Source organism: Capsicum annuum, chromosome 11, assembly GCF_002878395.1.
Source record: "Capsicum annuum cultivar UCD-10X-F1 chromosome 11, UCD10Xv1.1, whole genome shotgun sequence".
Taxonomy (NCBI): Eukaryota; Viridiplantae; Streptophyta; class Magnoliopsida; order Solanales; family Solanaceae; genus Capsicum; species Capsicum annuum.
Window position 1 is genome coordinate 10636027 of NC_061121.1, and position 72089 is coordinate 10708115.

The following is a 72089-nucleotide window of genomic DNA, read 5'->3' on the forward strand; positions in this document are numbered from 1 at the left end:
AAACAATCGTGATTGCCTAGGTTGAAATTTCTCTAGTTAATGAGTCGTAGTTTTTGTATGCCAAAAAACTTGCGTTTCACATTACTGGCTTATATATATCCTAGCACAATATCCAGAAATAGTACTTATATTCTCATCTTTATACTTGAAAACTGAAATATGTGAAGCTGAGTTATTATTGGAATCTTAAAGTAAAAAGGATAATATCTATAGTTTTCTTTTAACTTCATATACAACTACATATGTATGCAGAGTTGTTGTTCAAGAGAATAATTACTGGTTCATACCTCTTACATTGCGACAACTTTTCTTGAGATTCATGTCACGATGAATGTTTGCAATCTAATGATATCAATATATTATTACTGCACGCTGACCTTTGATGATTCATTTGCTTTTACTCAGGTTACTTGATTCGTTCACACAAGCGCTAGAAACTTCTGGTCTTGTTCTTTCACAGGCAACTCTATCAGTGCAGATTAAGATAGGGAAGCAGCCATTGAAGGGAATGGGCTTGGGGCCATCTGTTGCTAAGGTATGAAGTTTTTTCCCACTTCTTTAAAATGAGAAGCAAACGTAGTTGGTAACCACAAGAATATGTAGTCATTCACGAGCGTACTCCCATCACCGTATTTAGCTGACCAATGCTATACACATTTCACTCTAGGATACAGAAAATCCTCCACCTGCTGGCGATCAATTTATGGAGGAATCTAAGGATACAAACAATGATGAAGAGTTGGAGCGAGCTCAAAAGAGGCTGAAGAAATAGATGCAACTATAGCATGGCAATACCAGGTCTAATCAACTCAAGTTTGCATCACCTCCACCTAAATCATCAGTTGAGTGTATAGCCATGTAGTTTATATCTCATTCAAGTATTTATCGTATGTTCTAGCAATGTGTTCTTTCATCTTCCTTGTCTGTAGTTAAAAACGGATTTTACATGTTCCGAGTCTAAAGTCAAAATTTATATTTAGAAGCACATGTTGGAATGCTATGTTATGCTACAAATTTCTTGTTTTAAGCCATGTATCTTGCTCTCTATGCTAGTAATTTTTGGAATTTAATCTAATGTATGTCAATGTAGAATCTAAGTTGGTTCAAATTAGTAGGCATACCTTGCAATGTTTAGTTCAAAACTAGAAACTGGACGGTCGATAGTTCTTGTTTGATTTTAAAACTTAACCTCGATAGATGTTTAACAGGGGAATGTTCTCAACAAAATATGGTAGCATGACTTATGGTAGCATGACTTAATAGAATGTCCGTGGGAAACGCCAAAGAAGGCTTTCAGTTGCTTCAAACAAGGCAACCTAACCGGCTTTTCTTACCCTTGGAAGGAAAAAAACAGTTTTCCCCACAATGCAGTTTGCATTCTCTTCAACTTACAAACAACAACATATCCTATGTATCCTCACAAGTGGGATTTGGAAAGGATAGAGTGTACACATACTTTATCCCTACCTCACTATCAAGAAATCATTATTTTACCATTGAATTTCTCACTAAAAAATGTTCAGTGGCTATTCCCACAGATATTTTTATTGAATCAATGGGAAAAGAAAAAATAGTAGTTGTTTTCACTAGAAAAAAAATTAGGAAGCTCCCCAATGTTCCCACCATGCATTTTCCTAGTGAGCTGGTTTGGTGGGAACTGGGTGGGAAAATTATTTTTGATAACACAAATTCCCACTGATTTGTTGTATAAGAAAAACCTTTGTATCTGATAGTGCCTCTTTAACTTACTGGGATGAAAAATTTTCGGGTTTGAATAATCCTAAACATCTCCTCTCTAATGTTGAAGTAGTTGATAGGATGGATGAATCGGTTCAATACAGTGTCTCGTAGAGGAAAGCATCCCCTAGAAAAAAAATTGGGAGATGAATTTTTGGGGATTATTTCTCCGTGGGAGTTGGTTCCTAGAGTTAAAATCTTGATCATTTGGTGATTTTTATAGTGAAGCACATGAAACAAATTGTATTTTTCGACGACTAGATCAAATCCAGAAACAATTAGACCCCATTTGTCTAGATATCTCAAAGAGAATGGCAAGACTTTTATTTCCTTGTGGCAACATTATATCAGTAAACTTTTGTAGCTTCATAGTACTTAACACAAACAAGGTTGTTGCAATGATTTAAATAGGTAATTATCTCTGATCTTGTGTCAGAATAATAATAATGAGGCGTGAGCCGTAAATATTTGAGTTGAATTCCAAAATTCTTTAACATAGTAGAAATTTATGGTGGATGAGAAAAAAAAGATACCCAAATTAAATACAGTGATCGTTGAATATTGGCGTTTTCAGTTTAATTAAAATATGCATTATCTTGGTAATATATTAAAGTGATATTCACGAATTCAAGATCATATTCTTACTTTTATAAAGCTAAATCTTAACCATAATTTCAAGTTGTATAGGAGATTGGGGGAGTTTGCAAAGAATTATTTATTAGTGTAAATTCTTTACCTTTTTATATACTCGTTGTATATGGCATACATTCTGGCCATGTTTATGATTGAATATACATTTATCTGATCCAGAAAAAAGAAAAAAAAATCTTAACCACGAAATAGTATAAACATGAATGAAATATGACAAAAACAAAAGCATCAAAACAATCTTTCAAGTTTATAATAACATGATGTCTACAACAACAGATAAAAATAATAATAATAGTAAAAGAGTTACAAAATTTTGGATTTTATGAAATATTATCAAAACGTAAGCTCGCTTTATTCAGTTTTTTACCGTCCGATTTTCGATTAATGCTTTCTTCACGTTCGATCCTTAATTTAAGCTTCATGTTGGGCTTCTTTTTGTTAATATTCATATCTAATTGCATTAATAATTTGTAATTTCCCACCATCTTCAAAAAATTTGGTATTGTAAGTACAAACACAAACTCTTGGAGGGTCGACTGTACGCAAACTTTACCTTTACCTCAGATGTGTAGAGAAGTTGTTTCCGATAGACCTTCGGCTCAAGACAAAAATAGCCCATAATGAAAGTACAAGAGACAATAGATAGTAACAGAAACAACATGTAGTAGTATAAATATATAGTAACAAAAATCGGAGAACAAGGAACTACGAGAGTAGTCCTTTGACTACTATTAAGGCCAACTAGATAATGCACTCTTGCAGCTACTAGTATGGATGCATTCCTACCGCCTAATCTTCTATTCTAATTTTTGTCTTTCACGCCTTCTTATCTAAGGTCATGTCATCGGTAAGCTTCACTACGTCATGTCCAATCTAATCACCTCTCCTCAAAAAAATTTTGGTTTACCTCTACCTCTTTTGAATCCATCCATATTCAACCTCACCCCTCCGCATTGGGGAATCCGTGCATCTTCTCACCGCATGCACGAATCATCTCAACCTCGCTTTCTACGTTTTATCTTCCACCGATGTTACCTCCACTTTGTCTCAGATATCCTCATTTTTTATTCGATCTATCCTAATATTCTTCAAATTTAGTAAAATTGAAGAATAATGAGGATGATCCTGTGGGGTCGAAACTTGATATTTCCCTGAATGAACAAACATTATCAATTGCACTCTATGGAGTAAAACCAAAAAGACGGTAACTAATAGGCATAGCCTTGATCGAGTTGTTGAGCTTTAATTGTTAATTAAACGTTAAAGTTTTCCACGTTTTCTATTCCTAAACAAATTCAATACCATACTTAGCCAACTTCTTCTGCTAAATAAGAAAGAAATATATATATATATATATATATATATATATATATATATATATATATATATAAAAAGTACATGTTTTAGTAGCACGTTTGAAAGAAGAAACAAATCTCCCACCCCTAAAAAGTGAGGCAAAACCTTGAAGTTCATGGTTAAAATCGTGGCAGAAATAGAAAACGTGGAAAGCTTTAAGGTTTAAGCTTCAACTTGATCAAGACTATGGTTATACAATCTTTTTGGTTTTACTCAACAGTGTGCAATTAATAATATTTGTTCATATGGGGAAATATCAAGTTTTAATTTCAAAGGATCATCCTCATTATTCTTCACTTTTACCAAATTTGAAGAATATTAAGTGAGGTAGGATAAAAAATGGGGATATCTGAGACAAGATGGGAGTGACTTCAATGGAGGACAAGATGCAGGAAATAAGGTTGAGATGATTCGGGCATGTGATGAAAAGATGCGGAGGGGTGAGATGAGAGGTTGGCTATGGATGGATTCAAAAGAGGTAGAGATAGACCGAAAAAGTAGTGGGGATAGGTGATTAGATAGGACATGGCGTACATGACCTTAGATAAGAAGGTTTTGGAGGACACGAATCGGGATAGAAGGTTAATAGGTAGGATTGTGTCCACACTAATAGGCAAGAGTGCATTATCTAGTGGGCCTCAATAGTAGTCATAGGACTAATCTCATAGTTCTTTGTTCTTCGATTTTTCTACTATCTATTGTCTTGTGTAGCCTGGTTATAGTATTATTTTGCTGCTATACTGTTCTATTACTATATGTTGTTTTTGTTACTATCTATAGTCTCTTGTACTTCCATTATGGAGTACTTTTGTTTTGAACCGAGGGTCTACCGAAAACTTCAGTGAGGTAGAGGTAAGTCTGCATACACTCTATCTTCCCCAGACCCCACTTAGTGTAACTACATTGGGTATGTTGTTGAAAAATTTGTACCCGCGAGTTGACTTGGCTGAGCTTGATCTATGTAATTCAATTACAACTCTACTTTTCCTTTTGTGATACCTTTCTATATCAAGAGTTTGTCGTTGTACTTATAATACCAAATTTTCTGAAGATGTTGGTGGGAATTACAAATTATTAGTGCAATTTGATATGAATATTAACAAAAAAAAAGCCCATCATAAAGCTTAAATTGAGGATCTAAAATGACTACATCATTAATTCAAAATCGAACCGTAAAAAACTTAACAAAGCGAGCTTATGGTTTGATAATATTTCATAAAACCCAAATTTTGTAACTCTTTATTATAATTATTTTTATATGTTGTTGTAGACATCGTGTTATTATAAGGTTTTTTTTTGGATCAAATAACTATATTTTCAATCATAAAAGGTCGGTCGTATACAAGGGTTATACCAAAAGGTAAATAATCTGCAATAATAAATGATTCTCTACAAACTTTCACCAATCTCCGATGCAACTTGGAGTTATGGTTAGGGTTTAGCTTTAAAAAAAAAAAAAAGATAAAAGTACCCCCTCAAATTACCTAAAGTTTCTGTTGGTGTTTGTCCTAACTTTCTTACCATAATTGGGTTTTCCTTCAAGTATCATAATTGGGTTTCCTTTTAGGAAAAGGAAAATATATTCACCATATTTGGCTAATCCTTATTCTTGTAGGAAAAAGGTATAGACTCTATAAATAGAGGCTCCTTTCTTCTAGTTTTGTAGCATCCACAATGTAGTCCTAGGGGTTTGAGAGTTTCGTTTGGGGAAGACTTTGTGAGACACAAATGTTGCAGTATCACTTGTGTGAACCTCTTTTTATTCTAAGTGAATTGTGTGGACCGTCTTTCTTGACAGTTTGTACTCTCTTTTATATAGTGGATTGTTTATCTCCTTTTATGGATGTAAGTCGATTGACCGAACCACGTTAAATTATTATGTCTCTTTTGGTGTATTTCTCATTTATCTTGTTATTCGTGGTCTTATCATTCATCATAAATACCTACGATTTTAAAGAATCCAGGAATCCAACTCAAATATTTATCTAACACCTCATCATTATTATTCTGATACAAGATCAGAGATAATTACCTATTCAAATCATTGCAACGGCCTTGTTTGTGTTAAGAACTATGAAGCTACTAAAGTTTACTTATACAATGTCGCTACAAGGAGATAAAAGTCTTTCCATCCTTTCTTAGATATCAAGACAAATGGGGTCCTAATTGTTTCCGGATTTAATCTAGTTATAGAAAAATACAAATTGTTTCATTACAAATATCGTCAAATGATCAAGATTCTAACTCTAGAAACCAACTCTTGGAGAGAAATAATCCGCGAAAAGTCTTCTCCCATATTTTTTCCTAGGGATGTATTTTCCTCTATGAGACACTTTATTGAACTGATCTATTCCATTCTATCAACTACTTCAACATCAGAGAGGAGAAGTTTAGGATTGTTCAACCATGAAAATTTTTCCTCTCGATAAGTTAAAAGAGGCACTACTAGAAACAGAGGTTTTCACTATAGAGCAAATCAGAGGGAATTTGTGTTATAATTTTCCCATCCAGTTCCCACTAAACTGTCGCACATTGGGAAAATGTGTAGAGGGGACGCTGGGAAGCTTCCTAATTTTTTCCTTGTAAAAATACTATTATTTTTTCTTTTCCCACTAATTCAATAAAAGTATATGTGGGAATAGGCACTGAACAGTTTTAGTGGAAAATTCAATGGTAAAATAGTGATTTTTTTGATAGTGCGGTAGGGACAAGGTATGCGTACACTCTATCCTTCCAGACTCCACTTGTGAGAATACATGGGATATGGTGTTGTTTGTAAGTTGAAGAGACAATGCAAACTGCATGGTGGGGAAATATGGTTTTTTCCTTCTGAGGCTATGAAAAGCCGGTATTCTATGATGTTGTTAGCAAAATTTTCATGAAATTTAACTCTAGTCCCACTCTGGGGAAGGGTGCCTTTCTTGAAGCTAAAAGTATTGACAAGACAAAGTTTGCAGATGTTTTAGCAACTGTGATTCTTATTAGTGTCCCAGCTTCTTTGGCTTTCCCCAGTGATTTTCTGGTTAAGTCATGCTAGCAAACTTGTTAGAGAACATTACTTTGTTAGCAATTATTGAAGTTCAGTTTTAAAATCAAACAAGAACTATCGACCGTTAAGTTTCTAGTTTTGAATTAAACATTGCAATGTATGTCTACTAATTTCAACCAACTTAGATTCTACATTTACATACATTAGATTAAATTCCTAAAGTTACTAGCATAGCGAGCAAGATACATGGCTTAAAACAAGAAATTTGTATTATAGTATAGCAACATGCGCTTCTAAATATAAATTTAACTTCTAACTTGAAACATGTAGAATCTATTTGTAACTACAAACTAGGAAGATGATAGAAGAAAGCATTGCTAGAACATACAATAAATATTTGAATGAGATAAAAACTACATGGCTATACACTATACACTCAACTGATGATGCAAACTTGAATTGATTAGACTTGGTATTGTCATGCTATAGTTGTATCTATTTCTTCAGCCTCTTTTGAGCTTTGCTTCAACTCTTCATCATTGTTTGTATCCTGAAATTCCTCCATAAATTGATCGGCAGCGGGTGGAGTATTTTCTGTATCCTGGAGTGAAATGTGTTGTGTTCAGGCATTTTAAACAAATCTAACAATAGTTAAAAATTCTACAGATGAAGTTGTAATGAAATAAATGCATCATTGAGTATGTATAGAGAGCCCATTGCAACACAAAAATGATAAGAAAACCAGAGAACATGCAAATGGAGATCAGTTGTTCATCAACAGAACTTACGTCAGTGAAGAACAAGTGCATTTGCAATGGTCCCAAGTGGTAGGTTGCCTAGCTTCTCCTTTCATACCTGCAGTAGTAGTATAACTCTTGTAGTTCTTGCCCTACGATTTCTATTACTATATGTTGTTTCATGAACTTAAACTAGCCAACTGTTCTATTGTACTTACAATGTTTCTTTTTCAAGCCGAGGGTCTCTCGGAAACAGCCTCTCTACCTCTCAAGGTAGGAGTATGGTTCGCGTACACTCTACCCTCCTCAGACCCCACTTGTAGTGTTACATTGAGTACGTTGTTGTTGCTGCTGTTGCAGCTCTTTCCAATTCAGAATCTACTGCTTAGAGTTGCTTGAAAACCATATCCCCACTCTCTTGCACCAATGTCCATGTCCTTAAATGATCTCCAAAGTTATTTCTGTAAAGGGAGTATGGAGCCCCTATTGATTGGTTAACACAAGATTTTATTTCTTTCCCTTTGTCACATTCCTTTTCCCATTGTTGAGGATCATGTATGCGCATGGGATGTGGAGGGGATTGCACCTGTACAAAATATTCAAAGAAACCATTTCTAGAACCTCATTGGAATTTAGCCAAGATTCAACCAAGCGTAACTACTATGGCCAGGTGAGCTGAGAGGAAGATACTAGAAATTGAATGAAGAATATATATCAGATGACTTATAAGTTATAAGAAGTGCTCCCATGCTGAGATCCTTTGACTACGTAGGCAATATAAGATCTGTCTGTTTAAAAATATCCCTCTTCTTGCAAAGCTTTCGTTTTCGCATAGGGAATATTATGTGGGAGCTGGAAAATGTAATATCTCTAAGCTTTTTGAGTCTTTCTCTGCGCTCGAGCACCTCCACTTGAATGACATGGTAAATGTTGCTTCATGCCGTCAATGTAATTAATGCATTTTCAATCACAAAACACCTTTTGGGCTTTGAGTCATTTTGATTTTTGGTATTTTCTTCCTAGTCTTTTGCTGCAGGAGCTGGTGAAGTACCAATGAAGCTTTCCTACGATCTTTATTGTGTCAAACATCTCAGCATATCGAGTATATATCTGTCTGACTCGGATGAGGTTTCATGTGCTCTTTGTTAGATAAGAAGCTTCCCGAATTTACAATCTATGGAAATTAAAGTTCTCTTTTCTCTCGTTTTATACATCTCTCTAACTTGACTTCTTATCTCCTTGCTTCTTAAATCATCAATAAACACAGAAAGTGAGTTTCGGTTCATTTTTCCTTAGGTGGAGTCCGATGACAATGATATACCTGCTCTTGAATCTCTTCAAGTGGGACGCTTCTCAGATGTGACATTTATTCACCTCAGGGAAGTTAAGCTAATGCAAACTAATGGCACAATCCCTGGATTACAGCTTATGAAGCTTCCGTTCGCCAAGTCTCCCAAGATGATGAGAATGCTAATCGAGCCATGTCTAGTTGAAGAATCTGCAACAATCAAAATCCTCGCTGAGCTAATAAAATTTGAGCGGGCATCACCCAATGCAGAAGTTGAATACAAGTTGGATAAGCATTCAAATCCCCGTCGTGTTTGATTTGCACTTTCACAAGTCCTTCATCAAGCCATGATCCCTTTGCACAAATGTTTTGGAAGTTGATGTGAATTGACAGAACCAAATGTTGATGCAGTAGTATCACTTGAGTTTTTGCCTAATTGCCATCAGTTTTGGGATATAAACTAATGTGGATATATTGTCTTCAACTTTGTTATTATAGTGCTTACTGCTTGTGCTTTTACTTGACATGCCTATGCTTGAAAATGAGACTTACAACAAGAATTACTTCTCTGCGTTTATTTCATTCTTCAAAGTTGGGTTGTTGATGTGTTAAAGTTGTCTCCGTGTGACGTACAGGTTACAGATTTGAGCCATGGAAGCAGCCACTAATGTTTGCATTAGGTTTGGTTGTCTATATCACATCCCTTAGCCTGAGCGCAGCCTTTACCTTGATAACGTGGAATGTGTTGTGCATTAGCTGCCCATTTTCATTTGGCTTTCGTGAAGCCTTTTCTCAACAATGAACCTTAACTTTTTTTAATCTTTCGATGAACTTTATCGCGAGAAAGAGTTGTTCTAGATTTTATATACATCTTCTACGCTTTCTGAATCTTGCATAACCCTTCTTGGATCTAGTTCACAATATACTAGCGACTTTTGTCCTCGAAATCATTCTATTTCATATTCATCGTTCCGATTCGTGGAGAAGGTCAAGATGTTCATAGAAAAGTTAAGCTAGTCTTCATCAAAGCTCACACACTAAGAGCTAAAGCTCCTTCACCCTTTTCTGCAAAATCAAAGCATCAAGAACATTAGTCGCCTACTTCCTCCGTTTATTTTTATTTGTCGTGACTTTCCTTTACGAAAGTCAATATGACTAAACTTTTAAGCTAATTTAAAGTAAATTAATTAAATATTTAAAGGTTCGAAGCTATACGAATAATACTCTAAGCTACAATTATTTTGATGTTAAATATGATAGAAAAAAATACATGTTCAAATATTAATTAAAATTCATACAGTTTGATCTAAAAGGCGATGGATCATAAATAAAAATAAATTGAAGAAGTAATAAGAACCCCATTATTGAAAAAGGATGGACCTTAATTATTGTAACGTATGGACTAGTTCACACTTATTAGTTGCCTAACTCGTGAAATATCAATTTGGATCACATGACTCATGACAATAATTTAAGGTAAACAACTAACCATAACACTATATGTCCCTTTATTTTACTTGTGACATTCGGAATTGTCAAGTAAAAGTGAATAGAAGAAGTATTTATGATAATTTTCTTTTTTAGAGTCAAATAATATAAATTTTGAGTAATATTTTAAAATTGACATGAAAAAAATTACAATTTATATCACATTCCGTATAATTTTTGAATATCAAAATTTAAATTTTAAAATATTGAATTGATCTAATGAAATTTTAAGGATTCATTCGGCCATAGATTTTTTAAGTAATTTTTGAGAAAAAAACTTGATAAATAATGTTTGCCCATACAACTAGTCATTATTTGACAAATAATTTTGACAAATATCTAAATTTTCATATACTAGAAAAAATTAGTATTTAAGTCAAATTTCATTTTTTGAAAACTTATAAGAGTGAAATGTCTTATAAGAGTGACATGTCTCCCAAACATTATGATCAAACATATGGTGAAATTTCACCCAAATATTCATTCAAAACTGTATTGTCAAAAATATTTGAAAATTTATGGATAAACGTTAATTTAATTTTGAAAATTAGTCAAATCAATTCTCCATAAATAAAATGGGTTCAACCATTTTGAAACAAAGTGATTAATAGAAGTCCCAAAAATCCAAAAAGTAGTTAGCCAATTTCTTGAAACTTGACAATATTTAAAGATCATATTTTCAAAATCTAATTAAATTTCACAGTCACATAAATATTTAAAAATGAATTTTAAAATATAATTCGAAAAGATCACTTTTTTTAATTCCTCCCAGAAGCTTTCAATCATTTTTATTTTCTTGATAATTCGAACTCACAATTTTTGAATTAAAATTAAAAATGTTTACCATATGAAAAACTCCATCTTGTCACTTAAAATATTACTCTCTACGTTCCATTTTATGTAGCATCATTTCCTTTTTGATCTGTCTCAGAAAGAAATATTATCTTTCCTTATTTGGTAATTATTTAATGACATCATTTCTATTTTATTTTTAGTAAGTCCGACTTTATAAAAAAAGACAATTAAAAAGTAAACTTTAAGATAAACAATTTTGTAAATTTTATAAAATCATTATTTATTTTTTAAATTTCATGTCCGATTAAATGACGATACATAAAATGGACGGACGGAGTACTTAAAAAAAAAAAAAAAAAAAAAAAAGAGAAAAGAATCTTAAAAACAGTTACTAGCCAAAACAAAAAAGCATCAACTTTACATTTTCCAATTCCAATACCAATAAAACCAAAAACACTGATTGTGTCAGTGCGGTTTTCACTCTTTGTATACCCCAAATCTCCTAAATTTTCAAATTCCCAAATCAAAAAAATAATTGGGTTTTCAAGAAAAGCTGTAAAACTGTAATCTTTATTTTCTTTGTTCTTTTGTAAATTTTTATATTGAATGAATCTCTATTTTTTTTTAATGAATGAATTTATTTTTGTTGTTTTTAATCATGTGGGGTTCTTCAATTTGTTGATTTATGCAGAAAATCTGAAATTCTTGAAAAAAGACGATGAAATCTGGAAAGGGTCATCATGGGGAAGAAGAAGAGGATGAGTATGATGTTGGTTCTAATAGAGATGCTACACCTTCCAGTAACAGTACTAAAGGTTTGTGAATATTTTTTATGTTAGTATTTGTGTAGTTTCCCTTTTTTTTTTTTATCACTGTGGTGTTCGGGCTAGCATAATTTCACGAGATACCTGTCAGGTCTCACCAGTGACTGATGCCAAGTATGTCTGGCCAGTGAGACAAGGACAGATGGAAAGAATCAAGAATCACCTAGTGTTTATTACTCCCTCCGTTTCAAAATAGTTGGCCCTTTCTGACTTTGCACTCCCTTTGAGAAAGTGTTTATTAGGGATTTATTTTACTAAATTTGTCTTATTAATTATGAAGTAAATATTCTTTGTTTAGTCATTTAATGTTGAGGGTAGTATTGAAAGAACATAATAAAATACTCATGATTTCATCAAAAGGGCAACTAAATTGAAACAAATATTTTTAGAAAGAGGGCCAACTAAAATAAAACGGAGGGAGTATTTGTGTAGTTTTTTCTTTTTCTTTTGATAATTGTGGTGTCTATCCAGCTTCATGTACCTCGACTAATATCACAGGATACCGCCACCTCCCACCTCCACCGAGGCTAGGAGAGATGAGAAGAATCACCTAATGTTTATTAGTTGTGTAGTTTTTTATATAATCGTGATGTTCGGATCAACTTTCACACACCTCGACTAATTAGACACGATACCTGCCACCTCCCACCAGCAATCGAAACTAGGTAAGATTGTCCACCAAGGCTGGGACAAATGGGAAGAATCAACTGGTGTTTAGCAGTTGTGTAGTTTTATGGTAGAATTTTATGCAAGAAAGTATTTTTGAGGTGTAATTGAATGTGAGAATAGAAATTCTGAATATTTGATGCTAGTGTTTGTGTAGTTTTATGGTTGAATTTTCAGCAATAAAGCATCCATTTTTTTTAATAACACTGGTGGCAGGGCCATCTTTCGTGCAATTCAATTAAATTTTGAAGTGTGAATAGAAATTCTGAAAATTTTGTTGTTTGTGTTTGTGGAGTTTTATGGTTGAATTTTATGCAAGAAGGCATTTTTGAGGTGGAATTGAATGTGTAAATAGAAATTCTGAATATTTTGATGTTAGTGTTTGTGTAGTTTTATGGTTGAATTTTCAGCAAGAACGCATCTTTTTTTTTCTTTTGATAATAGTAGTGTCTGGGCCAGGTTCCATTTGACTTGACTAAATTTGAAGTGTAAATAGAAATTCTGAACTTTTGATGTTATTTTTTGTGTAGTTATATGGTAGAATCTTATGCAAGAATGCTTTTTTTGGGGGTTAGATTCTGAAGTGAACAGAAATTCTGAATATTTGATATTGTTTGTGTAGTTCTATGGTAGAATCTTATGCAAGAATGCTTTTTTGGGGGGGTATATTTTGAAGTGAACAGAAATTCTGAATATTTGATATTGTTTGTGTAGTTTTATGGTTGGAAGTTGTACGTGTCTTTTTTTAGGTGGATTTTGAAGCGTGAATAGAAATTCTGAATATTTTTATGTGAGTGTTTGTGTAGTTTTATGGTTGAATTTTGTGCAAGAAAGCTTTTTTTTTTCTTGAGGTGGATTTTTGTGTGTGAATAGAAATTCCGAACAGTTAAAAGTTAGTGTTTGTATAGTTTTATGGTAGAATTTAGTGCAAGAAAGTATTTTGAGGTGGATTTTGAAGTGTGAATAGAAATCTCAAAATTTTGATGTTATTGTTTGTGTAGTTTTATGGTTGAGTTTTCTGCAAGAAAGCGTTTTCGGCGGTGCATTTTGAAGTATGAATAGAAATTCTGACAATTTTGATTTGAAGGTTAGTAGGTAGTGGAGTGCTTTGCTTTCCCATGCCTGGAGTATTAGCATTAGTGTTGTATTTTCGTTTTCATTGATTCCTATTTCCTTCCGTTGTTTCATTAGCCTTGATTATTGTATTTGTATTTTCTTCTTGTTCTTCCTGCTTGTTGCTGCTGTCTTCCTTTTCATCGGATTTTGGCTGAGGGTCTTTTTCCTAGGTGGTCGAGTCCTTTGCTTTCCCATCTCGGTGTATTAGTATTAGTCTTGTATTTTCATTTTCATAGATTTCTATTTCCTTCTGTTTTTTCGTTAGCCTGGATTATTGTATTTTCTTCTTGTTGTTCCTGCTTGTTGCTACTGTTGTCAGATTGGAAGCAGCCTTCTTACCTTCTCAATGTAGGGTTAAGGTCGGCGTACACACTACCCTCCCCGGACCCCATCTGTGGGATTACACTGGGCTTTCGTTGCTGTGGTTTGTATTAATTGTTTAAAATGTCATTTATTTCTTGTTGGAAGTGACAGAAGGGAAGAACAGTGACAAGGCAAATGCAATTAGGTCGAAGCATTCAGTAACAGAGCAGCGTCGGAGGAGCAAGATCAATGAAAGGTTTGTTTTTAATTTTCTAATTTTAATTATTGTTGATTCAAAAGGAACATAAGGTATGAAGGTAAAATTTAGGTGTTGGATTGCACTCGAGAATCATGAGTTCATGCTCATAAACGAGCTCACAAACTGAACCAATAGCATAGTTAGCTAAACTCTGAAATGATTACAATGTGCTAGTTTATTCATAATCAAGCTATTACCTGTTGCTAACATAAGCCACTCAAATGCTTAGATGGATGTGTGGGCATAGTAGGAGAGATATGATTAGGAATGAAGCTACTCTGGGCAAGGTGGGACTAGCCTCCGTGGAGGATAAGATGACGGAAGCGACCTTTGAGATGGTTCGGGCACGTGAAGAGGAGGTGCGATAGGTTGGCTATAGTGGATGTTAGGAGAGGTAGAGGTAGGCCAAAGAAGTACTGGGGGAAGGTGATTTGGCAGGACGTACCACGCCTTCGGCTTACTAAGGATATGACCCTAGTAGGTAGTCGAATGTTGTACCACCTTTATGTGGGAGAGACAGGGGGACTGTCTTCTCTTACCTTTTTCCCCTTATTAGTTGTATTCGTGTTTTCTACTTGCATAGTATCTTATTCTTCGTCCATTATTATATGTTTAGCTTCTTTTTTTTTGGCGGTGTCCATGTTGCCACTTTGCTGCTGTTGTATTTTTTCCATCTCGTCTTGATGCGTTGTTTTAGTTGCTTTTTATCTTGCTAGAGCGATGGGTTGAGACTGAGAAAGTGACATTAATATTTGCAGCTTAGGACAAGCTTAAGGAAACCTAGGAAGTCGATTTAGGACTTAAAACTCAACAACAGGCAAGCCTGCAAAAGCTTCTTAAAAAGCAGTGGAAGCTTCTCAAAACTGATAAGCTTCATTTATGAATGGAAAAGTATACACAGAAAAAAGCTTTAACATTCCATTAGGAATTACTGCCAGTCTGCTGAAAATATATTGGATATGGATATCAAGTTATGTACTCTCTAAGCAGTAGGTTCTGAACTGGCAAGACACTCAGTACCCAGTGTAATCCCACAAGTGGGATTTGGGGAGGGTATAGTGTACGCAGTCCCATCCCCTACCTAGAGAGCCCCGGCTCAAAAACAAACAAACATTGTAACTACAACAAAGTAGTAGGCTAATTGTAGTACAAGAAACAACAGATAGTAACAGAAATCGTAGGACAAGAACTACAAGAGTAATACTACTACTACTTCTACTGTTGGTATGGAAGGAGAAGCTAAGCAACCTACCACTTCGTACCATTGCAAATACACTTGCTCTGCACTGATGTAAGTCATGTTGATGAACATCTGATCTCCATTTGTATGTTCTGTGATTTTATTTGTGTTGCAACGGGCTCTCTATACTTGCTCAATGTGATATACAAGATAATGCATTTGTTTCTTTATGACTGTGTCTTTAGAATTTGTAACTATCGGTAGAATGTCTGAACACAATTTCTACACTTCTGACAAAGCTTTTTGTCTATCTTTAGATTTCAGACATTGAGAAATTTGATACCTCATACTGATCAAAAACGAGATACCGCGTCATTCTTGTCCGAGGTACATTTTAGAAACAAAACTTTTACATTCATCTTTGAAGTGTAGATTTATTGGTTTCTTTTGATGATCAGTTCTTTCTCTTTGTCGAACTAGAAATGGAGGCTCTCTTTACCAAGAGGAGAAGAGAAGGTCTCTTGACAATAGAAGGTGAATTACTAGTTGATTCTTTGGCCATTTTGTGTTTGTATGCAGGTAATTCAGTACGTACAGTATTTACAGGAGACAGTTCAGAAGTATGAAGGATCGTATCAACCTTGGAACTCAGAGCCTACAAAACTTATGCCATGGGTAAATTGTGTACCTATATTTATAACGTCTCTATTCTCACCATAAATGTTTTGGTTGTGAACTTTTGAATTGGATTCTAGCTCTTAGCTGTGCTAATTATTTGATTCCTCTAACCGAAAATACCCTTGCTTCAGTTTGTTAAGATATTGTTCACATGAATTAGGAATTTGATTAGGATTCTGGTTGTGTAATTATACACTTAATCTAAATTGTACATATTGCAGTACTATAATTTCCAACCAAGCTTGAGGGAAATAATCAAGTTTATCAGTGCAATTTCTCTTTAGTTTTAACGAGGTTAAATAAAGAGAAAGTTACACATGCATAATGATCAGTGATAAAATCTTATACGGAATGGTATTCCCTTTTTCAGTGACAGGTAATGCAGTATAATAATTGTGGGATTTCACGGGGTATGTTGTTTTTTTAACGCAATATAGTCTTAACAGAGACAGAAGTTGCTGCACTTGTAAAAGACACATTGAACTCTCATCTATCTACAAGACTTCCACATAATTGCACCGATACTCTATAAATCGTTCTTAAGTGGAGTTAAATTGGAAAGAGAACTCATCTTTTTTGCAAACCCCTCCCCCACCCCCCCACCCAAAAAAAAATAATAATAATAAATTAAAAAAAAATTCCCCCACTACACACACTCAAACACACAAACACTCTCCGATGACCATTCATGTCATGTACTGGTATGTGCATGGTGCTCTCATTTTGTGGTTCCAATGTTTTTTCATCTTTCCACTATTACATATGTGAACGTGTTGATTTCAGAAGATTGGTCTATATTTTGCTTGCATCTGATCTATGGCTAACTATTCCTAGTTAGATTTTGGTTCGATTGCTTTCTGGTGTTGGCCTTTAGTCCTACAAGATTATGGCATATGCCCACTTCCTCGGTCTTACTTTACTCTCTCTTCCAAATGTAAGTCCATTGATGCAACTTAGGCTATATAAGGGGGCTGCCATTCAGGCTGTGCAGTGATAAGTCCCTGGGTGCAACATAAATTGTGCTATCAACTACCTAAACAGTGTTTTTGCATCTCAGTGAGGTGCATGACTTCATATACTTCATATTGGAGACAATGTGTTTAGTTATATGTGCTACTTTTGAAATCTTTCAGAGAAACAGTCACTGGCGTGCACACAGTTTTCCTGCAACCCCTCAAGCCTTGAGGAATAGTACTGACACAGGGCCAACATATTCAGGAAGGTTTGATGAGAATCTTTTAACCGACACTTCAGCTATGCAAGCAAATCAGCGGAATCCACTTGTATCTCATCCTGGTGGTGATGTTTCCTATAAATCAATGGATCAAGAGAAGGAACTAGTTAGCAGGGCAATTGCAACATCGATACCTCTTCAGGCCAGTGTGCCAGTCCCTGTTCAAAACGATAGTGCCTTCTCTGACTCGCTACCCACACCTGCTTCTGATGAATGCCCCAGCACTACTAATGCTCTGAATGGTCAGGAGTTCGTGATTGAAGGCGGCACAATTAGCATTTCTAGTCCTTACTCTCCACTGTGAGTAAATTACTTTGTTGCTTTTCTTGATAAAACAGTGAGTAAATTCTTTTATTTGGTAGTAGGCTTTCCATGTGCTGCTTTGATGCTTTAAGACACTGCTATCTCTGTCACAGAATAATTTGCATAAAGAAATGTGGTGATATTGAGTATCTTAAGTATGCCTTTGTTGTGATATTGAAACTCTGTATTTCTCATCAGTGATTTGGAATTTTTTTAATTGCGGTGATTGCCCAGGTTGAAATTCTCTAGCTAATGAGTTGTAGTTTTTGTATGCCAAGAAAAGCTTTTGTGTGTCACATTACCGGCTTATCTATATTCTAGCACAATAGCCAGAAATACCATTTATATTCTCATCTTTATGCTTGAATATGTGAAGCTGAGTTGTTGGAATCTTAAAGTAAAAAAGGATAATATCTATATATTTTTTTTCAAACCTCATATGCAACTATTTTGGACGTATGCATGTAGATTTGTTTGAAGTCGGAGTCTTTTATTCGCGATTGCTTATGTTAGATGTAGGGTTGTTCAAGAGAATATTTACTGGTTCTTACCTCTTACATTTGGGACAACCTTTGCTGAGATTCATGTCGAGTTGACTGTTTGCAACGTAATCTTTGGTTAAGTCATCTAATGATATCAATGTGTTTTTCCTGCTGTCCCTTGATGATTTGTTTGCTTTTACTCAGGTTACTGAGTTCGTTCACACAAGCGCTAGAGACTGCTGGTCTTGATCTTTCACAGGCCACTGTCTCGGTGCAAATTAATCTAGGGAAGCAGGCATTTAAGGGAATGAGCTTGGGGCCATCTGTTGCTAAGGTATGAAGCTTTTTCACACATCTTCGAAATGAGTAGCAAACGTAGTTGGTATCCACAAGAATATGTACTATTCATGATCCTACTCACTTTAGGTTAATTTGGGAAATCACGGTATTTAGCTGACCAATACTGTACACATTTCACTCTAGGATACAGAAAATCCTCCTCCACCTGCTGGCGATCAATTTGTGGAGAAATTTCAGGATACAAACAATGGTGAAGAGCTGGACCGGGCTCAAAAGAGGCTCAAGAAATAGATACGACTATAGCATGTCAAATACCAAATCAAATCAGCTCAAGTTTTGCATCACCTCCGCGTAAATCAGATGATCAGTGTATATCCCATTTGTTTTTATCACATCCAAATATCTTCCAGTCTGAATTAAAGACGGATTCTACATGTTCTGAGTTTGTGAAGTCAAAATTTGTATATAGAAGCACATGTCGCTATGCTATGCTATAAATGTCTTGTTTTAAACGATGTATCTTGCTGTAAAATGTCAGGGAAAAATTTTGATTTCTTTTGGTATGTGACAGCAGTTTATGTTGATTGTAAAAGGGTAGAAAGATGAGAGTTATGGGGGGAGTTATACTCAGTGAAGGGAAGGTATGGAGGGCCATGGGTGGCGGGAGGTGATTTTAATGTAATCAGATATCCCAATGAAAGAACAAACTGTTTCAGAATAAATAGAGCAATGGTTGAGTTCTCTGAATGCATTGAAGAGATGGAACTTGTGGATCCTCCTTTACTCAGAGGATCTTGCACTTGGAGAAGGGGCGAGAATAATAAAAGCGCCTCAAGAATTAACAGGTTCTTATACTCGCCATCATGGGAAGAGCAATTTTCTCTCATTAAACAGACAGTATTGCCGAAGATCGGATCCGATCCAATTATGCTATCTTGTGGAGAGTTGAACTTCAAGAAGCATTATTTCAAATTTGAAAGCTGGTGGATGGGAGTAGAAGGGTTCAAAGAAAAGGTAAAACACTGGTGGGGAGATTTCGTTGTGGATAGGAGGCCTGGTTATATTTTAGCAGAGAAATTGAAAATGCTAAAAGTAAAGCTAAAAGATTGGAGCAAAAATAATAGGGGCAATTGGAAACAAAGAAAGGATGATATTTTAAACCAGTTGGCAGACTTGGAGACAATTTAGGAACAAAGAGCTCTCACAGATAATGAGGCATTGTAGAAATCAAACTTAGCTATGAAGTTTGAAGAAGTTACAAGAAATGAGGAGATAACTTGGAAACAAAAGTCAAGAATACAATGGTTGAAACAAGGAGACAAAAACATAAAATACTTTCATAGAATAGCGACAGCTCACAAAAGGGTAAATTCCATAGATAAGCTAAAAGTGGAGGGCATAGAGGTGACAGATTCAGAGGAGATCAAAGAAGCTATACAAAATTACTACAAAAACCTGTATAAGGAGACAGAAGAGTGGAGGCCAGAACTAGTGTTACATGAAGCTACAAGGATCTCAATAGAAGAGCAAGAGAAGCTACAAAAACAATTTGAAGAGAATAAAATTTTCGAAAGCATTAAATTGTGTGCTATGGAAAAGGCACCAGGGCCTGATGGATTCCTTACATCTTTATTTTTGGCTTTCTAGGAATTCATGAAAGAGGATATTGTGAAGACTCCAATATTTTTATGAATATCAAGAGTTTGAGAAACGTTTTAATGCAACATTCATAGCTTTGATCCCCAAAAAGGTAGGAGCCGCAGAGCTGGAATATTTCAGACCTATAAACCTCGTAGGTGGAATATACAAGATTATGGGGAAGATATTGGCGAAAAGACTCAAGAAGGTGGTTAACAATTTAGTTAAAAAACATTAGATGACATTTATAAAAGGGAGACAAATCATGAATGCACCACTAATTGCTAGTGAGTGTGTGGACCAAGACTTAGTGGTGCAGAAGAAGGTGTCATGTGTAAACTAGACATAGAAAAAGTTTACGATCATGTCAACTGGAGATTCTTGTTGAACACGTTCAGACAAAAGGGCTATGGTGAGAAATGGTTAAAATGGATTGGTTTTTGCATTAAAACTGTTAGGTTCTCTGTTCCGGTAAACGATAAACCAGTAGTTTTTTTTGGTTCAGAAAAAGGTCTTAGACAAGGCGACCCTCTATCTCCTTTCCTATTTATGCTAGTAATTGAGGGATTTGATAGCATGATGAGAATAGCGTTACAGAATAGATGGATTAAAGGTTTTGAGATAGGAAATAGCAGGGGGCAAACATTAGAGGTATGTCACCTACAATATGCAGATGACACATTGGTCTTTGTGAGCCTAAGGTTGACAAATGGGGCACATCAGATTAATTTTGACTATTTTTTAAGCTTTTTCTGGCTTGAAAGTTAACTAGGGAAAAACTAGCTTGTTCCCAGTAAAGGAGGTGCCAAACATTCAGTATCTTGCAACCATTCTAGGATACAAAGTGGAAAATTTGCCTACTACATACCTTGATATGCCTCTGGGCAATGAGCACAAAGCAGAGGAAATTTGGGATGGAATTATAGAGAAAACCGAAAAGAAACTTGCTAGGTGGAAGGCTCGGTACATATCATTGGGAGGGAGGCTCACCCTTATCAACTCCGTACTTGATGCACTTCCTACATATGTAATGTCTCTATTTCCCCTGCCTTCCAGAGTTATGAAAAAAATGGATAGACTTAGAAAGGATTTTTTGTGGCATGGGTGCAAAGAAAGGGATTTTTTGTGGCATGGGTGCAAAGAGGGCAAAGGATACAATCTTGTCAACTAGCAGACAACACTGAAGAGTAGAAAGCAGGGTGGTTTAGGCATCAAAAATTTAAAAGCATAGAACAATAGCTTATTGATGAAATGGCTCTGAAGATACAGCAAGGAGGAACATGCATTATGGAGAGAGGTGATTAAACACAAGTTTGGTGAATTCAATCTTTGGTGTACCAATGTGAGCACTGATACTTATGAGGTTGGAGTCTGGAAAACCATCAGAAACCTATGGCCCAATATGAAAAGGAACTTGCAAAACGTAGTCGGAGATGGAAAAAGAATAAACTTCTGGAAGGATGCTTGGAAGGAGCAAAGTCCATTAATGAAGATGTTCCCAGAACTCTTTGTTTTAAGCAACAAACCAGATGGTACCATTGATGACACTTGGAGTGCACAAGGCTGGAACTTATCCTTCAGGAGATTGCTAAATGATTGGAGATTGATAGAGTAGCTAATTTGCTTAGTAGGATTGAAGATTTTAGTGGCACTACTGCTGAACTGGATACATTAAGATGGAAACACAATATGGATGGGCAATTTACTGTTAAAAAAGCTTATAGAATGAAAGGAAGAGTACAATATAGAGGGCAACCAAAAATATAGAGAAACTTATGGAAGAGCCCATCTCCAACCAAGGTAAAATGCTTTACTTGATTGGTGATTAGAAGAGCATGCTTGACACAGGAAGTTTTGAAGAAAAAATGGGCCATCATAGTTTCCAGGTGCTTCTTATGCAATGAGACAGATGAAACAAACAACCACATGTTTTTACACTGCACTTTTACAGCTCAATTTTGGTCTTTGTTGCTCAACATAACAGAAACAAGTTAGACTATGCCTGAGCATTCTGTTGATTTATATAGCTGTTGGATGAAAAGGGGAGACAACAAAAGTCAAAAGAAATAGTGGAGGATCATACCACAATGCATCTGGAGGACAATTTGGAGAAAGAAAATTGAGAGGTGCTATGAAGATAGATCCAATTCCATGCAGAAACTTAAATGGAATTGTATAGTATTTTTCTACTTTTGGTGTAAAGAAGTAAATCTAGAGGATATAGAACATTTTGTAGATTTATTAAGATCTCTGTAAGTATCTTCTCCTCTCTTAGTTTTTCTTATGTAACTATTTTTGATAGTGTCCAGCATATCCTTAATGCTGAGGAATACACATTTACCGGTTTAAAAAAAAAGACTTTTTTAAGTTTTCGAGGATTATTTCTCTCCAGGTGTTGGTAGGAAGTTAGAATCTTGATCATTTAATAACTTTTGTAGTGAAACACATGAAGCAATGTTGTATCTTTCCGCGACTAGATCAAATCCCAAAAACAATTCAGGATCACATTAGTCCTGATGTCTCAGAGAAAATGGCAAGGCATTTATTTCTCTCCAGTGGTGACATTGTACAATTAAACTAGAGTTTCTTTATAGTATTAACCACAAACAAGGCCGTTGCAATGATTTGAACAGGTCAAAATATTAATGATGAGGCTCGAATTGTAAAACTAATCCCTCTAGTTTGTGGTGTAGATAACGAGATCTTTCCAAGCTCATTCAATTCTTAAATAAGAAATCTTATCTTTCTTTATCGAGATTGGGTTGGTGTGAAGTGTACCCCTGAAGAATTTCAAGTAACTGTCTTTAGCACGAAGTCAGTTGATCGAGAAAGCGGCAGGACCGTAAAGCAACACATTGAGTTGGACTGTGGTCCCGCTAACAGACTTCCCGACTGTCGAAAGTGAACATAAATTGACTAGTTTATTTAATTGACATAAAGATCTTTCTTCTATGCCTGTGAAATTGGCGTAATACCTTTTCACTAAAAGTGATCCTTATTATCATTCTAATTATCTAATATATATTATTAATCTCAAATAATTAAAGTTGGAATTTGTTTAAGTAAGATATTCGATTAGATCTTTCCAAGCTAAATTGAGAATAAAATTTCATTCAATTAAGAATTTTAAGAACAAAGATCAATATAAGTGGTCAAAATCAACTCATTGTGTAAAATTTTCATCCAACACATTTGGCAATCTCAAAGGTGTCAATAGCAATGGTGACTCATTATTTCGATGAATCACAGAAGAAGATTATGTAGACACCCTAATTTTCCACTAACTCAAAAGAAAGAAAAAAGAAAACGTTTGGACGTTCGATTGGTAATAATTAGGCAATTTTATACCATGCTATTTTGAATCATTCATATTTTCCATTCTTTCACTAGATGAATTTATCCGATGAAGCAGCATTAAGAATAGTACAAATATATCGTAGCAGCTTAACACAGTGATGGAGCTACAGCAGGTGAAGTATGGTCAGTTGAACACCTTTCTCCTAAAAATTATACTGCGTCTATATGTAGAATATCAGTAGTATCTATAAACATGTATACATTAAGCTTAGCGAAATTCCTGACTTCACTTCACCACTGGTCAACGAACCTCGATGTATCATTGAACTTACGGGTCCAAGGACTTGCATGGTTATGAGTTGTGACTATAACATAAGGAACACCTTCAGAGTCATTTCCACAGTTTCTCAACTCATCAGTCAACCTCTGGTGTTCTGCAGCTCGTCTCGCGATCCACACCATTCTGCAACTAGCAAAGAAAGGCACATCAACCGAATTTGGCTAAAAGGATTAGTCGATAACTTAGTCTAAAGTTCATCTTTCTTTTCTCGTTCATACCGAGCAGGAAGTTTATGTACCACGAAGAGTTTCCGGGTGCATTTGGATAATGTAGAGCTGTATAGTTGGTGAACATTTTCCAGCTAGTCTCTCAGTCATTAGGAGAACAGCACTGGACTGATCCTCCGTTATCAAAATCCATAAGGTGCATTTGAGTTCAAGATTCCCCGAGGACTTTCATCAGAAAAGCGTATTCATAAGCTGCTTCCTCGCATTGCCCAAAACGACCACCTTCACCAAAATGTCCTCCGCTCATGTTTGTCTGCAATATGACTGAAGAAGAACACTGAGTGCATGTTTTATCTCGTATCTTGGCCACCCATTTTGCAGCTTCCCAAACGCCAACTCTGCATAAAGACATGATATGATATCGATCCTTTCCAAGAAGTTTTTATGAAGATATCAAAAAAAGATGTCAAGAGAAAGAATCTTAACAAGCTGAAAATGCCTTAGCACTTCAGCTATACAATTGCATGCTGACGAGAACAAATTACCTGGAGTCGTTCAATGAAGCTTTCACAAGCATCGGCGGACAACAAAGTCCTTCAGGAATATTGTCATAAGGAGAATACTTCAAAATATAGTCAAAGTGGGCCTGTAATTGAGGATTTCCGAATTCTTCATAGTCTAAAACAGTGAGAGGCAAGTTGGAATCCAGCAAGCTATTGCACACATCAAGAAAAGGAACCTGGGACGAAAATTACAAACATAAGCAGCTACAACGCATCACCGTCATACAAAAAAGTTCAAGTTAGTTTTGGGAACATACAGGTACAGTTAATTATTGCAACTTTCTCATGGAGATTACTGTAAAAAGAGAATTTTCAATCATTTGGACATGTCAATACTGAAGTCTTTTAAACAGAAGGCCGAGCCTCAGGATCAGCAGCATTTTAGGCTTATAGAGAATTGTCAAAAGACACTAAACATTCTTAGATCGAGAGTAACTTAAAACAAAAGCAGCCTGCATCTAGTATATATCATCCCCAACCAAGGTACTTAGAATTCTTGTTTCCAATCCCGCTAAAGAAGATGCATATATTCGGAGAATAAATCAAACCATAATATGCATTATGAATCCAATTCAATGAATCTACTTCCGAATATGAAAGAACACTAAAGCATCCCAAGTTGGCACTTACCTTCAGAATTGCAGCTTGAAAAAGTTCAGGGTACATGTTAATAGCTGCCGCAACAAGAAGACTTCCCGCACTTACACCAACAGCTCCCAGCCGACGTTCGTGAACAAAACCCTCACTGAGAAGGTACTTGCCACATGATACGAAATCACTTATAGAGTTCAACTTGCTCATTCCACTCCCATACTTGTGCCATGAAGGATCTGGACCACCACCACCCCTGCACAAGTAAAATATTTCACCTACATGACGGTTCAAGGAAACTAAATCACAAAAGTTTTACCACTTCTATTGCATTGAGAAAATCAGTGAAAAGCTACCAAACACAAGTAACCAAAACAACACAGGTGGCTCAAAAATGCTTTTAAACGCCTACCACTAGGAATGCATCAAATCACAGTTTCCTGTACATTCCTTTTATTTCTTTTTTTCCTCTTTCTACTTATTTACTTTGTTTTTCTTTGGGAGGACGGAGCATAAAGAGATCAGAGTGACTGAATTTGCAGTTTCTTGACTAGCTAAGCCCCCAAGCAGTGGCCAAACTATGCTCAGTGAAAAGCTTTCTTGAGCATTGCCAAATATCATATCCAACATACAATAAAAGATAGCTGTACCTTACATCAGCAAATGCAATCACCCAACCACGATCAAGTAAGCTCAGGCGATCGCTACACCAACTTTTATCTAGCATTTCTCCATATGCTCCATATCCATGTAGAAGCCCAGGAGATTGACCCTTCTTATGTGCTTTATGAGAGAACAGAATAGTTATAGGAATCCTTTCACCATCATGCGAAATCACTTCTTTTTCTTGACAGGAATAAATTTCAGCAAAGTCACTCCATCTCTGTACTTCATTATTCTGAATGTTGTCTTCCTTCTTTGAAGTGGTGCCCAGAAGCTCATTTCTGCTTCTCTCTCCATTGTTTGAGTGGTACTTAGTCTTGTGGGAAATGTTAATTACTTCTTCTTGCTGAATGACAGAGAACGTTCTTCTTGACATATCATAGTCAACAATAGCATCAGGCATCTGTATTTCAAAAGGGAAACACTGAGAAGCATATTATGGTACTTGGGATTCTAGAAACGTCATACTTGATTAGAACTCAAATTTGTTTATTTCTAATGGAAAAATCAAAAGTTTAGTTTCGTGATGCTTGACGACTCTTTAACCCAACTAGTTTAGGATTGAGGCATGATTGTTGGGTTCTTCTTCAAAGGAAAAGAACAATTTGGTAAAAGAATGATTTAGTATGGGGAAACAAGATGAATTTTCATACCATACAGCACGATGTTAGCATTTGATATATTAAGAATATATAACAGAGACTGAGAGACTGCAGAAAATTTTCCATGGAATAAAGTGAGAATACCTCAAAGTGGAGTAATATGTAAACATGGTTATCAATCAAAAATGTTGTTTAGTCGAGATACAAGAAATAAGAATAACATAGTAAAGCAAAAATATGACAACCAACAGAATGCAGATCATTTGAAGACAATTGACAATATTAAATATTACCACCAGGGAAGGGAAAAAAGTGACGAGCATTACCACTGGGGAAGAAACAACAGCGCGGTATACAGATAGTGTGAAATCGTGATTCGATCCTGGAGCTATTGCACACATATCGGAGGGAAGAGGAAAGAACCATGGGCTAAGTTCATCAATTTTCATTTGTTCCTGCATAACAGGAAGATATTAAGAAGAATCGGTCAACTTTAGCCTTTCACAGTCGGATAAAAAGGAACTTTAAGGCTCATATTAATTACTCAAAAAAGTAAAACACAAATTCGACTTGGTTATAGATGAACTAGAAACGACAAAAAAATTATTGAAATTTTAGTTGTCAGGGTTCAGAGAACGGACATCGAGGCCCTAAGCTACTGATTATTCCTGGGATTAAATTAATGTAAAGGATGGAAATGCTTAGAACTGATATGGTAAACCCTGAATTGATGCGAAAAAAATGTTCTTCATGTGGCATGCCAGACTGACATTGCCTCGGAATTTTCATTTCAATAATCAAAGTTAGGGAACTTCTTTCCCTCTCCAGGAATACTGTGATGTTCATCATTTAATCGCCTAGGCAAGTGATAAGTTGGCAATTTCCCAACATCTTAACACTTTTTAAGCTTGAACTATCCTTATTCTCTGTTAATTCTCATGTTATATAACTCGTTTGTGCAGGTAATGGAGGAATATGAGGTCGAGCTATCCATACGAGTCAATAGGAATGCAAGAAGTGAAGAAAAGGAGCTCAAAATAACACTTGGGAGCTGGGAGGCTTAGAGGCCACATGCGCACGCACGTCATGAGCTGCACACGCAGGTGGCTAAGGAAGAAGAAAGGCAGTATCACCTGCGCCAGCAGGTGACCAGTGCCGGGGCAATTTTGTAAATATTGAAGAACGTGAATTTGGGGGCTTTAAAAGGGGGTTTTCAGCTCTAGAACTACATCTTTGTACTTTTTGAAGCTTTAGAAACATAGAGTGAAACCCTAAGAGTGAAATTAGTGACTTTCTTTTGCTTTTTTATTGAATTTGGATCTGTCTAATATTGGGATAATCTTTGGTAATGGAGCAGTGGTTTGAGAATTTGGGTAATTTTCCTCTTTCTCTCTCTGAGGAGTAGCTAATTTCTTTGCTTGGAGTTATGCTCGAGTAAGTTGTGATTATTGTACCGGTGTTATTTATTTGTCTTTCGAATTAGCTAATTGACATGGGTTTTACTACTATTCAATGTTTTAATCTATAATTAGAGGTTGCAAACTCTAGTTAACATTAGAACTCTTATCATCCTTGACAAATGGGATGGGGTTGAGGAATGGGAGTGAACAATAACTTGATGCATGTCATTTAATAGTATCTCTTAGACGTAAGGATACTAATTGAGGTTTTAGATTGTTCAAATAGACTTGTGAGTTGTTCGAAAGAATCCACTTGTGAGATTCTGGTGTTTGATTGACAAATTAACACTAAATACCCATAATCTAGCCTACCCATGACCTTTAGCTAAATCTATACAAATGTTCAATTACCATGCATGAACCCACACTTACAATAGCATAACCCCAAGTCCCGTTCTACACTTGACTTAAGCTCTATTTCTCTAAACTTTGAATTTTGCAATTCAACTACGATTAAATTCTTAAGTACATAATTGTTTGAAGCAAACCCCCAATTTTATTTTCTCGTTTCATTTACATTGCAGTACGAGCCAACTTCTAGTCACTCCTTAACACTTGAGTTTGAATTCTGTGTTCTCATTCCCTGAGGATTCGACCCCAACTCTTGTTGGATAAATTACATTGATGATGACTGCTTATACCTTCAAGGAGTAATTTGAGTGTCATCAGCAAGCAATGGGGAGTGATATAAATCAAGACACATTAATCAAGCATCTGATGCTTATGCAAATTTAATCAAGGAATGCTCTTCAGTCAACATAGCATGCTTTCAAAAGATATATCAGTACAGTACATGTCCATAGACCTTCTGCCTAATCAAACAGCTCTTTCTGAGTTCCTTTTCTCCTAAATGTTATTCAAAGTTCTATTGATGAACAAAGTTATTTTAAGTTTAAGAGTATACCTCACAATTGATGATCGTTCGCATATCAACAGAACATATCAATGAGGAACCCTCTTTGTTGAGAAAAAGCACCAGATGCTCATCAAACATATCCATATCTTGGATGAAAATCTCTCTGCTGGGTTCTATAATATTCTGCAGTCAACGCTTGCAGATGATTAAAAAAACAAAAACTGAAAATAAATGTTCTTGAATTAAAAAGTCTGTTCACGTAACTCAATATTGCACTTGCCCAGTAGACAAGTTGGGCAAACAAGCTGACACTAAGTAGCCGTTTGGCCATGAAAAGTTTTTACTTTTTTCCGAAAAATTATTTCACTTTAGTGAAAACAGTATGTGTTTGGCCATGAGAATTCCAAATTGTATTTGGAAAAGTGAAAACACATTTTACTTGTTTTCACTTTTTTCACTCCTACTTCCTCCCACAAATTTAAAAAAGAACTTCAATTTATATTCATAACCAAACACAACTCCACCTCCAATTCCAACTTCAACTCCGGAAAATTATGATTTTCATGGCCAAAAAGGGCCTAAATACTATGTGAAATATTTCTTCAGGAGCCAAATAACCAGCATATCATAATTATGCTGGCAGGGAACGAGCATGTAGCCTCAAATCACACAACCAAAACAACTAACTAGAATGTGGTACACAGAAATGGTACAAATCCTTCATCAGTCTAACAACAACAACATACCAAGTCATCCCACATGTGAGGTCTGGGAGGGTAGTATGTACGTTGACCTTACCCCTGCCTTAAAAAGGAAGTGAAACTCTTTCCGGTAGACCCTCGGCTCAAAACAGATGAAAAGACAAATCCTTCATCAGCCTAAAAGGCATATGTGAAAGAAATGTCAAAATAAAGTATCCACTAGATAGAATGCTTTTGGAGAATGTTTGGAAAGCTGTATATTCATGCATGTACAAATGTTTTATCATTAGGAACAGCCCTTTCTCAAATCATTATTTGATGGAAGACGACATACCTGCAAAAAGGTTGACTGCAAGTTCTCAACAGGGCATCTAGCCAAATAATACTCTCCACTCGAAGGTGAAGATTCCTCACCAACATTACGAGAATTTGTGAGAACATAGAAAAAGCCATGATGATGTTCAAGAAAGTATTGTACACCAGACACACGCTTACAAAATCTTTGAATTCCAGTCTGCAAATTGGTTGCATTGATGACATAAACCTGCAATAAGACAGCAAGCAAAACTTAAAATACATCCTCACCAATACAAAGAAGTATCTATGCCGTGGTAGAGGTAAATTTCTTGCCTCCGATGAAGTTCTTGAATTAGAATTCACAGTAATAAACTTTCCATCTTTTGTACTTGCTATATCCACACAGAAACCGGAATCATTTTCAACAAACAATGGGACATTATGAACAGAATCTGATCCCAGTTTTACGCAATGTACCCTGGCCACATAATGTTGGACGTAATAACACATCCGAATATCCAATTTAAAATAGTAATCAACTAATCATAGTGTAGAGAATTGCCTGTAAGGGCGTTGGTTCTGGTCGGATAATGTATAGAAGAAAGTACAAGAATCTTGAGCCCATTCCACACTAACAACCCCTTCAACTCCCAGGGTTGGCAGAACGCAGTCATTTCGGAGGTCCTTAATCTGAAGCACAAACTGCTCACTACCAGTAACATCAATTGTGTAAGCAAGATAATTGTGGTCTGGAGACACTCGACATGTACCCACATGCACATATCCTACAAAAACAATAACAAATTAAAATATAATGGAAATGCTTTCTTTAAAACTAACAAACACCTAAACCAATGACCTATGATCTGCATGCATGTCATGAACCTATAAGAATATTCTACTTCTTTTCTCTAAAATTTAAACACTTCATTATCCTGTATTCCTGTTAAGCTCCATATGATGATATGGATATTTTTTCAGAGCGGATTCAGTCCTAAACTCAACACACACATGCCCGACAAATAATTTACATTCTCCTTCTATCATTCTCAAGAAACAGGAAACATCTCAGTGCCTACTGTAATAACATACCAAAACAATAGTAAGTGAAGAATTTGAGCCATCTAAGACTAACTCTTACTCAAAGTGTTTAATTAGGACCTTTAATGTCTGGGATCATAAAACATCTTCCAATTTCACAAAAGAAAAACAACAACAACAAACCCAGTGTATTCCCACCTAGTGGGGTCTGGGGGGTAAGATGTACGCAGTCCATACCTCTACCTCTAAAGAAGTAGAAAGGTTGTTTCCGATAGACCCCCGGCTCAAGTCACGAGATACCACACAAACTCATAGTAAAGCACAGAACTAGATTACATAACATAAATACGGCACCCATAAGTATTAGAAAACAGAGGAAAGCACACAGATTCGTAATAAACATGGAACACGGAATCATAACAAGAATAAAAACCCCACCAAGTAATTCCCTACACTAGCGACCCAAACCCTTCTGCCCTAATTCGCGTCCTCCAGACCTTCCTATCTAGGGTCATGTCCTCGGTGAGCTGTAACTGCTCCATGTCCCGCCTAATCACCTCACCCCAGTACTTCTTCGGTCTACCCCTACCCCGCCTAAAACCATCCAACGCTAGCCTCTCACACCTACGAACCGGGGGATCCATGCCCCTCCTCTTCACGTGTCCGAACCATCTCAATCGGGCTTCCCGCATCTTGCACTCCACTGGAGTCACACCAACCTTCTCCCGGATAGTCTCATTCCGAACTCTATCCCCTCTAGTCAGCCCACACATTCAGCGCAACATCCGCATTTCTGCCACCTTCATTTTTTGGATGTGGGAGTTCTTAACTGGCCAACACTCCGCTCCATACAACATGGCCGGACGGACTACCACCCTGTAGAATTTGCCTTTCAGCTTAGGCGGCACCTTCTTATCACACAACACCCCCGACGCGAGCTTCCACTTCATCCATCCCGCCCCAATACGGTGCGAGACATCCTCGTCAATCTCACCGTTACTCTGGATCACGGACCCGAGATACTTGAAACTTTCCCTCTTACATACCTCCTGTGATTCCAGCTTCACTACTACCTCATTCTCCCGCCTCACGTCATTAAACTTGCATTCCACATACTCTGTCTTGTTTCTGCTCACCCTGAACCCTTTAGACTCAAGAGTTTGCCTCCACACCTCTAATTTGTCATTCACACCCCCCTCGAGTCTCATCTATCAGAACTACATCGTCTGCAAAAAGCATACACCAAGGCACCTCCCCTTGAATACGCCGCTTCAACACATCCATCACCAACGCAAACAAAAAGGGACTAAGAGTAGATCCCTGATGCAATCCTGTCAAGACAGTAAAATGCTCTGAGTCTCCTCCCGCTGTCCTCACCTGAGTTTTCGCTCCATCATACATATCCTTAATTGCTCTGATATATGCCAGCGGTACTCCACTCACCTCCAAGCATCTCCAAAGCAACTCCCTGGGGACTTTGTCGTAAGCCTTCTCCAGGTCGATAAACACCATGTGCAGGTCCTTCTTCCTTTCCCTATACTGTTCCACCAACCTCCGCACCAGGTGAATTGCCTCCGTCGTCGAGCGGCCAGGCATAAATCCAAACTGGTTTTCCGAAATAGACACTATCCGTCTCAGCCTCACCTCGACCACTCTCTCCCAAATCTTCATAGAGTGACTCAATAACTTAATCCCCCTATAGTTATTGCAACTCTAGATGTCACCCTTATTCTTATAGAGCGGGATCATGGTACTCCACCTCCAAGCCTCGGGCATCTTTGCCGTCTTGAAGATTTCATTAAACAATCCAGTCAACCACCTTACACCAGCCTCTCCAACGAACTTCCAAAACTCCACCGGTATCTCGTCCGGCCCCGTCGCCCTACCCCTTCGCATCCTGCGAACAGCCTCTCTAACCTCTTCTACCTTAAAACGTCTACAGTAGCTAAAATCCCGACACTCCTCTGAGTGCTCCAGTTCCCCTAACACAATAGCTCTATCCCCTTCGTCATTCAAGAGCCTATGAAAGTACGACTGCCATCTATTCTTAATGTGGCCGTCCTCCACCAACACTCTACCGGAAAATCAAAAATGCTCGATGAAAAGAAATGACAGGAATGTACAAAAACACACAAGGATGGGAAATTGATTATAAGTGCTTGAAAAAGAAACAAGAAGAGCAAAGGGACATTGTTAACGGAATAATATGAAAATGGTATACCATATCTTTCCGCAATTTCATTCCAGTCAAGCAGAACTTGTTCCTCCTTAGAAACGCCAATCACATAACTCGATAGAGTCTTCATCCAACCTTTGCTCTCAGCAGCCAATTTCCTACATAATACTGGAAACTCCTTCCCTTCTGGAATGTACTGATAGTATAACCTGTTAACAACCAAAAACATACCAATAGTCAACCAACAAAGAGCTAGATTCTCGAAACGGAATTTAGAACCAATATACATACCAATGCATGTGCTAAACCAAATGCAGCCTGTAGCAGATCATATGACAAAAAGCCCTTATTCATTCTTCAGAACATACAGTACATACTTCAGAGAAATTTTTTAAACAACTTAGTTCACACAACAGTTACACAAACTCTTAATACCAGTAGGCTTGTTTTACTCCATAACACAAGGACTAAGAAATAACAAGCCTAAGATTGTACACAATGTAATAGGCTTTACATAGACTTAAATCTCGTTCATATAGAAAAACAGTAGTTGTACAAGGAACATATGAAGGGGATTACTTTTACGCGAATAAACAAAAGTGAACAACAATGTTTGATACATGGAAACATTATAGGCATAATGCATAAACAAAACACTCAAACTTGGCTTCAACCGACAAATAAGCACTCCAAATTTGAGAGTGCACATCTGGACTCCTCAACTTGGTCTCAATGGTAACTAAAAACTCCAAACACTAGGTGGATAGAGTTACCTAGTACTTGTTACTGGTGGAGGTGACATTTATCTCGTGGAATTAGTGGAAGCGCTTGCAAGCTAGTCCAAACACCACGATTATCAAGAAAAAATCATTCTTTACTTTCTTAATCTCTGTGTAAGTCAAAATCAAACAAACAAATTAAAACGAGGATTCAATAATGTCAAAATCAAATATTTCTCCATATTTCATACCAAAACATGTATATAAATAAGTTTATAAACTAACCAAGGACCCCATAGCTCAGGTGGAGTAGAAATCTTATTAGGCATTCTACTTATTATCTCAGCAAAAAGAACCTTTTGCCCTTCCTCAGTATCCTTCATAAAATATTGAGCATATGCATTTTCTTGCTGAAGATATTTGATAAAATCAGGTATCATTGGTTTCGTTCATCCAATGGTAAGGATCATTCCACATAACCCCATGTGAAAAAACACTAGGTGATTTCTTTTCATCTGTCCTAGAGTTAGTGGATAAAGTTACCTAGTAATTGTTGCTAGTGGAGGTGACAATTATCTCATGAAATTAGTCGAAGTGCAGTGCAAACTTGCCCAAACACCACGATTATCAAGAAAAATTCATTCTTTACTTTCTTAAACTCCGTATCGAATCAAAACTAGACAACAAATTAAAACAAGGGACTAAACAATACTCAATTCAATCATTTTTCCACATTTTCATACCAAACATGCACACAAATAAGCTGAAAAAACAAAAGTGTATAGACCAGAAGATTCAAAATTCATTCTTTACTCAATTTAACTCCGTACCAAGTCAAAACCAGACAAACAAATTAAAACAAGAAATTCAAAATTCATTCTTTACTTTCAAACTCTGTACCAAGTCAAAACCAGACAAACAAATTAAAATGAATATTTCACCACATTTTCATACTAAGGACCCCATAAATCAGGTGGAGTAGAAATCTTGTTAGGCATTCTACTAATCATCTCAGTAAGAAGACTCTTTTTCCCTTCCTCAGTATCCTTCATAAAACACTAAGCATAACCATTTTCTTGCTGAAGATATTTGACAAAATCAGGATCATTTGTTTTGTTCATCCAATGGTAAGGATCATTCCACATAACCCCAAGTACAAACTATAAAATGAACTTTTTTAGCTACTGACGGGGAAGGAGGAGGAAGATTTTGGTGATGGTGGTTCTTGATTAGTGTGGAGAAAAGGAGATGAAGTGGCCTAGTGGTCAATGAAGTGGGCGAGAATCACGAGGTCTCGAGAACCAGCAACGACAAAAACACTAGGTGGTTTTTTCTTATCTGTCCTAGTATTGGTGGATACAACAGTTACCTAGTATTACCTAGTACTAGTTGCTAGTGGAGGTGGCAAACATCTCGTGGAACTAGTCGAAGTGCGTGCAAGCTTGCTGTTACAACCTTAGGAGAACCGCACCCCAAAAGCTAGCTATTAAGGTGGGAGATCCCAAGGCTATAAATACCCCACACCAATACTTTGTAGTGCCGATGTGGGACTTTGCAATGGACCATAACAAACCACCATGCTCCGCATCTATCTTCCTCGACGGCTCCACTCTAGGTAGCTTTCACTCTACTTATGTAGGTAGCTCTTTCCCAGGTAGCCCTTTTCGAGTCAGGTGCCTCGACGGTTGTGCACTAAACATTGCTAGCCCCTGCCGAACACTGCCATACCAGCGTCACCATCCCAGGCACGGTGGGCGCGAAGGGTGATAGGTGACTCTGATACCACTGTTACAACCTTAGGAGAACCACACCCCAAAAGCTAACTATTAAGGTGGGAGAGCCCAAGATTATAAATACCCCACACCAATACTTTGTAGTACCGATGTGGGACTTTGCAATGGATTATAACAAATGTTACAACCTTAGGAGAACCGCACCCCAAAAACTAGCTATTAAGGCGGGAGAGCCCAAGGTTATAAATAACCTACACCAATACTTTGTAGTACCGATGTGGGACTTTGCAATGGATCATAACAAACCACCACGTTCCGCATCTGTCGTCTTCGACGGCTCCACTCTAGGTAGCTTTCACTCTACTTATGTAGGTAGCCCTTTTCGAGTCAGTGCCCAGATGCCTCGATGGTTGTGCGCTAAACACTGCTAGCCCCGGCCGAACACTGTCATACCGGCGTCACCATCCCAGGCACGGTGGGTGCGAAGGGTGATGGGTGGCTCTGATACCACTGTTACAACCTTAGGAGAACCGCACCCCAAAAGCTAGCTATTAAGGTGGGAGAGTCCAAGGTTATAAATACCCCACACCAATACTTTGTAGTACCGATGTGGGACTTTGCAATGGATCATAACAAACCACTACGTTCCGCATCTGTCGTCTTCGACGGCTCCACTCTAGGTAGCTTTCACTCTACTTATGTAGGTAGCTCTTTCCCAGGTAGCCCTTTTCGAGTCAGTGCCCAGGTGCCTCGATGGTTGTGCGCTAAACATTGCTAGCCCAGGCCGAACACTGTCATACCGGCGTCACCATCCCAGGCAAGGTGGGTGCGAAGGGTGATGGGTGGCTCTGATACCACTGTAACAACCTTAGGAAAACCGCACCCCAAAAGCTAGCTATTAAGGTGGGAGAACCCAAGGTTATAAATACCCCACACCAATATAAACTCTATAGTACCAATGTGGGACTTTGTAAGGGATCATAACAAACCACCACGCTCCGCATCCGTCGTCCTCGACGGCTCCACTCTGGGTAGCTTTCACTCTACTTATATAAGTAGCTCTTTTCCAGGTAACCCTTTTCGAGTCAGGTGCCCAGGTGCCTTGATGGTTGTGTACTAAACATTGCTAGCCCCGACCGAAAACTGTCATACCAGCGTCACCATCCTAGGTAACCCTTTTCGAGTCAGGTGCCCAGGTGCCTTGATGGTTGTGTGCTAAACATTGCTAGCCCCGACCGAAAACTGTCATACCGGCGTCACCATCCCAGGCACGGTGGGCGCGTAGGGTGATGGGCGACTTTGATACCACAGTTACAACCTTAGGAGAACCACACCCCAAAAGCTAGCTTTTAAGGTGGGAAAGCTCAAGGCTATAAATAGCCCACACCAATACACCAATACTTTGTAGTACCGATGTGGGACTTTGCAATGGACCATAACAAGGTTGTAACACTTGCCGAACACAACAGTTATGAAAAAAAAATCATTCTTTACTTTCTAGTGGAACTAGTCAATTTACGTGCAAGCTTGTCTGAACACAACAACTATTAAAAAAGAAAAGGAATTTTTACATTTTTAAACTTCGTATAAGTCAAAACCAGCAAACAAATTAAAACGAAGGATTCAATAACACTAAAATCAAACACTTTACCACATTTTCATACCTAAACATGCATAAATAAGATAAGAAAACAAAGTTCATAGACAAACCAAGGACCCCATAGTTCAGGTGGAGTAGAAATCTTGTTAGGCATTCTACTAATCATCTCAGAAAAAAGACCCTTTTGCCCTTCCTCAGTATCCTTCATAAAACACTGAGCATATGCATTTTCTTGCTGAAGATATTTGACAAAATCGGGATCATTGGTTTTGTTCATCCAATGGTAAGGATCATTCCACGTAACCCCATGTACAGAAACTGTAAAAGGAACTTTTTTTGGTACTGGTGGAGAAGAAGAAGAAGAAGAAGGAAGAATTTGGTTATGGTGATTCTTGATTAGTGTGGAGAAAAAGGAAGATTTTTTTCTGAAGAAAATTGAGTTTAGAGAAAAGGGTATTTTGGTCTTTTTGATTGAGTTAAAGGCTGAGGAAGCCATTGTTGACGGCAAAGGGTAGGGGTGGAGTTAAAAAGAAAATGTCAAAAGGGTCCTTGTAGTTTTTTGGAATGATTTAGGACCCGTTTGTCATAAAAATCAAATATTTATTTTATTTGGATATTTTTAAAATTAAAAGAAATAAAGTTTGACATGCTATTTCAGAAATAGGGTATTTTAAAAGTTAGAAAATATAATAGTAAAAATTAATTTTGAAAAATTTAGAATTTTATAAACCAGAGAACAAGAAAACGAAGGCAGTGACTTTCGCTTGGACTTCACAGTTATTGACAATTGATCTTCTTCTTCTTTTTCTTCGACTTTTCAATCTTTTGGTTTCCTAATTTACAAGCCTAATGCAAAAACTACTTCCTTCGTTTTAAATTATCGATTTCAAATTTAAATGACATATAAATTAAGAAAAATAATTATAACATGATTAATTTATTATAGTACCTCTATTAAATGATATTTAGATTTTAATTTGGAGAAAAGTAATTTATGCAAATGGTAAAACATGAAAAAAAAAAAAAATTGTCTCTTCTTGATTAATGAAAAAAACTAAGTAAAATAAAAAATTAAATTAAAAAATTTGAGACGGATAATTTGAGACGAATAAGTATGAATTACAAATCTTCTAGAACCCTCTCACTCTGCCCCAATGATTCTAGTATGTAAAATGACAGTAGTAGTATTCCCTTGTTCTCATTCTATGAGGTATCTTTTTATTTGACATGATATTTAAAAAAAAAGATAACTATTAAAACTACTGAAATATTTGACTGGTTGAAGCTAGTGTTTGATTATAGAGTGCTTTTAAGAAAATAATTATTATTATAATTATTTTACTCCCGTAGCCTCATATTAGTTGGTATGTTTGTTTGTTATATAACTTTTAAGAGAAATTAATAAGAATGTAAATCAGCTAATATGATCCAATTAAATTCACATTACGTGTTGTCATTAATCATTATCTATTTGAGTTAATTACTCTTTCATTAAATTAGTAATGATAAAGTTGAAAAAAAAAGTGTCCAGTTATCTTTTGATTCTTTAAACATGTCAATTATTTTGAGACAACATGTTAAGTGATATGAGACGGAGGGAGTTCTTATTAATTGATGGTTACTAGTGTTTATTGAAATTATTTCTTTTGTTTCAAAATAGTTTGACTATTGTTGACTTAACGCTTTCATTAAGCAAAAAAAAAATAAAATTATTAGAGATTTATTTTATCAAATTAGTCTTATTAATTATACGTTGAAAATTTAAATATGAGTATATTCACTTTATTTAGTCATTTAATAATAGAGACAGTATTGTAAGAACATAATAATATTTTATTGATTTCATAAATAGGACAACTAAATAAAAAAAAAAATTTGGAAAGAGGATTAACTATTTTGAAATGGAGACAGTATAAATTATACTCTCTTCGCGTCAAATAGAATGACATACTCTCCTTTTTTAGTCTCTTTAAAAAAGAAGGCATAATACATAAACATGTCATTTAACTTGATCTTAGATCACATCGATGACCTTCAACTTTGGATGTACACTTAAACTTGTATAAAGTCGAACAAGTAGACACATATGTCCTATATGACGTTTTACATGGCCAATGCTTGTCCTACATGGCGTCCTACGTGTATTATGCCACGTAGGTCGTGTGTATCTAATTATTTAACTTTATACAAGTTTAAGTGTCCACTTGTATACACTCAAAATTGTAGGTCATAGATGTAATTTTAGTGCAAGTTAAAAGGGCATGCTTATGTATTATGTTACTCTTTCCTTTTTTGGCAACACTTTAATTTTAATCTTCTATGTGGCATGTCTAAGACATAAAATTAAAGAATATTCTTGTACATTTTAGGTAACTTTAATTTAAGACCACGATATTCAAATGTTTCTTCAATTTCTTAAATTCTATGTTAAGTTAAAACAAATCATTCTTTTCGAAATAGAGAGAGTATGTAAAATGATGCACTCTCACCGTTTTAAAAAAAATATACTTTTGAAACTTGTGGTCTAAACTAACTCTCGAATATTTCTGTGGTATTTCATTAAGGGTAAAAGAAAAATTTTAAATTAAACTTTTTTCTAATTATGGTAAGGTGAGAATATTTTTTGGAACGAACTAAAAAGGAAAGCATGCCGTGTGAAATGGGACGAAGGGTGTATTAATTTGATGATAAGTAACTTAAGAGATTGAAATGTTTTTTGTTATGATTATTTTGCAGTGGTAACTCTACGTGATTATTGTGGTGGCAATGTGAGAAGTCTAAGGAATGCAATTAAATATCTTGGTTTTGATATCAAAGATGTATGCTTCACCTTCAATTAATTTTCATTTTTTCTGCTTTTGTGAATTTTATTACAAGAGCATGATCATTTCTTGATTTGTGCGTGTCATGCGCAAGTGCAGGGCCATGTTAATATTCTTCTGTATGGTTCCAGTTTTGTTGGATGTCCCTCAAGGGAGTACTATTATAAGATGTTGGAGTAATAATATATCATAAATTACAATAATCATTACAGTTGAAAATATACAAAAAAAAATGAAGAAAATAAGATTATCTTCTTTTTGGTTGAGGCGTGGATATCTCGCTTTCTTTAAGGAGATTTAAGTCCACAGCGGTATAATCTACACCGATCCAGCAGTATATTTCTTGACTTGTCCCTCCAGGATACAACAGTTCATATACGATGTATAACTCAAGCAACTCCGGATTAGTTGAAGAGTCTAAAACTCCATCATAAGAACACCGCACCACCATAAGAAAACCTTCATTCAACATATAAAACTCTTTTTCATGTAGTGAATATAGTTGTAGATTTAGAATATTTTCTTTGTCTCAACTCTCTTTCACTAATATAGTTACTCTCTTTGTATTATGGTAAATATTGTTAAAGACTTAGAATATTTTCAACTCTCTCTTTCACTAATATAATTTTCACACTTCTCTCTTTCTCTTTTGTCTCACAATATACAACTACTCTATCTTTTATTTGTTACATCAACACAGGGAAGAAAACATCATTTATATAGGTGTAGTATTCTTCCATCTAGTAAATGAGGGAGTAGTGGATATTTAGTGAGGTAGATGAAAACTTTGAGGTTACATATGTTACATGAGTTGTAAGACATAAAGGGATAAATAATGGGTTATAGGTTATAGTGAGGGGAAAAAAAAATTTATATGTTGAAGGAAAGTGTTCTTATGGTGGAACTTTGGACTCTTCAAATAATTCGTAGTTGCTTGAGTTGTACATCGTAGATGGGCCGTTGTATCCTGGAGGGGATAAGTTAAGAGATATACTGCTGGATTAGTGTAGATTATGTCGCAGTAGGCTTGAATCTCCTTAAAAGAAAGCGAGATATCCGCGCCTCAGCCAAGAAGAAAATGATCTTATTTTCTTCATTTTTTGTTCACTTTATATTTTCAACTGTAATGATTATTGTAATTTATAGTATATTACACCAACACAAGAACATGCATCGTGAGTTGTTTCGTTTACGCTCTTTGCGTTCCTTAAACGTTTTCAATGTCTTTCCAGGTCCAAACACCAGAGGACATTTTGAAAGCAAAACGACTCGTTTTCCCTGGAGTTCATGGTGTTGGTGCTAAACAAGAAGGGGTATGGTTCTCATCACATAATGAATGGGTACGGAATGGTTTATTTGTTTAGTACTTCCCATTGTAAAATACTTTGTCGAGATAAGCATCCAGTACCTTCTCGACCTATGGTCAAAGTTGCTAGGACACACTCCAACTTCACAGAGGTCCTGTTACCCCCTGAAGGCCTGATCGAACTCAATTTTAGCGCATTTTTGGCATCCTTTTGTGATGACGTGACACCTTTATTACATATAAATAGGGCCCACATTAAAAGTGTCACGTCTGCTAAATAGGTTGACGAGAGGTGCCACATCAGCACAAAAGGGTAATAAAATGCGCTAAAATTGAAGTTAGAGTGTATTGTCGCAAATTTGTTCATAGTTCAGCTAGATGCTTCACTCTAATTTTACTCATCTGAGAAGTTCATAACGCAAGTATGGTTCAGGTCTCGGCCGGGATAATACAACCACTTTCTCCCTATCCATGTAAAAGATAAGCCATGTATTTGTTTGATATTGATCGACATGCATTTACTACTCATTGCAAGGCTTCTTCCGCATAAACGTACTAATAAAGATGCACAAACAAAATATGTGGAGGAGCCGTTAAAATTTACGTTGTACTAATTTATTTTGGTTAAAGCTTTTGCTAAGGTAAGAACATGTCGATAGAAAGTTTGATCGTCTCTAATTTAGTCTTCATGTTTTATTTTCTCGCTCCATATATAATAAGTAAATTTTTCTTTGCTTCGCTGAAAAGTATGGGGGAAATGGTTCTGCAGAATGGCTGAAGCGCTTTATACCTACATTGAGCAAGATCGACCATTCCTAGTCGTTTGTCTTGGACTGCAGCTACTCTTTGAGTCAAGTGAAGAAAATGGACCAGGTCACAAACTAACTTTGTACGTACGTTAAGTTTACTTATGTCGTTAGACATTTCATATTAACTGAGTTCTAGTGAAGTCGCTTTTGCAAAAGGATCCTCTAGCAGCGAGAGTGCGAGATGCTTAACTTATGGACTATGAGATTGATGTACGCTGCAATAACAAACAGGATCATTTCAGTATTTAAAATGGTTGTATATATATTTTGGAATAATTTATCATGGATGAGAATTCGAGGCTTGCAGTTCTAGCTATAAGAATTATCTACCAAGGAAATGAAGTTGGGCCGTTCACCATCTTTTACGTTGTTACCTTATTGACTCCTTTGGTTTCACTTTCCCAGTTGCAAGTATATTTGGATGTCAATTTCCATTGCATAATCCATCTTCCAAATTTAAGTGATCATTACTCTCCAGGGATATATATTTGTTTGTTTTCCCACAATTTCATACATCGTTTAACGTATAGCTTTTTCATCCGAAAACTGACTTTCCAACATGTTTTTCAGTAAAGGGTCTTGGTTTGATTCCTGGAGTAGTTCGACCTTTTGACTCTTCTAAAGGGATCAGAGTACCTCATACTGGCTGGAATGCACTTGGAATAGCAAAAGATACTCAAATTTTGGATGATATTGGAAAGTCTCATGTCTATTTCGTACATTCTTATCGGGCAATGCCGGTACTACTTCTCATTGAGTAAATATATATCAATGGTGACTCCATTCTCTTTCTTGTCATTTTTATGTTTATTTAGTAACTTGGCAAAAAACTTTTTCAAACATTTCTCCAAATTTAGTCAGATGAAAATAGAGAGTGGATATCATCGACCTGCAAGTATGGTGACGACAATTTCATAGCATCCATTCAGAGGGGAAACGTCCATGCAGTTCAGTTTCATCCTGAGAAGAGTGGCGGTATGGTGTGTTGGGAAAAATGGATTATTTTTTCCGCCCCTTTCGGACCGCTTTCAAGCAGAACATAACAGAGAAATTAAAGAGAATAACAACACAAAGATTTAACGTGAAAAACTCCCCAATTGGAGAAAAATCACGGGTCTCCCAGAAAAATATTCACTATATAAAAATTATTACACCATACAATACACAATATTTTTCTCGCACACCCTCACTTCCTAAAATATTATTCTCAAAGAGATCTCAAGAGAATTATCTCTAAACCCCTTTAATAATAAACAATGAAAAGAATATTTTTTTGTGTGTTAAACAATGAAGGAGGTGGAGTTTATTTATAACTCAACCTCCTCCCAACCAAAGTAAATTTTCGATGTGGGATTTTCTTTCTTCAAAACAAACTTCAACAAATCTCCACCTTTTGAAGAGAAAAAAATGCAATCCGTTGGCCCTTTATAGTTGAACAGCTACACATAACAAAATCAGTTCTCCACCTGACTCTAAACTTGGCCAATCATATGTAACTGCAACTTCCACATTGTCTGCTACCGACAATCATAATTCTAAATTCAAGAATTATCATACCCCCACCATAAAGAGTACATCCACTCAGATTGAAAAACCAATCCAAAAATTTTCACTTGAAATCACTTCCTAATTTCAAGAATTTCATTTTCGGCACATGTCGAAAAAATTGCTAATAACTTATGGTGCAACTCTCTTGTTGATTTCTTGAGAGTTCATTAGCCATCGACATCATTTCCACCACACACCTTGCATCACCTATCAACCAATGCCCATGTGCAAACTTGTGGACCAACTACCAATTAAACATCCTCTTTCATGACAATTCTAAAGGTAACATTCATGCCATGAGGATTTTCATCTTTCTTACAAAGAAATATCATCCCACTGTTCTAGGGAGACAACATTGGCAGCATTTTCTTTGGAGCTTCCAGCCGAACTAGCCCCATTATTTGGACAATTATTTTTAACATGTCCCGATTATTTACAATTTCAGCAGATGATCTTCTTCTTAGAGCTTTGCTTCCATTTTCCTTTAACAACAAGAGCTGAATCTTCTAGAGATTTTTCATCTCCATTCTTTAATCTTTTTTCTTCAGAAATCAATTTACTTGTCACTTCTGAGAAAATCACAGTTTCCTTTCCATACATTAAAATGGGTTGCATGTACTCGTAGGAAGATGAAATAGACTAGATGAGTCGAAGTGTCTTGTCTTCATCATCACTTTTCACTCCAATAGATTCCAATTCAGAAACAATCCCATTCAAGACACTCAGATGATCAAAAATAGTTGTACCTTCAGCCATTTGCTATTTATGAAATTGCTCCTTCAAATATAACTTATTTGAAATACTTTTGATTTGGTACAATTCTTCAAGTTTCTCCCACAATTCTTTTGTTGTAGACAATCCAATCATATTAGCAAGAATATTTTTAGCTAAACACAAGCGAATTTGACTTGCCGCTTTCATGTCTAGCCCTTTCCATTCTTCATCACTAATTTTGAATTTTTCTGAGTCTTTACTGCTTTCAGATTTTTCTGAATCCTTATCACCTTTTCCGCTAGTTAGTCTCTCTTTCAATAACTTGTGTAATCCAGATTGCTCTCTTTCAATGCCTTGTATAATCCAGATTGGATTAACACATCCTTGACTTGCACTTGCCACAAGCCAAAATTAATTCTCCCATCAAATTTCTCAATCTCAAATTTTGTCCCCATCTTGTTTATCAGTACTAATAAATGGACAATAATAATGTAAAGTACCCACTAAATTACTAATAAATGGACAATAATAATATAAAGTACCCACTAAATTAGTTCCCATGAAAGAGAGGTGGATCACAAGGGATACACTTAAGTACCAAGTCTTTCCTTAGCCAGAATCTCTTTAGATTGTACTTATTCCCACTATTACTAAATATACAAGTACCCCAAAGTAACTCCATCAGAATAGCAAACTCCACCAGAATCAGAATCCACCGGGACGAAACTTCTGCTTGAGATTGTACTTATTCCCACTATTACTATTACCAAATATACAAGTACCCCAAAGTAACTCCATTAGAATAGCAAACTCCACCAGAATCAGACTCCACTTGCTACTCCACTGGGACGAAACTTCTGCTTGAGAACAATAATTCTAATTCAAAATTTTAAACTCCACCAGAATCAGACTTCACTTGCTACTCCACCGGGACGAAACTTCTGCTTGAGAACAATAATTCTAATTCTGCTTGAGAACAATAATTCTAATTCAAATTTTTTTTCTGACGTGGAACACCAGACAAAGCTGCAACCACAGAGCATACTAAAATTTGAAAAGAATTATTCCACACCAAAGGCTCTGATACTACTTGTTGGGAAAAATGGACTATTTTTCCCGCCCCTTCTTTTAAACTCCACCAGAATCAGACTCCACTTGCTACTCCACCGGGACGAAACTTCTGCTTGAGAACAATAATTCTAATTCTACTTGATAATTCTAATTCAAAATTTTTTTCTGATGTGGAAGACCAGACAAAGCTACAACCACAGAGCATACTAAAATTTGAAAAGAATTATTCCACACTGAAGGCTCTGATACTACTTGTTGGAAAAATGGACTATTTTTCCCGCCCCTTCTGGACCGCTTTCAAGTAGAAAATAACAGAGAAATTAAAGAGAATAACAACACAAAGATTTAACGTGGAAAACTCTTCTGGACCGCTTCAAGTAGAAAATAACAGAGAAATTAAAGAGAATAACAACACATAACAGAGAAATTAAAGAGAATAACAACACAAAGATTTAACGTGGAAAACTCCCCAATCAAAAAAAAACCACGGGTCTCTCAGAAAAATATTCACTTTATGAAAATTATTACACCATACAATACACAATATTTTTCTCACACACCCTCACTTCCTAAAATACTATTCTCAAAGAGACCTCCAAGAGAATTATCTCTAAACCTCTTTAATAGTAAACTAGGAAAAGAATATTTTTGTGAGTGTGTTAAACAATGAAGGAGGTGGAGTTTATTTATAACTCTCAACCTCCTCCCAATCAAAGTAGATTTTCGATGTGGGATTTTCTTTCTTCAAAACAAACTTCAACATAGTAACTTTCTCTCAAACGATTTGAAGCATGAAAGAAACGAAACAACTATGGCAAATACCGTTTTAACTTTTCATTCCCTGTCTACCCTTTTCTTTCCTGTATTTTGATTATGATTATTTTTTAGTATTCTATTTTATGCATCATAGCAATAAGGATTTGAGAATCTGTATGTTTATATCAAATAAGAGTCTAGCTGTTGGAATAATGGTATTTGACTATTCGTTGCTATTGGAGCCCTTGTTGTTAGTAAAATTGGTGAATTAAACGAAGGTATGGAAAGAGGAGGATTCAAACCCTCGGTAAACAAAAGCCTATGTAGTTGTTCCAATGCTATGCCTTGAACCACTCGGCCATCTCTCCTACATAATGATTTTGACCCCAGAACATAGGGAGTCAGTCATAATCCATATCTTTCATGACTGGACAAATTAATTAGTTTAAGAGTGGGTAATGGAAGGAAACTTCTTTTCTGGTGCGATAATTGGCTCAGGCATGGACCTCTAAAGGAACTTTTCCCTGAATTCTTTAGCATGGCCACTATGCCAGACATTAATCTGGAATCAGCAAAAGGCGTACACAGATGGAATATTACTTCTTGAAGGCGTACACAGTTGTTGAAATTTTCAAGATCTTGGAATCATTCCAAGGGTTCAAAGATACTGAAGATTCACTTATATGGAAGTCCACCAGTAAAGGAACTTATACCGCAAGCTCAGCTTATAACATACATTCTGATTACGCGCAGTCGTCAGTCAACTAATCGATGGCTACGGAGATCCATTTGGAGGATGAAAACTCATTTTAAGGTGGTATGCTTTTCTTGGCTCGTAGCAAGAAATGCTTTCTAGATGCTTTTTGTGTGGAGCTACTGGGAAAATAACAATAACTTGTTCATTCATTGTCATCGTACTGAGCAATTATGGAAACTTTTCTTTAATAGGGTAGGAATTAGATGGTCAATGCCAGCAACAAGTGTTGATTTACTGAAATGTTGGAATCAGAATGATGGGGCAGAAAAATTGGTGGAAACTTGTCCCCGCTTGCATTTGATCGACTATTTGGAAGGAAAGGAACTATAGAGCTTTTGAAGACGAATACAATAGTGTGGAGAAAATCAAGATGAATTGTATATTTTTGTTTTATTTTTGGTATGAAGAAAGCTATGCTGAGGAGGTTGAATCACTAGCTGATATGATAGGATCCTTGTGAAGCAGCAGCCTAAGCTTGGTTGGTTTTTCCGTAAAGTCTTTTCGCACTGTTATGGCGCAACTTTAATATCTATATATATACATATAACCATTACTGGTTTCAAAAGAAATGTTTGATCAATTAAAATTATGTTTTAGCTGATGAATGTAAGAGGCATGGAAGTGATCATAATGTAAGTACGACCCGCCAATCATCATCGGAGAATTTGTCAAGGAAACAACCAAATATCTTAAATCATTAATAATATCAAAAGCTCCTTTTAACCTTTTGCATGTCATTCATAGATACTTGAATTTGTTTTCTCATATTTAAAGGACACAAAAATAGCCCTCTTTAATTTTTGACGACCTTTATGGTTAAACACAATGTTGAACTTGTAAATTAAGCGAGAGAGAAATGTTTCCAGATGTTGGCCTTTCTGTGCTGAGGAGGTTCTTGAATCCAAAATCTGGGAGAACACAGGTATTGATGCTGCTTATTACTTAATGCTTTACTTCTCGAGTTAACTGTTCAAAGCATCTGACACACGAAAGCTTTACGCAAGACAGAAGCTAGTCCAAAGGAATGCCTCTAAACTTGCAAAACGGGTAGGTCACATTCGTCTTATTAGTATTTTATTCTCAGAATTTTTGATTTAGCTGTAATGCTGATGTTACTGAATTTTGCGACTACTTAGGTTAGTGGATGTCTTGATGTGAGGACAAATGATAAAGGTGATCTGGTTGTAACCAAAGGAGACCAATACGATGTTAGAGAGCGTACAAATGCAAATGAGGTAACTGAGCATTAATTAGTCATTGCTTAACCATCAGCTCCTCCTCAGCTCTGTTAATTCAAATGAATCTTTTAAGCTGTTCAACGTTGGAGTTGGTTAGCAGATAGTTGAAAGCGGACACTATAAATCACAAACATTAGATAAAAATGACGGCCAACAAAACTTATTTTGGAAAGGAGATTGTCAAGAGATGTAAAAAGGATTTCGAGGAAAAAAAAGTCTTGTTATTCTTCTTTGTCAAAAAATAAAGTGATGCTATTCTTCCACTGTTTATGGCTTCGCTACTTGATTTTTTTAAAAATACGATAAAGGTTTCTTTAAAGGAAGTACCAAGGAGGTATCGGAAAACTTAATAGCTACTGCATAGCTGTATCAGTTACATTCCCAAAACACCTATAAATTCCGTAAGCTGATCTAATTTATCTGCTATATCTCCAACAACAACTTACCCAGTGTAATCCCACCGGTGGGGTCTGGAGAGGGTAGAGTGTATGCAGACCTTACCCCTACCTCATATAGTTATAGAGGTTGTTTCCGAATAAGTCTCCCTTACACCATATGGTCCAAAAGATGCGAAGAAGTATAGTCTTCCAGATTCTCTTCAGATCTTTCCTGAATTTCCAAGATTGCCAACATATCAGTAGATCTTTCACATTCCTTGGCATCACCAAATGCGCTCTACCCATATTTGCTGTAGATGGCTGCAATGCAGAAAGAGATGTTCTACAGATTCTTGAGACTTCTCGCAGAAAAAAGCATCTGCTGCATCGTCTTGGTTAATAGTTTTTGCTCAGTAATCTAACTATGTACTATAGCTATTTGAAATATTCTGGTTCTTTGACATCTGGAATTTATGGCTCGTATGCTGAAGCCATGTGGATTTCTTACTTGATTCTAATTTCCAATATTTTTGCTCCTTCATTTGAAATGACTGGTCTTTCCTGAAGGTGAGAAACCTTGGCAAGCCCGTGGATCTTGCTCGACAGTATTACTTTAAATTACTGATTTGTTGTTCTCTGTGGTTTTAGTTTAGCTTTTTAAATAATACTGCTTTCCGAGAATTCCCCTTGGGCGATCAGCCAATGTTGCAGGTCTGTCCTGTACTCTCTTTTGGTAATCTGTAGTTCAATATTCTGAGTAATCGTTCCCAACCAAAAGGATGGTTAGTGATAGTTTGTTCTACTTGATTTGCCATTTAGGTATTGAGGTATGCATCAGGGAATGTTTTTGTGCCGTTAACCGTTGGAGGTGGTATTAGAGACTTCACAGATGGAAACGGCAGGTTTATGGCTATTTGTTATGATATTCATCCATCACTAATCAATTGCTTTGAGTCTTCCAAATTGGTGGCCTAAAACCGAGTTGAAAAATTGAATAATGTTCATTTGGGAAATATGCAAGATGATCAGACTTCACTAGTTGATATCTAGACTTGCTTCGCAGAGATACTACTCTAGTTTGGAAGTTGCTTCAGAATATTTTCGTTCTGGAGCTGCGGAAGAATACTTAAAATCTGGAGTATGTGCTAGTCATCTATATGAAAATGGATCTGTTTATTTTCAACAAAAAATGCTTCCCTATTTATAGTAACGTCAATCTGTTTTTTCGTTTTGCTTACTTTGAAGGTGAAAACTGGGAAGAGCAGTCTAGAACAGATCTCCCAAGTTTATGGAAATCAGGTTGATTCGAATTTAATGCTAGTTCGTTCAGATAGTGATGTCTCATACTAATGATTAACACATTTATTGTGTCACTATCCTAGGTTGAATATCTTAGTTTCCATTTTTTTTCTTCTCTCTTCAGTCTTCACCGATGAAGAGTGACTCAGAAATATAAGTGCTTTCCCTTGTCTTCTTGCTTTCATATATGAATAGCTTACTCGATTGGGAAAGTTGAGCAAAAAAATAATTGAATTTGGTTGCATGTGTTGCGATATTGTAGGCAGTAGTTGTAAGCATTGATCCTCGACGGGTATACGTAAAGGACCTCAAGGCTGTGGAATTCAAGACTATGAAAGTGAGAAACCCAGGTAATTGCATTCAGATATTCTCTTCCAACGTAATTTAGTAGTTTACTTGCATCCAGTGTTTCCTCATAGAAAAAGATATTTTTTTGCCCGAAAGACTTAATCAAATAACATGTTTATATGTTTCGTGCTGTCTAAATATAAGGTTGTGTGTGAAGCTCTATCTATACCTTGTGGAGCTCTTTAACACCGCGTTTATATTTCTTTAGAATGTCGCAATTACCTCATTCATGCACACCATCTTACCAGACTTGTGTCAATATTGAGGAAGTACAAAGACAACCTTTTGCTTCATGTCATCTCACATTGTCACTCAACCAAGAATCAAAGATAAAAAGGGAGCAAGAAGGGAGTATTAATTTGACTGAAAGTGTGTCTCCTGTTTTCAGGTTCAAATGGAGAAGAATATGCATGGTATCAGTGCACGGTGGTTAGTGACTCTTTTATGTTATAAATTACAAACCGTTTTCTTTTAATCTCGTTCTTTCTTGGTGTCACATGGAATATCAAGATTGTTATTGACTGTTGGAAATCTTTATTTTGACCTCTAAGTTCAATTTAATTCTATGTTTCAAGGTGAGCGGTGGGAGAGAAGGCCGTCCGTCCCATTGGAGCTTATGAGTTTGCGAAAGCTGTTGTAGAATTGGGAGCTGGGGAGATACTGCTGAACTGCATTGATTGTGATGGAGTCGTGGCTTTTTTAACTTCTTGTTAAGATAATTGATTGGTCATTCAACCTGTGTATCCTTTTTGGCTCTTCGCAACGATCCATTTCATGTATTATTGGGACATATACTGCCTAATTATTGTTTTTATGTCTTTTCAGGTCAAGGAAAGGGATTTGATATAGACCTTATTAAGTTGATTTCAGATGCTGTAAGCATTCCTGTGATTGCAAGCGGTGTAACTGGAGCTGTCGAACACTTCACAGAGGTCTTCCGAGAAACCAATGCTTCTGCTGCCCATGCTGCTCGAATTTCCGATAGAAAGGACGTGAGTTGACTATATATTCTGTGTGCCTCTGAGTTTATCAATGTTCAACATCATGGAGATCGATTAACAAAAGTTAGATGAGAAAAACACCTGAATCTTTGGATAATCAATGGAAGGTGAATAACAAGAGTGAGATAGAGAGGCTGTTCCCGGTAGACTATGGGTCAAGACAAAAGCAAGCTAGAAAAGAAACATTGAAGGAACAAGAAACAATAAATAATAATATCAACAAGACTATCACCAAGTAATACGACAAACGATAACACACTCTAAAACAAAACTAGAACTGTGACTACTAGCACAGATAACATACACATTGTTGAACTAGAATGTTTAGAACCAAGTCTTGTCAGAGATAGTAACATACAACAATTCTGGAATGAAGCATTTTTAAGGCTTCCTGTTGTAATGTACGTACATATAAACGGATCGCAGACTGATGTGGACTGTATGATTTGTTTCTTGAATCTCAGGCCGTGAAAACACATCTGTCAAAGGACGGCATAGAGGTTAGAATGTAAGAGCATTTTTACGATCTAGCAACTCGATATGCAGTCTTATCCTCTACCAATTCTATTGTGTAACATCCAGGGCCGGCCGATGGGTAAAGCAACTCAAGCGCGGTTTCTTTAGGTAAATAGGAAGTGCCGTTTTTAATACATAATTAGCGTAACAGTAGAATCTTACACCAAATCCCATCCCGATACATAAATGAAAGCTATGATACGTAACAGACTGATACATAACTTGCCAACTAATTGAATATAAAAAAGGAAAATGACGGTACAATGCAATTAACGCAATTCTGATTGGGATATGTCTCTTGAGTCCTAAAAATTAATGTCAGCTTCATAATTAAATTTTGAATTATCAAAAACAAGATCCTTTGATGAAAATTCTTCCAAATTCTCTCATCTATGTTTTCTTCTTCTGATTTCTTTATTTTGAATACGTTATGAACATCTCCATTCTGTTAAGATTTTACAGTGTTTGAATGAATAAACTTCAATATAAACAATGCAAAAGTAATGAAATTGTTGTTGGAGAAAGTATTTCTTTTTTGAGATTGATTTCAAAAAACAATCCCCTTCGATGAATATTCCAAAAAATAAATTCTCTCATCTCTGTTTTCTTTTTCTGATTTCTTTATTTTGAATATGTTACGAACATCTCCATTTTGTTGAGATTTTACAGTGTTTGAATGAATAAACTTCAATATGAACAATATAAAAGTAATGAAATTATTGTTGGAGAAAGTGTTTCGTTCTTGAGTTGATTTCGACAATCGAAATCAAATTTGGTATTGATTAATCAAGAAAAAATAGACGCCAGATATGTGGTCAAAGAAAATTCATCGCCAATGATGATTCGGAATGAAAATGAAGTAAAGGTTTATGTTGAATTCAAGAATAATGTTTTCGAATTTGTAATGTAGCTCGAATGATGGTATATTGGTGTTGTAATATGATACATTACTACTTCTAACAATTCAATTGCATATGAAAAACGAATTTCATATGTTTTTTTAATATGATACATTAGTTTCATATGTTTCATAAGAGACGATTAGTAGAATAGTGTTGTTGGTTTATCCGATACATTTCTCATCGTATTTTTTAATATTGTATCATGTTTGTAAAACACACATGTTGATATTTTGTTTATGTATCATTTTCTGATATTGTATTTTTTTTGTTTGATACATTTAGCTAGGGTTGTTTGTTGGTTGATGTTCTTTACTGTAGTAATATGATACATTACTGGTTATGACATTTTAGTGTACACAAAAACTAATATCATAGGGGACGATGAGTAGAATAATGTTATTGGTTATTATGATACATTAGTAATTACGATTTTTAATAATGAATTATATTTTTAAAACAAATATGTTGAAATTTTTTTGATGTTGAATATTCTGATATTTTAACTTATTTTCTGATACATATAGCTGTCCAATAACATATGATGATAAAATATGCATTTATACAGCTACGTGCTGAAATAGCTTAATGAAAAATGTAGTTAGATTATGAAGGCATCTTGCTTGCTGATACATAAATTGTTGTGGAAGATATGGCCGTGAAGGTCACAAAAGATGCATTTGTGACTTCTTACGTTACAGTGAGTGAAATATGTATACACTAATACATTACAAATGTAAAAAATACATAACTTTAATAAAACTTTGTACACACAGGTATATTAAGATTGTTACTGATATATCACAAATGATACTGATAAATTATCAAGTTTGAAAAAGTGACGTAATGATATATTTTATGATACATCATATATGATACATTATATAATACATTTGTAAACTTCAATTTATGTTATCAATTGTATGATACATCATATATGGTACGTTATATGATAAATCTGTAAACAAGAATATAGATTGTTTAATTAGTAGAATCTGATACATTCTAGTTTTTGAATTTATAAGCTTAGCATTATTGTTTTGCTTGTGGTTGCTGATACATACACTTATATGTGATTTACGATGCAGAGATGAATACCTATGTGATATATTACGTGATATGATACATTACTAAAAATTGTATTAGAACTTATGATACATTAGTATGATATATTACATTGTGTAAAGAAATGTACCTAGTATATTTCATTTAAGACCTAGAACATTTTGATGTATTATAGAATTTAATTTTATAATTTATTACATATCAATGTAAGTGATGCAAAAAAGATAAACAAATGATGAGTGAAACATTCAATAACTATACTTAATCAAAAAATTTCATAACTTCTTTTTTTAATCAAAAAATTTCATAACTTCTTTCTCCAAAAAATAATTGCATATAACTTAAAACGATAATTCGGATCGCTCAGATACTACTGTTCACAAGAAAGATGTCAGAAACTTTGTAACTACTCTAAGGCAACAATAATTGATTCGTCAGTCAGTGAATTTGGCCTTAGTCTTGGTGGGTCTTCATTGTCGTTAGCATATCCTTTTCTACCGTTGGCGACTCCATAGATTCATAAGAGTGTTACGTATCTCTTCCGATTATATTATGCATTAAAATTAGATGAAAAAAACAAAAGTCCATCACCAAGAAACTCAGCAAAACTTACTATGAAAACTCCACTGTCCCTGAACATAAATGTATCTTGAGTTATTTAGTACAGTAAGAAAAGAACAAAACAAAACAAAATGACAGACCGAGTAAATTAGAAACTTATAACAACCATCAGTGACCAGACTAGAACTTAAATTACCAAGATATCAAGGAAATTCCTTATCAAGATGGAGTGTTTTTCTCTTTTCATCAATTCATTTGACAAACTTGGCACACGTTGTTTGGCTATATGTTGCAAGAAGGAAGAAGGAATAATGAGAAAATTTCAATAAAATTGAATTACAGATCTCTATTGCAAAAACTGTCTGGAGATGTTAAGAAAGTGAAAAGGTGTGATATACTATGACTTTCTGCTTCTTTAAGCTTATAATAAAGCTGCACAAGTCTAGTGTCTCCTTTTACTGTATAAATGCATAAATTAGTATTCTTTCTCTTTCTAGCTCAATGACTACTATAGACTGTGAATATGAATGAATCTCTTTCAGGAGAGTTAAAACGATAAAATTCAACGAGTGGTAAAGAACAAATCATAACTTCTAGCACGATCAATAACTTTACTCTTAACTACAACAATGATGTTGTTTGATTACCTTACAGAAGCGGTACTTCCTTACACCTGCACCAAAGATGACATACTTCACCACCTTATTTCCATCAATCTCTTGCTTATTTCATATAAAAGTTACTCGAGGCCAACATACAGAGACCACATTGCCATACATTATGTAACCACACTGAAAAGCATCAAGATTGCTATACTAGGTATCAAAAATGCAACTCAACACTGAATAATACTGGTACTCATCTTTCATACCATTTTAGATCGAAGTTTTTCCTTGTAAGGTCTATCCACTCCAGTGACTCGCAAAAAATTTGCATATAATGGTTCATCAAGAACTTTCATGTCATCTCTCTGTAATACAAGAAATTACTCCTATGCCAAAGGAAAAGTATCACGGTATAACAGAAAGTATGCAATGACTAATTGACCTTAGATTTATGTATCATAATTAGTATATTAAATGTATCAGGACAAAATGATAGCCAAAATCAAAAATAAGATATCTTATGTCTCAGAAAGCATGAAAAGACTAATTGACCTTATATTTATGTATCATAATCTATATTGTAAGTGTGTCAGGTATAAATATTAACCAATATCACAAATTTGTTATCTTATGTATTAGAAAGCTTGTAAAAGTTAATTGACCTTAAATCCATGTATCAGATATAGTATATTGAATGCATCAGGTATGTAAAGGACAAAAATCACATGTAAATCTTAATATGTATCAGAACATGTCGCTAAAATAATAAAAATTCATAACCCGTCACTTAAAATCACAAAAAATTGCATCGCTAAAATAACAATAACTTGTTTTGGAGAAATTCATCGATCAAATACATAAATAACATACCTTTGGTAATGGGTCTCTTTTCACAACTTTCTTTCTTTTTCCCTTAGAAATAACAACAACACGCTTCTTCCCTTTAGCACTAGCAGCATCCCGTAACTTCTTCATGATTGTAGGATCTTTCCGATATTTAGATCTCTTTTTATGAAAACCAACGTCTTTATAATTGAAGTTACCAAAAACAAACCCAGATATATCAATTTTATTATAAGTTGACTGCAATTGAGTAAGCCCCAAACTAAAAGAGGGTCCTGACTCCATTAATGTTGTTATAATGTTTAAAGAACATAAAATTGAAAAAGAATTTCTTAAATTTCTAAACTAATAAACAAAATCATCAACTAGAAACAAACTAACCTCCAATTAATTTTGAATAATTAAGTTAATGGAGTAATTGTAATGGAGGATAACTGTTGTTGCTTCAAGATCAGATTTTGGAATAATCTTCGGCACTAATGCCGTAATTTTAGGCTACAAATCAATAGTTGGGTATTGTGTTGAGCTGTAGGTTATAATGTATCAGCTTAAGCGCGTGTGTTTACTATTAGAATGGATTTTTATAATATGTTTAGTAGGATGGTATTTAAAGTAATTTATTTAACGAATGTTCAGTACTTTAAAAGTACTCCCTTATTATTGATTCTACTTCACACAATTTAACTTGACATATTTATTTTAAAAAAAAATTAATAACATAATTATTTTACTAAAATATCCTTATTAAATAATATTTAAATTATTTTTTGAAACTAATTTGATGACAACACAATAAATGTAAAGGATAAAATTAAAAAAAAAAAGTTATCTTTTCTTGATATGTCACAATGACAATTAAAAATTGAAATTCAATTAGAAAATTAAGGTAAGATTATTTTTAGTTAAAAAAGGTAAGACAATTTTCTTGAGAGAAATTGACGTGACTTTAAGTTTTGAGCACATATCTTTTGCTTTTAGATTATTTATTAGTACTTGTTTACAACTCATACTTCATTTTCATTTATCCAAGTATTGTTTAAGCTATAAGATCTGAAGAATGCAATAGAGTTAAGATATTCCATATTCTTTTGATTTCTTCTCACATTTCAAATATTACAACAGTTTAAAGGGACTGAATGTTAATTTTGATATTAAGTTTTCAACTTGTTAAATCTTATCTAATTTTTGGTCAAACATTTGTTATTTTTAAATATTTTTATTTTGTAGGTGTATTTTGTTTGTAATTGTTAGAACTTACATTATACAACAACAATAGACCCAGTGTATTCCCACAGAGTGGGGTCTGGAGAGGGTAAAATGTACGCAGTCCATATCGCTAACTCCGAGAAAATAGAGAAGTTGTTTCCAATAGACCCCCGACTCAAGATATAGAACAATATACCAAGGTAGCATAACAAAAATCAAAGGTAAGAAATAGTAACACTAGATATCCGAGAAAAGAAAATAAGAGAAAAACGAACAAACAAAGTAAGAAATAAGGAAAACGAATACCCATGTAGTAGTAAAACACACTCACCGATCTAAGACACCTACCACACCCAACTCTCCTAAAACCTAACCATAACCGACCCACTCACACTAGTCTTCTACCCTAATCTGTGGCCTCCACACCTTCCTGTCTATGATTATGTCCTCAGTAAGCTGAAACAGCTTCATGTCATGCCTAATCACCTCCCTCCAGTATTTCTTTGCCTACCTCTACTCTTTCTGAAGCCATCCAAAGCTAGCCTTTTGTTGGGTTCAAAATCGAGAGGGCGTCATACGGAAGCTTAACGTTTGCAAACTAATATTGTGATAATTCAGATGACAAATAAAATATACTAAAAACATTATATTATTGATATATTTGGTCAAACAACCTAATATGAAAAACGAATATTGAAAAACATACAATCTATTGGGAGAAAATCTTCCCCTAAACAAAGACTCTTAAATGACTACATTGTGGATGCTATTATATTATGGTATGAGAAGGGGGTCTTCTATTTATAGATGTACAAAATCTTTCCTCTAAGAAAGAGGTTTGCCAAATATGGAAAAATTTTATATTTTCCTTTAAGGAAAAGTAAAAGTATTTATGGTTACTTTTATTTTCCTTACAAGAAAAAGTAAAACTTAAATTTGGTAAGAAAATCGGGGCAAAAATCCTAACAAATCTCCCCTTTTTGGCTTGATTTTCTTGACTTGATCCGCCTTCTTCATGTTATGTGCATAATTTTGGTTCTTCACATAATCTTCATGTATCTCTGCTGTTTGTCGTGCTTAAAAATTGAGCCCTTTTGGGTTAAAAATATATTATCCCTTTTGGGTTAAAAATATTGGAGCCCTAAATAGGGTTAAAAGAGAGCTTTATTTTCAAAGATGTAACAACAGGATTGTTGAAAATATGATTGAAATATCTTCTCCACATGTAGTTGGACAAAATCTTCATTATCATCCAATTGATTGCAAATTGATTAGAACTGCCTTGGACTTGTCTTCAACCTCGCTTTACCAAACCACTGGATCTTTGAACCATAGGCTCTGATACCACTTGTTGGGTTCGAAATCGAGAGGCCATCATGCGGAAGCTTAAAGTTTGCAAACTAATATGGTGATAATTTAGATGACAAATAAAATATACTAAAAACATTATATTATTGATATATTTGGTCAAACGACCTAATATGAAAAACGAATATTGAAAAACATACAATCTATTGGGAGAAAATCTCCTCCTAAACAAAGACTCTTAAACGACTACATTATGGATGCTATTATATTATGGTATGAGAAGGAGTCTTTTATTTATAGATGTACAAAACCTTTCATCCAAAAAAGAGGTTTGCCAAATATGGAAAAAAAATTATATTTTCCTTTAAGGAAAAGTAAAAGTATTTATGGTTACTTTTATTTTCCTTACAAGAAAAAGTAAAACTTAAATTTGATAAGAAAATTGGGGAAAAAATCCTAACACCTTTTGCACCTCCGAACTGGGGCATCCGTGCCCCTCTTCATCACATGCCCAGACCATCTCAACCTTCCTTCTCGCATCTTATCCTCCACTGAAGCCACTCCCACCTTCTCCTGGATAGTCTCATTTCGAACTTTATCCCCTCTAGTCAGGCCACACATCCAATGCAATATTATCATTTCCGCCACCTTCAATCTTTGAATATGTGAGTTCTTGACTGGCTAACACTCTGCTCCATACAACATGACCGGACGGACTGCCACTCTGTAGAATTTGCCTTTAAGCTTAAGGGGCACTTTCTTATCACACAACACTCCCGAGGCTAGCCTCCATTTTATCTAGCCTGCTCCAATATGTTTAGAGACATCCTCATCAATCTCGTCATTCCCCTGAATCACAGACCCAAGATACTTAAAACTACCCTTCTTACAAACATCTTGGGAATCCAACCTCACCACCACATTGTCCTCCATACTCAAGTCACTAAACTTGCATTCCAAATACTCTGTCTTGGACCTACTCAACCTGAAACCCTTAGATTCAAGGGTTTGCCTCCACACCTCCAGTTTCTCATTCACACCCCTTCGCGTCTCGTCAATCAGCACTACATCATCTATAAATAACATACACCACGGCACCTCACCTTGAATCCTCCGCGTCAACACGTCCAATACCAACATAAAAAGGAACGGACTAAGAGTCGACCCCTGATGCAAACCAGTCTCGACTGAAAAATGCCCTGAGTCTCCTCCCACCGTTCGTACTCGAGTCTTACCTCCCTCGTATATGTCCTTAATAGCTCTGATATATGTCACTGGAACTCCTCTTGCCTCTAAGCAACTCCAAAGCACCTCCTTAGGTACTCTGTCATACGTTTTCTCCAGATCGATGAAAACTATATGCAAATCCCTTTTTCTCTCCCTATACTGCTCCACCAATCTTCTCACCAGGTGGATTGCCTCTGTCGTCGAGCGACCAGGCATAAAACCAAACTGATTCTCCGAAATAGAAATGACCTTTCTCAATCTCTGTTCAACCACTCTCTCTTAAATCTTCATAGTGTGACTCAATAGCTTAATACCCTTATAATTGTTGCAACTCTGAACGTCACCCTTGTTTTTGTATAACAGAATCATCGTACTTCATCTCCAACCCTCAAATATCCTTGCAGTCTTGAAAATGATGTTGAACAAATCTGTCAACCATCTCAAGCCTGCCCCACCAGCATACTTCCAAAAATCCACGGGAATCTCGTTAGGCCCCATCGCCTTACCTCTACGCATCCTACGAATAGCCTCTTTAACCTCCTCCACCTTGAAACGTCTACAATAATAGAAAACTCAGCTCTCCTTCGAGTGCTCCAACTCCCCTAGCACGATGCCTCTGTCCCTATCCTCATTTAAAAGTCTACAAAAGCACTCCTGCCATCTCTTCTTAATTTGAACATCCTCCACCAAAACTCTACCGTCTTCCCCCTTAATGCACTTCACTAGATTGAGGTCACGACCCTTCCTCTCCCTAGCCTTAGCAAGCCTATATAACCTTTTTTTCCCCTTTCTCCTCTAACCCCGCATACAAGCTCTCAAAAACTGTTGTCTTAGCAGCCGTAACTGCTAGCTTATCCTCTTTCCTAACAACTTTGTAGACCTCCCTATTTACTCGCTTCTCCTCTTCCTAATTACTTTTAACCAACTTAACATACACTCCCTTCTTAAACTCCACTTTCTTCTTAACTTCATTATTCCACCACCAATCACCCTTATGCCGACCTGCCCGACCCCTCGAAACCCCCAACACCTCTTTAGCCGCCTCCCTGATGCAGCTGACTACCTTGTCCCACATAACATCCACGTCCCCTCTACACTCCCACACCCCCATTCCCGCTACCTTCTCCCCTATCTCCAGCACACTAACTGACGTCAAGCCACCTCACTTAATTTTGGGTCGACCCTCTCCTGTCCTACTCTTCTTGCTCTTCTTGATAAACAAGTCCATAACCAGAAGTAGGGGTGTACAAATCGAACCGTTAAGTCCAACCGAACCGATGAATCAAGCCAAACCAAGGAAAAAAACCGACTTATGGTTTGGTTTGATTGGTTTGGTGTTAAAAAAAACGATCATTCTTGGTTTGGTTTGGTATTAGCAAAAATAAAATCAAACCGAACCTAAACCGAACCGACATAATACATATATAATTTTAATTTTTTATACGTAAAAGAATATTACTTATAATCTACTTTCTAATTACTTTTATAACTTTTTTATATTCAGAAAATAGATATATATTCTTGGGCCTTTAGTGATAATATTTAGGGAACAGGACATGAACTGACCATTTTAAAAACAAATGGCCCACACTATGGAAATATGGACAATTGGAGCCAGTCGGCCCAATTTATTTCCTTTTTTTAGCCACTTAGCCCAAAACCACTCTCCTTACACAATTAAGGAAATTAAATGTTCTTTATAGTTGTTACTCTTAAATCACTTTTCTTTTCTAAATATACTTTCTCAAATCTTCTTTTTCCTCCTCTATTATGCATCGATCAATCTACTGTATTTTATGATCAATATCAAAAATTGATTTGTTGTTTCTTGCATTGGAGCATTGAAAACTATGGACATGAAGCAAAAAATAGGAACTAAAGGAAGGTTAAAATTAACGGGTAAAGTGGTCAATTTTGACCTCAAATTTGTTGTTAATGATGATTATTTTACAGAATCATTACATACAGGTTTGGACTTGAAGCAATGTCATAGTTCTTTAAACTTGAAGAAGAAAAAAATAAAATAATGAGGTCTCAAGGTAAGAGAAAAGTCATGTCTTGGTCCATGTTCTTCTTAGAGACTGATTCAATCACGGTGAGTCGAAGATGTTCTTCTTAGAGGCTGACTCAATCACGGTGAGTAGGAGATGTTTTGATGCATGTAAAGATAAAAAAAATGCCAATAGATACTCTTTTATACTAGATTGATATACATTTTTTAAAAGAGAGAAGGGGAACCTTTGCATGCACATACAGTCTCTATACCCAATTGATACTCTTTTATACCAGTTTGATACACTTTTATACCACATTGATACATTTTTTTTTTTTAAAAGAAGGTGAACCTATGGATGCATATACAGTCTTTATACCCATTTAATACATTTTTATGTCACATTGATACACTTTTATACTACATTGATATACTTTTAAAAAAAGGGAGAGGGAATTCTTTGCATGCACATGCAATCCCTATACTCAGTTGATACTCTTTTATACCACATTGATACACTTAAATTCAACATCAGATATCCACTGACCTCCGTATTTTATCATTATTGAAACTAAAAATGAAGTTGAAGCCATTATTTTGTATCAATTTTGAGAAAATTTACAATGGGAAAAATTATTGGAAGCTAATTGAATGCAGATTTTATATAAAATTTATGGAATAAGAAAGATTAATTGAAGTATCGAAAAAGGTAAAAGAATGGAGGTGTGGGAGTTTGAATGGAAAGGAAATTGTGAATGAAAAGGAAAGAAAGAAAGAGAAAGTTACTTTAAGGACATTTTTTATTATGTTTAAGCGTATGACAGTGAAGGTTAGACTGTGAAATTAGTTTGTGGCTATTTATAGGGTATTTAATTTTGAGTGTTATTTTTATGATATTATTTTAGTTTTAGGTGCTATTGCTGTCCTTTTTCCTAATATTTATCCATTAGTAACAGATTAATACAAAACCCAATATTAATATAAAAACCTATAACTCTTCAATTTCTTCACTTTACATTTTACTTTCCAAGTTTTCAGAGAGTTCTCATTATTTCCTCATCTTACTTTCATCTTACTTTTCTCATTCTCCTCATTCGTCAAGTTTTGATTTAGGTTTGTTTCTCTTCTTTCTCTTTTTTCTTGTGGAATTATGTTATAGTTAATTATTTTATGGAGTTAAATTTTTAATAAGTTGTCTCCAATTCTTCATTCTTCGTTATGCTTACATTTTATGTGAAGGAAACTTTCAGACAAGCTATTGTGACTAGTGACTTACAAATTGAACCACTGAATATCCACATAATATTACTTTGAGAGATAGTAGTTTAAACGTCTTAGTAATTTGCCAACTTAATTTTAATTGGAACTACCTATTATTATTTTTTTTAATCTTTTTAGTGAAAAAATTTAATTTTTTCTTCAATCACATTATAATTGTAAAAAAAACCCGAGAAAAAAACTGAAAAATCAAAAAAACCAAAAAAAATCGAAATATAAAAACCGATTGTATATTGGTTTGATTTGGTTTATAGATTTAGAAAACCGACATTGTTGGTTTGGTTATATTTTAATGAGAAACCGAATCAACCCGACTTATGTACACCCCTAACCAGAAGTTAGAACTTACATTATCAATTGAAAAAAAAAATATTATTAACAGACCTGACTATAAAAAAATTACTCACACAAAAGCTAAAAGAATTAACTTTAAAATAAATTATATTAATTTTGTAAGGCCTCAAATTAGTTTATAGCTTTAGGCCACAAATTTTCTTAAGCTGCCTCTGATAACATCTTGTTTATACAACCACATTATCAATATCTTGCACCTGTAGCCTTGTGCCAATTTTGAGCAGGCTATCATTGTAAAATTGTAGTTTTACATTATTTGTATACTCCACAATATATCGACATTTCTATCCGTACAAGGAAAGAGGCAAGGTTTGCGTACTAGTTACTCTCCGGATCCCACTTCCCATGATAAATATGCACTTTTTTCATTCATAATTTATCTTCTTTTCTTTTTTGTGTGTGTGGGGGTGGGAGGGGGGCACAAGTTCTATAGCAATTTAAAAGTTGCTATTTTATTCCAGACAAGTATATTTACTATGTTAAGGTCAATTGTTTTTAAGTTGCATAGGTTCTCTCAAAGCATAAATGATTTGTGCTAAGAAAGTTTTTCTGGTGATAATTATATTTTTAATCTGAGATAACACTATCATCACAACAATATATTCAGTAAAATTTCACAAGTGAGATGTAAGGAGGGTAAAGTGTGTGCAGACCTTACCACTATTCCGGAAGGTAGAGAGGCTGTTTCCAAAAGACCCTCGGTAGTCAATTCAAATGTAACAAATTCAGATAAAAAAAAGATGAAAATAGTGAAGAAATATGGAAACTAACTTGAGAACAGTGCAAAACCTACCAGAAAAAACATACTCAGCCATAAATATAGTGCGAGATAATCAAAACACAAAGATAAGACAAAATATCAAATTGCAGTTACACATTTTTGGAAGTGACCTATTTAAAAACATTAATAACATCCAATATCAAGTGAAATTTGAGGAGGGTGGTGCCTAGTAGTAGAGGCGGATCCAGGATTCGGATTCTTTGGGTGCCAAGTAAACTTAGCGACAGGGGCGGAGTCACCTTCTATGAAGGGTGGTCAGATGCACATCCCTCGTCGAAAAATTATATGGTGAATAGAGGTTAAATGTTAATGATAATGAGTGTATATTTAATTTTCCACACTCTTAACATAGCTGAAAATAAAATTTGCACATTCTTCGCTAAATTTCTGGCTCCACCACTGCTTATTGATTAAATTAATCAAATTACTCGTTTTTTTTATATAGGACAATTAACCAACCAATTAATTAAAAAAAAAAATGACAAAACTTGATCTTTCAATAATATTACTAATATCATCATATAATATTCATAATTCATTTAAATGGTAGAATATACGTCTGTTGCCTTATTTTAGTCAACAATGCTTCACAGAAAATAATTGCTGCAAACCAAGATTGAACACATAATCTATGGGCAACAAAAGTGCCACTTTGCCACTTGCACTAGATAGTACTTTAGTATTATAAGTGACAGATTTAATATTTGACTATAGTATATTGACATTAAAAAAAACAAATAAATCTTTGACTATATTGACATTAAAAAAACAAATGCTGAAAATTGGGTTCGAACACACGACAGGGGCAGGGTCACCTTCTATGAAGAATGGTCAGATGCACACCCTTTGTCGAAAAATTATGTGGTGAATAGAGGTTAAATGTTAATCATAATGAGTGTATATTTAATTTTGCACACTCTTAACATAGCTGAAAATAAAACTTGCACATCCTTCGCTGAATTTCTGGCTCCGCCACTGATTATCGATTAAATTAATCAAATTACTCATTTTTTTTATATATAGGACAATTAACCAACCAATTAATTAAAAAAAATAATAAAATGACAAAAATTGATCTTTAAATAAATGTTGCAAACCAAGATTGAACACATGACCTATGGGCAACAAAAGTGTCACTTTGTCACTTGCACTAGATAGTATTTTAGTATTATAAGTGACAGATTTAATATTTGACTATAGTATATTGACATTAAAAAAACAAATAAATCTTTGACTATATTGACATTAGAAAAACAAATGCTGCAAACTGGGTTTGAACACACGACCTATGGGCAACAAAATTGCGGGTGGCGTGTCACCCCACGGCAATGAATAGATCCGCCCCTGCCTAGTAGTCTTACCCTTACTCTTACTTTAGTGCAGAATCTAGAATCTAGAAAGACTATTTCTGATAGGCGGAAAAAATGGAAGTGATCTATTTAAAATAAAATATTTTTCGAGAGAAGAAGAAAAACACAGAATATATGTTGATGCCCAGGATCGAACTGGGGACCTTCAGTGTGTAAGACTGACGTGATAACCACTACACCACACCAACTTGTTGCTGCAGGAGTCTTAGCTTTAATATGTCTACTATTATTCGATACTTGTTTGTTAAAATTATACTATGATAATTTTATTAGATAATTGTTTCTTGATATAAGTATCAAAACGATCATCTTGATTTTATTCACCTTCTACGTTTTCAATATTTAAATTAGATGTGTCCCATTACGTTCAAAAACAAAATCTATAGTATATAAATACATGCATATATTGTTATTAGAAATGTAGAACTTAGTATATCAAACATTAATTGAGATTAATCTGCTAGGAATGCACATCCTACTATATAAACATATACAATAGTGTTAATAGTTGGGATCAATTCTACTCTTGCTATTACAACATAACCGTTTGACCATGAAAATCATAATTTTTCGAAGTTGGAGTTGGAGTTGACCATGAATATAAATTTGAGTTATTTTGAAACTTTATGAGAGAAATAGGAGTGTTCACTTTTTCAAATACAATTCCAAATTGTATTTGAAATTCTCATGGTCAAACACATACAGTTTTCACTTTTTTCGCTAAAATGAAATATTTTTGAGAAAAAAGTAAAAAATGAAAGTTTAGTTTCTAATGACGATGTTTAGCATACCAAGTAATGTCATGTGTCCACAAATGGTCGGTTGTTTTATAAAGAAAAAAGGTTAAATTTATCACTGAACTGTTATCATTTTTCTAATAATTCAATGACATATTTGAACATTTTTTCACATTAACTTTACCTAGAAGCAAAGTTGCACCAATTACTAGCTAGCATTGGAAAACTTAGAAGAAGTTGGAAACATCAAAAAAGTGTGACATATTTGCAAAATTCAAGGGATTAGTTAAACATCCCTCATGGCCAGATACTACATTCATGCGCCTCATGTACGGAGAACTTGTCTTTCCAAAAAATGTAAAATTATATTAAAATGACTTGTTATGTGTGACACCAAATCTCAATATATTTTGTTGGACCTTCGAAAAACTACCCCTCCATCCATTATTAGTTTTCTATTATTGACTTGACACGCTTTAAAAACAATAAATAATAGAGGTAATTTAAAGAAAGATCCCCATTACAAGAGTATATAACAGTGTATTGTATGTAGTTTTACAAGTCTATCAGAAATTGTTTTCAAGACTTGGACTCATGATCTCCTGATCACATGACAACTTTACTAGTCCAAGGCTCCCCTTTAACTAAGCCTTTAAATATAGTAATAAATTTAATGTTTTGAAAAATGAATAATACTTAATATTTAATACCAAGGATAAAATTGACACAAATAGGTAAATTATCCTTTAATTTTTAAATCTGGGCAAGTATTTCCTTCGTCCATCTTTACTTGTCAACTATTGACTTTGCACACATCTTAAGAAATAATAAATAATAGAATAATCCTACTGTATCACCTGTCTTTTGAATGTAATAAATATAATGTGCTGGAAAATGTATTGAATGATGATTAGTACTTAATAGTAAGGATAAAATTGAAACAAAAGGGTAAATTATTCATTAATTTTTATTAAAATTGAATAAATATCGTTGAACGCCTTTTTTTAATATAGTGAACAAACAAAAATAGAAAAAAATAATATAATCGGGCATCTATTTTTAATATTTCTAACATAAATAGGTAAAGATGGACCATGGGAGTAAATGACTTGTTATGTGTGACACCAAATCTCAATATATTTTGTTGGACCTTTGAAAAACTAATTTGACTGCCTTTAATTTATAAATTGCACACATTGTAATAAACAAAAATTGTCCCCTTGGAACTAAGCTCAAAACTCAAAAACAGAAAAGGTGGTAGGGTTTTTCTTGTTATTATTACTACTAATACCAAAAGTTAGGGTTTAATGTCGGCCATAAACAAATTTACAACAGACATAATCCTCATATTCTTATAATAAAACTAAACTCCTAATTACAACAAAACGTAACACGTGCACTTCATTTTCCTAAGTCAAAATTGTATTCCCAAAACTATATAGCATTTTTTTTTAATTTACTAGATATCGGGAATCACTATACGATACTATATCGAGGATTCATACAACTAACCTCAACTAATTTGAGATTAAAACGTTACTATATGATGAAAGTAACTAATTAAAAAGCCGACTCTAACTAGTTTGGGATGGTTATTTTCACGGGCGAACGGACTTATTATGTATGGGGCGTCGTCTTCTAACCCAATTATAGTCCATTGTGAAGAAATTAGAAGTGTCTTTGCCTTCAATCCACTCTTGTCTTGTCCCTTTTCTTGCATGCACCATTTTTGCACCTTCATGTTCTTTACCTGGAGATATACGCCATATCGCGCAAAATATTAGTCGTTTTGATAAACTGAATTTGCAAAATAAGAGGTCTATATATTATGTAACATATTACAGTTAGTGTTAATTAAGTGACACCAACAATGACAATAACATACCCAGTATACAATGGCGGACTCAGGATGTAGAGATCGTAGGTGTTCAAGAGGTTCGGACACATATATTGATGCACAAAGCCTCTAAGGTTCCGCCGAGAAATTAAAGAACTCAGCTATCTTCTTGGTTTATTGGGTGTTTTTATAAATCTTATATCAATTTTTATACATTTTTTATATAATTGTACCCAGAGACGGAGCCAGGATTTCAAGTAAGGGGTTCAATATTCAAAGAAAACTAAGTCGAAGGGGTATAACACCTACTATAACCACATAAAAAATAATTTTAATCGTGTATAAATAGTATATTTTTTCATCGAAGGGGGTTCGGACGAACCCCTAAAGAGGGCTGGCTCCGCCTCTGATTGTACCTAGTGTACGTCGAATTTAATGGGTGCCAGAGCACCACAAAATAGGCCATAGGTCCGCCCCTGCCAGTATGTTCCAACAAAGTGGAGTCTGAGGAGGGTAAATGTACGCAGTCCAATCAAGACAGAAAATAATCCAAAAGACATAGTATAGGCACAAGAAATCACTACCAAAATTCAAAAAATAAAAACATCACACCTTCGAATTTTTTCACTATTAAATTAATCAATTGAGACGACATTTAATTAAAGAGATATACATATATAAGTAATAGGGATCCAATAGTTTAGATAAATACGACATCAACATACTCAGTGTATCTATATACAGTAGGGTCTGAGGAGGGTAAAATGCACGCAGTTTGTACCTCTGCCTTAGAGGTAAGGTAGAGAGGTAATACGTTTTCGATAGATCCCCGACAACTTAAGACAAAAAAAAAAGGTCTAGTAGAAGACGTAATAGAAGTACAAGAAACAATATATAAAGACACAAAACAATAAATACTAACAGAAACAAGACTACTATACAATAACACTACGATCGATCTATCCAAAATTAAATAACATGCAAATAGTTAGATAAATATTTTATAGATTAAAATAGTTACCAATGTTTTTTTTATTAAGGGTGTAAAAAGAAACTTTACAAGAAATACAGTAGGTCTTGGAAGTACTTCCATTATATTTTTCAAAATTGATACATAAGTTGCGTACTTTTAGATTATATTATACCATATGATAGTATTATATTAAGTGAAAAGACTACCATACATATGAAATTATGGAATATCATCGTATCAGTGGAAAGCTTAGTTAATTAGTTAGTTAGTCAAAGTAGAAGGATTCTTCAAACAATTTAACTTTTAAATTATTTATAATTTTTTAATTTTAAAAAAATGAAGTTCTGCACTTTTCAGCTTTCATGGAAGGAACTTATTGAATTATTTATGTTAGATATGAACATATATATCAAGAATGTTATACTACAATATTCCAATAGTCAGATTAGTTGGCGATAAATAAGTAAGAATTTCTTCAACCAAAATTGATGCAAATGAACCTAAGAAAAGTCATTTAGGTTCGTTATCGATTAGGTATCACTAGAAAAATATTTAAAAAGAAGATTAACTAAGTATCAAATCGACCAAATTAAATAACGATATGTCAAGATCATGTGTATATAAATGTATACCTGTTAATGAATCTTGTTTCGCAGTGTTTAATGGGACTAAATTCATTTGATTTCCACTGCTTTTCACCTGCTTCACACAAATGACAACATCACATTTTACATGAGAAAAAAATACATACTATAGACAGAAAAATATTAAAAGAAATAAAGGGATTCTAGCTAGTTTTTACTCAATAAGAGAAAAGAACAAAAATAACTAAAAAATATATACATTCCAAGAAAGAAAGGAAAAAAAAAGAGCTCATTACATTTGGCTGTTCATTGAACTTCAGCTTCCTAGAACTTAAAGGAATAGTCACATTCACTTCATGATCTGTCAAAGTTACAATACAATGAAGTTATTAGCATGATATATGAGCAAAATTAAATTTTCAATTAAGAGGGTTCAATATTTGAAGAAAAATTAGCCGAAGGGGTTCAAAACCTACTATATATACATAAAAAAATAATCTTAATCATGTACAAATAGTATATTTTTTTCGTCCAAGGGAGTTCAGATGAACCCCTAGCCGAAGGTTGGCTCCGGCCCTGAGTGAGTGGCGATGCACAAAACATCTCGTGTTCATGCAGGGTATGAAGAAGGATCGCATCCAAGGGGTGTGATATGAATATCACACACCTTAATACAAGCATTAATGGTTGCTTCCACGGCTCAAACTCGTAATCTATAGGGCGTAAGAAAAAGATATAAAAAAAGAACCTAAAGGATAGAAACAAAGTGATGGATTACCTAACAATGGAGCAGCATATGAAAATGGAAATAACATGAAAAATGAGAAACAAATGAGTAGAAGAGCAAATATAAATTTGATGATTTTCATAGTTATGGTTTAACTTGATGATATTTAATTAAAATGAAAGTATAATTTTTTGGGAAATGAAGGTAGGAATTTATAAGATTCAAAGAAGGAAGGAAGGAAGGTAAAAGCCCACAAAGTCCAATGAAAAGAAGAGAGAAAATAGACACACACAAAGCACAAAACTCACACTTCCAAAAATAAATTAAAGTAGGTGTAAATATCAATATACTTCCTCCGTTCATTTTTACTTGTTCAACGTAGACTTGACACGCCCTTAAGTAATAAGCAGAATGACAATCTTAGTACTCTATTGGTTCATTTTTTTACTTGTCACGTTTCACTTAACGAAAGTCAATTGACTAAACTTCAAAGCTAAATTATAGTAGATTAATTTTAAATTTAGTCTTTCGGAATCTATAAGAAAAATGCTATAAGTTGCAATTCTTCTTATATTAATATGATAAAAAAAATACATCTTAAAATGTTGATCAAAATTCATACAGTTTGACTCTTGAAAAGCAAAATGTGACAAATAAAAATGAACGGAGGGAGTAATATATTCAATGCTTTGAAAAATGACTAGAGTTAATAATAAGAGTAATTAGGAAGTAGTAACTGATAAATTATTTCTTATCTTTTCAAACGAAACAGTTAAACTGAACATCTATTTTTAATATAGTGAATAAATAAAAATGAACGAAGCGATTTTTTTTTATTATTATTTTTTTTTTATTTTGAGTTTTGCCTTTTAAGGAACCTTCACACCATTTGGGTTGATTTTGTGTTTACCTAACATAACATACGAGTAGTAACCTTTGTAGGACCATAATAAAAAGAGGTTATATTTGCTGACCAAATTGTCACATTTCTTCACGTATATCTGTCTAGCTAGCAAACCCAATGTGATAATATAAAATATGTTATTTTGGAAAAACTAAAAAGTTCACTTGCATTTTCAACAAGGACATGGAGAAATGATTATAGGACTCGATCCAGATACTGAACATCGAGTGAGAAAACAAAAGAAAAGGCTCAACTAATCAGCGGTCATAAGGCTATTGGTATCGATCTCGTGAAACTATATCTAAATTGCGACATGTTGATCATTAGACTGTCCGATAAAATAAAGAATGGATATACAAGGTAACAGAGGCGGAGCCAGCCCCCTTCGACGGAAAAATATACTATTTATTTATACACGATTAAAATTATTTTTTATGTGGTTATAGTAGGTATTGAACTCCTTTGACTTAGTTTTCTTTGAATATTGAACTCCTTGCCTGAAATCCTGACTCCGCCTCTGAAGGTAATTTACGTAGAAATAGATCCACTAGATACTTTTCGGCTCAGTTTTTGAAAAACTAGCAATTGTCATGTAGTTTCAAATTTTATAACGCTAATTGCCTTGCTATTGCAGGTGCAAAAGAGTGGTTATTTGTGAACTTTACACAAACTAAAAAGTGGTTATTTGTAAACTTTTCTTAAAAAAAAAGTAGTTCGGTACACTAAATCTCTCGCAACACACAGGGTCCGAGGAAGGACCCCATCACAACGATGTATTATATGCAGACTTACCTTGCATGTCTGCCTGCGGCTGTTTTCAAAACTTGAACCCGTGACCTTCTGATCACATGACAACAACTTCCGGTTACTCCAAATCTCCCCATCAAAGTTGTAAACTTTACGCGAACTCATTACTACTAGTAAAATTGTAATTATAGGTTTTTAAAGAACATAAAACCAATATATTGCAAATATTTGGTTCATTAAGCATTGACTGACGAAAGAACCAAAAGACAAATGTTTAAGAATCTTGGGCCTTGTTCTATCAGCCAATTCAACCAAAATAGGTGGGCTTTAGGTTTCTCAAACAAATTAAAGGCCCACATATGGAAAAATGTAGAATAAATTACATAAATCTCATACTTAATTAAGAGACTACATTACCTAATATCCCTTACTTTTTAAAAATTTATATAAAATCCCATTTTTCAACTTTACTCTTGATACATATCAAGAAAACCCCACATCCTATTTTTACTCCACCATTAACTTATTCAAGATTTTTTTTCCTAAAATATCGCCCTAATTATCAACAATTAAATATCTTCCTTCTTTATTTTTTTCTCTTCCATTAATGTTTAAATCATCTTCTTTCCTGATTTTTTTCTCCTCCATTAATGCATGCAAGTTTTTTTTTTCCTCTTCTAAAATCTCTCCCTTTTTTT

At 35.0% G+C, this 72089-nt stretch overlaps 5 protein-coding genes, 1 non-coding gene and 1 pseudogene across 20 annotated transcripts in view; 4 read left to right on the plus strand and 3 right to left on the minus strand.

Moving 5' to 3' along the window:
- LOC107847329 (transcription factor BIM2) overlaps positions 1-9277 on the plus strand; it is a 13672-nt gene extending 4395 nt beyond the window's left edge. For 4 of the 7 annotated variants that reach the window (XM_047399471.1, XM_047399474.1, XM_047399473.1 and 1 more), the window contains exons 7-8: positions 406-535; positions 668-9277. In XM_047399471.1, the coding sequence (XP_047255427.1) occupies positions 406-535; positions 668-772 (235 nt within the window). In that variant the 3' untranslated portion in view covers positions 773-9277. The remainder of the gene's footprint in view (positions 1-405; positions 536-667) is intronic. The other 3 variants (XR_007047165.1, XR_007047164.1, XR_007047166.1) reach the window with 3 other exon arrangements.
- On the plus strand, positions 8024-9075 carry LOC124888780. Its single transcript, XM_047400071.1, has 4 exons — positions 8024-8140; positions 8289-8393; positions 8494-8598; positions 8767-9075. The coding sequence occupies exons 1-4, from the start codon at positions 8024-8026 to the stop codon at positions 9073-9075; spliced, it is 636 nt and encodes a 211-aa protein (XP_047256027.1).
- A 2162-nt stretch (positions 9278-11439) lies between the features above and the next one.
- LOC107847328 (transcription factor BIM2) lies at positions 11440-18941 on the plus strand. Of its 4 annotated transcripts, none has more exons than XM_016691522.2 (8): positions 11440-11604; positions 11733-11856; positions 14122-14206; positions 15707-15776; positions 15969-16064; positions 17201-17601; positions 18291-18420; positions 18570-18941. In XM_016691522.2, the coding sequence occupies exons 2-8, from the start codon at positions 11760-11762 to the stop codon at positions 18675-18677; spliced, it is 987 nt and encodes a 328-aa protein (XP_016547008.1). In that variant the 5' UTR covers positions 11440-11604; positions 11733-11759; the 3' UTR covers positions 18678-18941. The 4 variants fall into 4 exon arrangements, with proteins under 4 accessions (XP_016547008.1, XP_016547007.1, XP_016547004.1 ...); XM_016691521.2 differs by having other exon boundaries at positions 11444-11604; positions 14116-14206; XM_016691518.2 differs by having other exon boundaries at positions 11449-11604; positions 14116-14206; positions 18577-18941.
- Positions 18942-23377: 4436 nt separating this feature from the next.
- On the minus strand, positions 23378-37478 carry LOC107848123 (protease 2). Of its 5 annotated transcripts, none has more exons than XR_001667822.2 (12): positions 36941-37478; positions 32824-32987; positions 30124-30346; positions 29895-30039; positions 29599-29808; positions 28612-28746; positions 26574-26702; positions 25633-26048; positions 25022-25238; positions 24374-24567; positions 23900-24226; positions 23378-23790 (listed from the first exon to the last, which is right to left on the minus strand). XR_001667822.2 is itself a non-coding variant. In XM_016692806.2 (11 exons), the coding sequence occupies exons 1-11, from the start codon at positions 37324-37326 to the stop codon at positions 24037-24039; spliced, it is 2409 nt and encodes an 802-aa protein (XP_016548292.2). In that variant the 5' UTR covers positions 37327-37478; the 3' UTR covers positions 23378-24036. The 5 variants fall into 5 exon arrangements, 2 of the variants coding, with proteins under 2 accessions (XP_016548292.2, XP_047255432.1); XR_001667820.2 differs by having other exon boundaries at positions 23378-23784; positions 23880-24226; XR_001667821.2 differs by having other exon boundaries at positions 23880-24226.
- A 143-nt stretch (positions 37479-37621) lies between these two features.
- Positions 37622-51388, plus strand: LOC107847153 (annotated as a pseudogene).
- A 13609-nt stretch (positions 51389-64997) lies between these two features.
- TRNAV-UAC lies at positions 64998-65070 on the minus strand. Its single transcript has one exon. It is a non-coding gene; the product is annotated as a tRNA-Val (tRNA).
- A 1790-nt stretch (positions 65071-66860) lies between these two features.
- On the minus strand, positions 66861-69942 carry LOC107847118. Of its 2 annotated transcripts, none has more exons than XM_047399477.1 (4): positions 69792-69942; positions 69310-69374; positions 69062-69131; positions 66861-67369 (listed from the first exon to the last, which is right to left on the minus strand). In XM_047399477.1, exons 1-4 carry the CDS (start codon positions 69880-69882, stop codon positions 67218-67220), a joined length of 378 nt encoding a protein of 125 aa, XP_047255433.1. In that variant the 5' UTR covers positions 69883-69942; the 3' UTR covers positions 66861-67217. The 2 variants fall into 2 exon arrangements, with proteins under 2 accessions (XP_047255433.1, XP_016546838.1); XM_016691352.2 differs by having other exon boundaries at positions 66862-67369; positions 69062-69128; positions 69792-69939.
- Between the last annotated feature and the right edge of the window lie 2147 nt (positions 69943-72089).

Coding starts and splice junctions, on each gene's coding strand:
- LOC124888780 (XM_047400071.1), top strand. CDS start 8,024: ATGTATGCGCATGGGATGTGGAGGGGATTGCACCTGTACAAAATATTC. Junction 8,394..8,493: donor ACCTCCACTTGAATGACATG/GTAAATGTTGCT, acceptor TTTTCTTCCTAG/TCTTTTGCTGCAGGAGCTGG. Junction 8,599..8,766: donor ATCTGTCTGACTCGGATGAG/GTTTCATGTGCT, acceptor ATTTTTCCTTAG/GTGGAGTCCGATGACAATGA.
- LOC107847328 (XM_016691518.2), top strand. CDS start 11,760: ATGAAATCTGGAAAGGGTCATCATGGGGAAGAAGAAGAGGATGAGTAT. Junction 17,602..18,290: donor TCTAGTCCTTACTCTCCACT/GTGAGTAAATTA, acceptor GCTTTTACTCAG/GTTACTGAGTTCGTTCACAC. Junction 18,421..18,576: donor TGGGGCCATCTGTTGCTAAG/GTATGAAGCTTT, acceptor TCTAGGATACAG/AAAATCCTCCTCCACCTGCT.
- LOC107848123 (XM_016692806.2), bottom strand. CDS start 37,326: ATGGCTTCCTCAGCCTTTAACTCAATCAAAAAGACCAAAATACCCTTT. Junction 26,049..26,573: donor CTGTTGTTTCTTCCCCAGTG/GTAATGCTCGTC, acceptor TTTGAAATACAG/ATGCCTGATGCTATTGTTGA. Junction 24,227..24,373: donor GCTTCATTGAACGACTCCAG/GTAATTTGTTCT, acceptor GTCTTTATGCAG/AGTTGGCGTTTGGGAAGCTG.
- LOC107847118 (XM_047399477.1), bottom strand. CDS start 69,882: ATGAAAATCATCAAATTTATATTTGCTCTTCTACTCATTTGTTTCTCA. Junction 69,375..69,791: donor ATATGCTGCTCCATTGTTAG/GTAATCCATCAC, acceptor TAACTTTGACAG/ATCATGAAGTGAATGTGACT. Junction 69,132..69,309: donor AGTTCAATGAACAGCCAAAT/GTAATGAGCTCT, acceptor ATTTGTGTGAAG/CAGGTGAAAAGCAGTGGAAA.